At 35.1% G+C, this 72,089-nt stretch overlaps 1 protein-coding gene across 1 annotated transcript; it reads right to left on the reverse strand.

Moving 5' to 3' along the window:
• Positions 1–25,159: 25,159 nt before the first annotated feature.
• On the reverse strand, positions 25,160–56,022 carry DCT (dopachrome tautomerase). Its single transcript, XM_003765795.2, has 8 exons — positions 55,176–56,022; positions 43,292–43,591; positions 40,144–40,244; positions 39,820–39,986; positions 36,888–37,067; positions 35,848–35,983; positions 28,777–28,978; positions 25,160–25,936 (listed from the first exon to the last, which is right to left on the reverse strand). Exons 1-8 carry the CDS (start codon positions 55,483–55,485, stop codon positions 25,755–25,757), a joined length of 1,578 nt encoding a protein of 525 aa, XP_003765843.1. The 5' UTR covers positions 55,486–56,022; the 3' UTR covers positions 25,160–25,754.
• Positions 56,023–72,089: the final 16,067 nt, after the last annotated feature.

Genomic DNA, 72,089 nt, shown 5'->3' on the forward strand with positions numbered 1-72,089 from the left:
AATGGGGTTGTTTTAATCGAGAAATGACTGGATCAACAGGGCTAGAGTATGTTATTAAAAAAAAAAAAAAAAAAAAAAAAAAAAAGCTCGTATTCTGGATGCTCATGAATTCAATTGAATTCAATCTAAAAAGTATTTGGCAGGTACCTACTATATGCACAATGCTGTGCTAGATCTAGACAAAATAATTAGAGATGTTCTTCAGCATGAAATGAGAAGGGGTAAGGTCATTTTTTTTTCTTGGAAATAATAAGAATGTGTGGTATACTGTGAACAAAGTACATAAAACCAGCAAGTAACCATCTGTTTTCATATATGCTATGACTTCATCATGACTTTAAAAAGTGGTATTGCCTGTCCTGTCTCCAGAAAGGAAAAATGTTTATGAAGTTTCCAAAATCTGTGTATAGTCTCTGTGTTCATGGTAGAACATTTGATCAAATGAGGCCCTGTTTTTTCTCAACTCCACATGCTCTGAAAAATCAAACAGGGCAAAATATTGATTACCAGAACTCTCGTTCAATTTTAAAATCTTGATGATATCCAAACATAAACCATAGGAGCTTTCTCTGACTATTTATGGTATTATCTGACCCTTTGACTGCTTTATAATCATACTCCTCCTATCTATTATCCAGTATATAGGCGCCTGAACTCTATTATCTAGATCTCCACCATAAATCTCTCCAACTACTGAGTTTTCTTAATCACAATTCTTTTCTTAGCTAGCACAGCCATCAGAAAGTTTGGATGGAGGAGAAGAACAGGGACAAAGTTAGGGGAGGGGGACAAAGAAGCATTCTAATTTCCTAAGGACAATAGGAAGATGGTGTTTAATATTTCCTAAATGCTCTCCATTGGATCTACTACCCATTTACCTCTTCATTTACTTCTAACTCATTATTAACCTAGATGGAATATGGCAACTCCAGAAGCCATGATCATTATATAAATACCATTTGTTCCTAGAAGACTTGCTTTTGCTGCTGTGTTTTTCATACTTGTTGAACTCATTGATATTTCATGCCAAATACTTTATAGACAGCATTTGGAAATCACAAAGCAGCTAGACCATGAAAGGCTATGCTCCCATCCATCAGGAAATGGAGTCTTACTGCAGGGATGTTTTATATTTGCTTTACATTCATTATGAGTTTCTAGCTGAGCCTGCTTTTCTCCTCAAATATTGAAGACAGAGAGAACTAATGACATTCTGCTAACACAGACTCATGCTGGTAATTCTACATCTTCTGAAAGGATTGCATAGATGCCATTAAAAGAATTGCATTTGACAGCTGGGGCCATCAGGCCAGATGTGCTATCGGGTTATTAGACAAAGGAGGTCCTCAAAGACTTTTTAGGTAAAATTTGAAAAGTCATTACTTTATAAAATTGTCTAACTAGATGTCCCATAAATGCTTAAAACACATAGGAGACGTGCAATCAGATTGAGGAAATGTAAGTAAATGGATAAGACAATAATAAACATGTCCCCAAACCCAAATTATTGTTATTCTGCCTACCTTTTATCAGCAAAGTTGCTGATCCAAATTTACCAGACATTTGATTTTTCTTTTTCCTCCTATGTAATACATATATATTGATGAACATTAGTTCTCCATTAACACTAGTATTAGGCAAAAAAATAAAAAGTTTCAGTTACATCATTACACCTACTTATGACATGGGTCATCAAGGATGAGAAAAATTTTAATTGGTGGTAACTCTTTGGAGCCAAATTAGTAACTACCTGGGGGTTCTTTTTTCAGAGTACTTTGGTTTTATTAAAATACCACATCACTAAATTGTTCTCAACTCTGGGGGAAAAAAGCCTAAAACACTTTGGAGACTCTATTTAAAAAATTCCATTATCAACAAATCTTTGAAAAGCCTCTTTAGCGTCTGTTGAAATATCTCCCCCCCCCCAACATGCCGAAAAGTGGTAAGGAGAAATCCTGGGACTTTTCTTAATTAAGCAATAAGATATGGCGGAGGGGGGTGCAATGCTGAGATATCATACATTTGAAGCATTAAAAAGCTGAATACAGTTAAATACCTCTAAATCCTTAGGTATCTGATTCTCCGCCAAACGTGCCTTATTGCTGTTATAAAAAGTCTTTTCATATTTCTAAGTAGGATGTTCCAAATAGGCAAAGGCCCAGTTGGATGGGGTGTCTTGGTTTGGAAACTAATGTGACAAAAGCTATAATTTTCTCTCTTCCCACACCCTATTATTATCTAGGAATGGTGAGAGGGAAGTGGTGAGCTTATACCACATATTATGTTTTAATTCCTGTGCCAGTAAATAAGACAAAAGTCTGTGTAACCCCCCAAGATCATCCCTACCTACTGTGGATAGCAGAATGAATAACATTTAATCCTGGAAATCTGCTAACAGTGGTCTGGGCAATCTATTCTGGCTATTTAAAAATTTATACATTTTTCTTAAAAAACCTTTCTAGCAAATCATTGCAGCTTACCCGTTGTTGGGACTAATAATGCTTTACAAGTGCTAATGCAGTACCATTTCCCCACTCCCATCCCCAACACCAGATAGCAGTTGATCAGCCAATGAATTATGAAGATGAGTTGATTAAGGGGCATTCCTTGACACTTTTGCTATGTCAAGCAAACTGTTGCTATGATATTCAGTACTGTACGTAGAGACTTGACACCTCAGTGATGAAGACTTTAACATGCCTTATTTGTCCTAGTTACTTTTTTACAGTATGATGACTTAATAATAAGAGTTATTAGTTGCTTCTTCATTATAAATAAACTATATCTGCTCTGCCATGCAAGCTATCCAATTCATTTTTTGAAGAACCATGTTAGTTAGACCATTCTGGTCATGTCACCAACTCACCTAATTTTCATTCTTTCACCTTCGTTTGATTTGTATTCCATGAAGGAAGGTATTCCAGTGGTTTTGGGAAAAAAAGGATTTGGAACCCTCTGATGGACTACAATAAATACTTCAATTAAGTACATGGTTTGTGTCTTTGTAATTTCTCCTCAATATTTTCAAAATGGTCTCTTTTCTAGTATTCCTTCAGCTCTGGAACTGAGGATAGCACCAAAGTAAGTCAAATATACTCATTGGAAGGAAGATTCTTTTAGTTTCTTCTATATATTCACTAAAATTAATTCAATTCAACGATCCTTTCTAGATATTTCAAAAATGTTGATTATAGTAACAGACCTTTACATTGAACTTTACCCACATTATCCCATTTGATCATCACAATAACCAGAGGTAAGTATTATTGCAGATATCATTATCCCCCATTTTATAAGATGAGGAAACTGAAGTTTTAAGAGGTTGAAAGATACAATCATAGTCATACATACAGTCATGTATATGATAGTAAGAGGGAAGTAAACTCAGATTTTCCCAGGTCTAAATTAAGTGCAGTATCCCTACATTTTGCTCATCATTAAAGTTCAGTAGTAAATTGCATTGATTTGGACAAAAACAGATTCCTTTCCTTGAAATAAGCTGATTCTGTGATTCAATCATACATATACACTCACATAATGGCTACAGAATTTATAGGAATTATTGCTCCTATTTCTATGGAATTTTGAGAATTAGAAAATCACTTTCATTACAATGACCTTTTGAGGTAGACAGGGACAACAGTATTATCCCTATGCGATGGCTGAGGCAGTTGAAGTTCAAGTCATATATCAAGTATGACCTTAGTCCTCTGATTCTATATTGTCTAACCCACACTTCTCCTTATGTTGCTTAGTTGAGTCTTCAGTCCTCAGGATCATTGGGCCTAACTGTAGCCTTTCCTGGAATGGCTTCTATTTGGAGATATTAAAGCTGAAGCTAGATAATCACTTGGGTATATTATATCAGAGATTCCTGTCAAGAATGGTTGGATGAAATAGCAGTTGAGATACCTTCTAACTCTCAGATTCAGTATCTCATTAATCACTTTGATTCTTTGTGATCCATCTTCTAGCTTTCTACTGGCCTGAGACTTTCACTGGCTGATTTTAGATTGCTTTCTGAAACAGAAGGAATCATATTCTTATCTTAGTTCTATTTATTTTAACAAGCATTTATTATGTGTATATGTCAAGCTCTGTGCTTGATCATTGTATTAAGGATTGTCTTAATGATCTTCCTAAAAGATTATACTCTTTGAAGTCCATATTCAGCTTCTGCTAATATCCATTAAGTATCCTAATTAATAAGGGATCCTTTTAAAAAATAAAAATTTTGTATCCTATGAAGAATGAGTATTTGGGAAGTTTAGTGTGGCTAAGATTTTGGCTTTATGTAGGCTGCCCAAAAAAAAAGATACAGTTTTTATTCAACAAAATCAGATAACTGGAGGAAGTCGCTTGAAAGACCCTGGAAAATTTTCCTACCAGAAAGGTAGGAAGGGAGAGAGGAAGAAAAGCAGGAGGGAGGGAGGAAGGAATGAAGGAAGAAAAGAAAGAAAAGGAAGGAGGGAGGGAGGAAGAGAGAAAGGGATGAAAGAGAGAAGAAACATTTTCATTTGAATTAAATTTATTATTTCTCAGATCAGGGCTCAAAATTGTTCACAATATCAGTTTAAGTTCTGCACAATAAGTAACTATCTTTAGGGAAGCTTGACATTAGCAGATTTCAGAAAAGAGATGTGATTTAGAAGGGAAAACTAAAAGAAAGAAAATGTACTTTGGCAAATAAAGTAGAAAATGTATCTAAACAAAATTGAAGTAAGGGCAATATTTCTTTAAAGAGTACATATGAGTCAGAGGCAGAAATTTTAGTAGCTTATTGAATGTGGGAGGAGAAAATATTTAAAAGGGAGTATGCTTATTAGTAACCTTAAAGATGAGGAACAGAAAATGAGAGAAAGCAATTGAGCAAATTCAAGGCAATGTGATGAAAGTGTCAGAAAAAGAAAATAAGTTTAGAAGTGTTCAAGGGAGCCAGAAAAGATGAACTGAGATGCAAGGAAGCCAGAAATTATTATTCATTGATTATCTGGCATTGCTAATTTGAGTGTCATTCTAAAATCAATTTTACATTTTTATTTTAAATTGATTGTACCACACAACCCTACAGAGAAGGCCTTATAAGGTTTGGATAGATACAAATAAAAATAAGTCATTTGCAAAGCTTCTGAATTTCACCAACTTTCCCACATAACGTGTTTTCATTACAAAAATATCAGAACAACCATGCATTCATAGATGTATTTGTCTTCTGCACTTTTTCTTAATGTCTTGCCTTCATAATAGTTAGTATTCTTCAGAGTTTGTCATTAGCCTTTACCAACCCTTAGGAAAAAAAATAGAAATTAAGAAATGGTCGATTCTAACCAGTGTTAGACATTAAAAGGAAATCCAATTTAAGGCATAAAACATTCATCTATCACGGTTTCCAGAGTTAATCATTTCTATTTCTATTATCTTATTCAACCTTATTTCATTTATTACTGGAAAGTTAATACCTGATGATTACTGCAACTGATGCAGTGTTTACTGAAGAAAATTAAACTTGTTTGAGAGTTTTAATATGGTAAAGGAAAATAAATGAGATTTGTCTCCTGACCTCATCTAAAACTGCAAATATCTTCTGCCATGTCAGATTAAAAACAAGAATTTATCTATTATCATTATATAACATTATATATATATAATTATATAATATATCTTATGTATAAACATAATACAGTTGATTCTTATGTCCAAAAGAACACACACACACACACACACACACATATATATAGAAAGAGAGAGAGAGAGAGAGAAACAGAGAGATAGAGAGAAAAACAGAAAGAGAAGAGAGAGACAGAGACAGAGAGACGGGGGAGGAAGGGGAAAGGAGAGGAAGAGGAAGGGAGGAAAGAAAAGAAGAAGGGAGGGAGGGAGGGAGAGAGAGAGAGCACACTAACTAGAAACATGTCATTTATAAAAAAAAACAACATAAAGATATAATCCAAAGCTAATCATATCATTTTAACATCTAACATCCCTTTTTTTGGTTGTTGTACCTAAAACTAGTGGCATTTTGTTATTATAATACTTCTAGAATCTTGCTATTTTTCCATTATTCAGATTCCTTCTTCTTGCCATTTAGAATGAGCCAGTCTACAAAATCATGGCTAAGACACTGCCCCTTGCAGTATACAGTGAACTAAATGTCATATACTCTTATCTAAACAGCCACTTAATAAATTCCATCTTGAAGCCAATGTCAAAAGAAACATATGTGCAGATCACCTCACATGTCAACTATTTAGAACTATATAACAAACACTACATAAAAGGGTTGGGATATTTACTTACACTATCCTTTTAACATCCAAGTGAGGGGTCTAGTTTAGATGACCATTGGCATCTCTTTCAAATCTAGATCTCTGACTCCATGATCATCTTTAATTTTTATTTCTAATACCAGGAATTGTACTTCTATTCCAAAACAAACACTTTGGGTTTTTTGAGCATTGTAATTAATTAAGGTACTGGAGGGAGAAAATGAAACAGGAAGAAAGTCTGACTTTCTCAGGGGATGATTTTGCAGATTTGTTGAGCCTGACATATAGAGATAGAGAGTTGGTTTCATGGCCTTCACTAAAATCTATGAAACATTTATCCAAAATTTCCTAGAGTTCATGGCCTTATCCTTTCCCCCAGATAGTCATTTTTGTTATTTTGTTCTTCCTTAGAAAAATAATGAGCTAAATGCAGTATACAATTGTAATATTTAATTCATCTCAATGCCTGCTAAGATCTATCACCCTACTGCTTTTAATTGTTTTTGCTGCTATATCAGACCTTGGTCTCCTAAACTCTAATGAGGATTGGGAGCTCTTATTAACCCAACAGACCACTTTACTTTGAGCTAGATAGGATCATAAAAAAAAAACCATTTAGTTCAATTCTCTCATTTTAGAGGAAAGAATAATGGGAGTCAGAGACATGAGATTACTTGGGCAGATATACAAGTAAATAAGTAGCTGATTTGGAATTCAAAAATGTCGCCCAACTACAATGCCCTTTTCACCACAGTATGCTATAGCTCCTTAACTAATAAAATGTCAATGTCAGGCTATGGGAAAGAGTTGTTTTGGAGTAGAGATCCTTTCCTATAAGCCAGAGTTTCTGAAACATTTTTTCACGAGTGACCTCTTTTTACTCAAGAAATTTTTACATGATATACACATATACTAATCAAATATTTTCTGATAATTAATAATAACTTTGCAACTCCCATATTCAGTTATGAGATACCATATGATTTCAAAGCACACAGTTTAAGAAGCTGGACCTTAAACCATACTGCACAATTTAATCCAACTGACCAAAGAGCAAGAAGATTTTTTAAAGTATACATGAATCTCTGTTCCTTTTATTTTGACAGAAGTCACCACAAGAATATGTCTCTTGACATCCAGAGAGAGGGGCCAAAGTGTCAAGGCTCTTGTCAGAGCTGATTATGGGCAAAATCATGAAAAAAAATTTAATTTAATTAGTTTTTCTCACCTTCCTTACCACTTATGCCTCATTATCATGCAGCAAATAATGGTTATACACATCATTAAATATATTAGATTAACTTTATTGTAGGTATTACTTGATTACAATACTAAACTCTGTGCATTCAAGTTCAATTAAGTGCCAATTATGTAGCACTGACCAAAAATGCCATAGGACTTTATAGACATCAGTGTGGGCTTGTGTATTTAGAGAAGGCTTTTTATGGAGGAGATGACTCTTAAGCTTGATTCTAAGAATGGCTAGGCTTCAGATGGAGTAAGATATGGTATGAAACAAAATTGTAAATGGTTGTAAATATCAGAAGGTTTGAGAGATTTTAACAGACTCTATGAACCCATTTTAGGTACTTGATATTATGAAAATATTTTTTAAAGCTTAGTCCTTTAATGCTGAATTATTTGCCAAAGACTTAGACTTCTAAATTCCAAGTCAAACATTCTATCTACTCTGCCACCAAGCTGTTTAATAAATATTAATATGATTTATTAAAGTATATTCTTTATACTTAACTAAAGACTCAGAGAAACTATCAATGGGTAATGCTACAAATCTTCATATCTGGGTGGTTTCCAAGTCATTACTTTTTAAATAGGAAAGGTAATGTTTCAGTGATATTTTACTAGATTTTTTTTCTCTAAAGGTAGAGAAAGTAACCTGATCTCAGACTGCCTCAAATCAGTCCTCTAGTAGTTTAGATGCTGCAATGAAATGAGTCACTGGTAAGGCCGTTAAAAACTTAACAAAAGGAGATTTACTTAGTCAAAACAGGAGAAAGATATTCAACAAGAATATATACCACAAATTGATTCAACCTTTGAGTTGCCACCATGTCCCTTCAACCAAATATCAGAGTGTTTAGAACTTCTTGTTGCTTTCTTTTTCACTCAGACACTATTGTGTGATATCAATGCCCTGACCCATTAATTCCTTGAGCCAATTAAATCTTAAGGCTATTTTAATACCTTTTTTAAAAGAAAAAAACTACTTTAAGTTGAATGGGAATGGAGTGGTAGGATAATGTTCCCATCACATCAATTGTTATTTCTTACTTTTATGGACAGATATGCACTTTGGGATTTTTGAGCATTTTCTTCCCATGGGTAACAGATTTATTTGGCCTGTACACATAATAGAGAGCAAGAAGCAGACCAAAACAAACATGGCCTTCGCTAAAATTTGTGAAAGATTTCTTTCAAATTTCCCAGAGTCTAGAAACTCATCCTAAAAATGTAAAAAAAAAAAAAAAAAAAAAAAAAAAAAAAAAAGTTCATTCATAGCTAAAATTTCTGACTTCATTTTAATTTTGAATTCTAAGGCAGGAATTCTTAATTTGGGATCCAGTACACATGGGTATACATTATGTACATCTGACATACATCAGAAATCAGTACACAAATATACATATTTACATATTGTGCCTATGTATGTATATGTGCACATTTTATATGTATTTATTCTGATGATTGTGTTTCAACATAATTTAATTTGTAATCCTATCTGTTTTGTTTTATGCTTTTAAAAACACTGAAGTTTCACTAGACTACCAAAGGAGTTCATGATGCAAAATAATCAGGAACTCTTGCTATAAAAAACACTGCAATTACAGCAAACCAGTTAGCCAATCAATAAACATTTATTAAGCATCTACTATGTGCTAGGGATACAGAAAGAGACAAAAGATAATCGTTGACTTCATAATCTAACTCATATGACCTCATAATGTAACAGGAAAGACAACAAGCAAACAAATACAAACAAATAAGCTATAAATAGCATAAATAGGAAAGGATTAAATAGAACTGAGAAAGGTGAAATATTAGAATTAAGAGAGGTTGGAAAAGGCTTCCTGTAAAACATGGATTTTAATTGGAACATCAGGGAAGTCTTCAGGCAGAGAAGAGGAGGGAGAATATCCCAGGCAAAGGACAGCCGAAGAAAATGCCAGCGCTGAGAAATGAAGTGTCTTGTTGCCAGGAAAACAACATCACTAAGCACATGTTGGAGAATAAGATGTAAGAAAACTGAAAAGTAGGAGGGAACATAGCTATGAGGGTCTTGAATGTTGGTATTTTGAATTTATCCATTAGTCCATAGGGAACTACTTCGGTTTTGTGAATAGGAAATGACATGGTTGGAACTGTGCTTTAAGAAAATCAATTTAGTGACTGAAAAGAAGATGGATTGTGGGGTGAAAGAATCAGGGAAGGCTGATGCGCCAGCAGGTTATTTCTATAGTCTGGATGTGAAGTAACCAGGGTTTAAATCTGAGTTTCTTGATCAGTACTTCATATGGGAGGGAAAGAGGCAGTTGTCTTGTATGTATAAGATGGCCTACCAGATAACTATTAAGAACTATCATAGACTGACATAAAGTCCTCAGACACTATGAGGTCACCATAATAGAGAGTAGGAAGCAGACCAAAACAAATCATGGAAAAATTCATTGAGGAGAAAACTATAGTGGGGAAAGAAACATGCCCTCTGATAGCATCTTATTTTAAATAATTATTTTTGAGAAATAGACACACAGTGACTAGAGAGTCAGTTCAAGACCTTCTTCTGATGCATATGACCAAAATCAAATCACTTAACTTCTCTATGTTCCCAGTCAACTTTCTAAGCCTATAAATTACAAATAATTTAAAGCTGTTGTTCTGCACAAATACAAAGATTTCCCACAGTTAAAGTTTCTTACAATAATAAAATCAAGTCATAGGTTGGGACAAAAAAAAAACTAGTTGCTAAGTTCATTCTTTCTATTGCAGAAAGAGAAAAGATGCTGTTAGAATCTTCAAAATTTTAGAGCATTAGGGCAAAAATCTAGTAATTCTGCTATGATGGGACCTATACCAGAGTTCCTCCTCTCCCCTCCCATCAACATGTAAGGCTAGATTTTTCAAAAACATTTTCAGAACTCAAGACATGGCAAGCTAATACTTAATAATTTGGTCACACCAGTCCTTCTGCTGAAGGACATCAAAAATGCTTTGGATAGTTTTGTTTCTAAAGACCTTTTAAGCAGTTTATCGTCCAAGTGATGGGTGGTGATATGAAAGAAGATTTGAGTGCAGAGTGGCACAAGTCATAATAAAGTACAGGGGGAATCTCTGGAGCTGACAATCCTTATCTCCTAGCATCTGAGGAAACAGTATCAACCCTGGTAAAGAATGTTAATACTCAGTCTAGTACTTAATCTGCTACTGGAGAAACTGTAATCATTCCCTGGACACCATTTTCCATAGCAGACATTAAAGAGTGAAATATATCTTTTCATTTTTTAAAGTAACAATTTATTTTCTCTACCTTCTACCATTTTGTCCTCAGTTTAAAAAAAAAAGTAAAGAAAGAAAAATCAGACCAATGTAACAAATAATGATGACCAGAAATAAATTCTTTGGCTGAATGCAGAAAAGTGTGTTGAGATGGCAAGCATATCTCCCCACTCCAACACATCCATGATGGTGGCAGGTAATAGGAGGCACATAGCACAAACAGCTGAACTGCCTGACTTCTCTCTTGCAGCTTGAGAAAGTGTAGAAAGAAGAAACATTCCAATTTGTTTGACTTTGCTTTAGGGTTTAGATTTAGGAAATATTTGAAATGCAGATTATTTATAACATTCTGATGTCTATTTTTCTAGCAAAGGAAAAAAGAGCCAATCCACTATTTCTTATCTGCAAAAATAACCAAATGAGATTTTCTATTGTTATATACTAAATATAATATACAACATATTAATATGATAAACATCATATCTTTGCCCATGAACTGAGGCTTCAGTGAATTTATGGAAGAAATCAAAGATGCCACTAGACTGGTTATAAGCCAAATATGATGTGTTTCTCAGGTTTTCCTAAGCAAAGATCTTTGATAGTAACATGAGGGGCTTGACTTTCAGCAGAACAAATCTGTTACATAGTCAAGTGATTTTAATTCAGTTCTGGACAAGTAAGAATTAGCTAGCAAAGGAGCAGAAATGAAGAAAAGCTATGAAAGAATGAAAATATATTTTCTATGTAGACAATAAAGCAACTGCTCAAGAGGAAAAATCCAAAAATGTTTAGAGCAATGGCAACATCATTAAAATAAATATTGCTTCCCAAGATGATGAGTTTGAAGAAGATAAAATTCAAAAATCACAAAATATTAGAAATTGAGATCTGCCTTAGAGATCTTTTAAGGCAATCCTTCTCAATTCTAAATAGGAGGAAACTTGGTTGCAGTATGAGGAAGCGATTTAGGACACTGGGATCACAGATGTAGAGCTAGAAGGTGACTAAACTCTTAGAAGATAAGAGATCAAACATTTACTAAGCTCGTAACATGTACTAAGCACTTTATAAATATTATCTTATTTCATCTCACTATGAGCTAGGTGCTATTATTATCTCCATGTTATAGTTGAGGGAACTGAGGCAGAGATTAAGTTACTTGCCCTGGGATCACACAAAAGCTAGTTAAGTGGCAGGATCTGAATTAGAATTCCAGTGTAGTGTTTCATCCCCTGCACTGAATTCACCAACAGTAGTCCACATCACAAAAAGAATAATAGGATTATAGGATTTAGAACTGGAAGGAACTTTTGAGGTTGCCTAGTTCAGCTTCCTCATTTTACAAATGGCCTAAAGCAGGTGTGACTAGCTCCTCCACTGTACCAATGCTCTCATTCTTTTAAATAACTAAGTTCTACAGTATTTTAATTACCGCAATAAATGAGGCTGGAGAATGGAACTAGGAGAAATGTACCTCCTTTAAAAAGTCACAATTTAAAAAAATTTACCAAAGAAGGCTCACAAATCAGTTTGTATGTCATTCCCAACATGTGCCAGTGCCTTTGAAAGTAAATCTTAGGACCTATCCTTCACTTCTGAAATTATCCCAGGACTAAGGAGAATAAAAGGGAATCTGACAAGTGTCAAAAGAGAAGTATTCCAAAATTATTATCAAACCCTGACTCATAACTGGATTCACTTCATGTGATGTAGTCCTCATTTCCTTACACAACTAGGCATTTCACAAAAGAGACGGTATAAATCAGCTCCCTTACTGATTCCAGAAAGAGGAAAGAGTGGGGTTTTATCTAGGACTTCCTAGTCCCATTTTTAACCTTCAGAGGAAGGAATTAATTTCCAAGGGGGGAAAAAAAAAACAGACTGAAATGAGATTCAGGGACTGCAAAAATAATAGTTTCCTCTCCCCACCCCCCTAATTTATCTGTGAAACTCCTTTGGAGCTGGCCAGGGTCCTGACTATCTGACAACAACAGCAAAAGCCAGACAGATATGTCAAATGATAAAGACTTCTCTACTGCAGCCTCTTCGCAGATGGGAAAATCCAAGTCTGAGGCAGCCATCTAGCTGCAAGGTGAATTACAGTAATTCAATAAGCGAGATTCTAGAATAGCTATTGTTTAAGAGTAATATATTTGCATCCATTACAGTAAAAGGCACCTTCACAAAGACCTTGTAAAGTGGTAAGCTAGGAAATAGGGGATAGGACAGACTTCAGAAGAAAAAAAAAAAAAAAAAGAACAAATTTGCTTGCTACTGTGTTGCCAGTATGGTCCTTTGATTATCTAAAAGAGCTGATATTGCTGTCAAATGACTGGCAGACAGTACGGCACCAGAGAATCTCCAGACAGTTTGTTTTGTAGAGCTGACAGCAAACAACTCAGCATCAAATGACAGGATCAAACAGTTGGGAATATCCCAAGGAAAAATGTTGAAAACACAGAGATGGATATATCGAGATAAGAGGAAATCAATGAAGTAAAAGAGCATCAGTAAAAGAAAGGGAGCTACACAAAAAGAGGGCTGGGGGAAAGAAAAGGTCTGTGAGTGCTAAAATGTTACAAGCCTCTTAATAATGAAGCTAAAAGCAAATGTAAGCAGGGAGTAAGAACAAAAGTTTAAATCCAAAGAAAGGACAAAAATTATAGGTATGTCATGTCATTAAAGATTAGAGGGTGGCTTATGAAGATAGAAGTAAAGAATAAATAAACTTGTGAATTATGATTATTCATAATTACTTTTTCATGTCAAGGCTGATCATTTGCTAACAGAAGTAGGCCTAAGGCCTTTGAGGTGTCAGTATATTAAAGTGTTGGCAGAACGTGGCTTCTACATATGAATATTAAAGCTTGTGAAATATGAACATTCTTTGGAAATAGAAAAGAAAGATTATTTACTAAAGGTCATAATTAAGAAAGGATTTGCCATTTAAACAAGCAAGCAATTACCTTTGGAAATAGCCATTTAAACAAGAACACAATGAAATCACTAATTGTTCTTTCCTTCTCTTGGCATTAGGTCTTTAACTATGTTGAAATATGTGCTACTCAAAAGTAGACTGCTAATTTCTCTCCCAGAGCAATAGTCCCATTAATTGAGAATGTCTGCTTTCTTATTTCCTTTTCTTTCTTCTAGGTGCTCATTTTCCTCACCAAAAACTAATTACCAGCACACTGGTGGGCACCAATTGTACTTCTGAAAAGACACTAATGAACAAGAATAACCAGTTAGAAAATGTTGGTACAATCTCATTCTTTTTCTTTGCTGAGGCAATTGAGGTTAAATGACTTGCCCAGAGTCACACAGCTAGGAAGTATTGAGTGTCTGAGGCTGAATTTGAACTGAGGTCCTCCTGACTTCATGGCAGGCACTCTATCCACTGCACCATCTAGCTACCCTTACAATCTTATTCTTTTACACATAAATCTAACTGTCAAGGAAATCCTAACACCAGTATCTTGTTAATTCAGATCCCATTTTAAGATGAAATGAAACACTTATGACATTGAACAATTAACAAAATGCATATTACTCTGCTGTAGCATGACAAAGTTACGTAACAAAGGTACAGGGTTATATCCGTTCCAGTTTTACTTGGAAACATTTACATTTATATGTGGTATACCTATAAAAGAACTACTTCATGTATACATGTGTACCTAGTGTACACACCAATAGAGAAAATTCAAACCATTAATTTCCTATATTTCTCTTCTACTTTTTCCTTTGCCTCATCTCTTAAGTTGGCTGGCCCTTCATGTTATGGGAATTCCATAAGAAATTAAGAAAATGATACAGAGGAAAGAGTGATGGCTGAAGTCAGTCAAGCCGGGTTCAAATTCTGGCCCTCCTGTTTATAATCAGTGTGACATTGGACAAGTCATTTAACTCTCTGAGTCTCAGTACCTCATCTGTAAGAAGGATAATTCAAAGTCTTAGGAGTTTTATGGTTGTACACATACATATGAAAAAGGCAGGATGTGGGCCAGATAATGACCTGTCATCTTAGCTATTTCTATGCTTTTCCAGATTCATTTGTAAGGTAAAATCCAAATAAATTGAGACACCTGAAGAAAATAGTGGTGCCTCAAGTGACAGAGGTTTTTGGAAAGCAGATCCTGAAGAGAACCAAGGAGAATGGAGATTGGCAATCAAAAATTGATGGGAGTTTAAAAAGAATCTTATAACCCTAAGAAAGAAGTTTAGGAAAGGGGCATTAATCCTGCTTGCAAGAGAAAATATTCAGATATATTTAATTCTAATAAGCTGGTTGACTAATCTATACCCTAAAAGAACTTGAAGGAAAGAGGAAGAAGACTTTGGGAGCCAATTGACCTCCCTTTACTTATGGAAAGAAAAGGAATCAAAGGTTTTTGATGATTAGACTATTAAAGGTCTGCCTTTTTTATTAAAAGCTCAGAACTTTAGCTTATAGATGCTGAGCAAAAAGAAAGATGGCAGAACCTATTCCACTTAAGGGAAGAGACAATGCCTCAACTGAAGACTCCTGTAATGGCAGCAGCAAAATCATCCCAATAGAGAAAGCCAGAGAGCAAGTCAATTTAAATGAGATAAGACAGCCAGCAAGAAGTAGACTTAATAGAAAGAAATGTCTAATATGGAGCATGTCAAGTAGAAACAGTTCAGGAATATTACCAGAAAATACTGGTGACTCTATAACATCAGAACCATGAGATGTCCTCCCTATATATGGTCTGGCCATATGTATACTCTTTATTTATTCACTTCTATATATGTATATATGTATCTTTCCACATATTTGTCCTGGTCACATATTCCCCCATATATTCCCCTGGTCATGTGTGCTCTTTCCATGTGCATCTTTCCATATATGTTCCCCAGGTGTATACATTCTTTGTGGATGAGTATGCCCAAAGTTTATAGGGGAAATGTTTTTATTGGTACTTTTCCTTCTGTATTATTTAATTAAATGGCTTAGCTTTGAATTGTGTATACCCTGGCAATAACAAAGAAAACATATTTGTGGGGACCTAGTAGTAATAGTTTTTAGTGGATTTATATCAAAAAAGTACCTTGAAGATGAAGTAGATTTTACAGATATATCACATATAAAGTTAGATGCCCCCAAGTAAAACTGGAAAGTTGGCTCAAAGGCCAGTAAGGTCCTTTGCACCTCTAAATCTGTGATCCTCTGTTGATTAATATCTGTTTCTTTCTCTAGTGGGTTCTGGCATTAAGTTTGAAATGAGCATTCAATAAATATTTGCTCATAATAACATAATTCAACTGTCCAATCCTGAAAGTGACTTTTTATGAGACTATTTAGATTCAAATTCAATTCTGCATCTGGGCTGAAGATAGTTGTAGATGCAACTTTTTGACTCAATGATTAATTTTTTTTTCACAAACTTTTCCAAGAACTGCCAATTCCACTATAAAAATTTTATTGAAAGGAAGTTTCACCAATCTCCACCTGCAGTGTAATTATATGCATAATAGTTAACTAAATTATACCCTGTATGCATTTGCCAAGAAAATGTAAAAGATTTTTGCCCTGCAGCTTAAAATGTTCCAAAAGTTTTTATAGTTTTCTGGTGAAATTTTTCAAATACGGTTTTAAATGGAAATTTGGAGATATATTTTGCTATGTGGATATTTTATCTGTACTAATTTCTGAGTTCTACAAAAACATCTCTCTGGAAGTGTTACTTACTTGGTCTCTGACCCAGACAAATTACAGCCACAAAGGCAAACCAGTTTGGTGGACAGTTTCTGAAATTTTTTCACGAGCCACAAGAGGGCAGGTTTTGCCTTAATGTAGAGTAATTTTGCCAGAAGCATTACACTCTGAAGATGAAGTCTACATTGTATTAATAAATAAAAACATGTAAAGGAAGATAGTGTTTCTATTTGGTTCATATTGATATGCAATAAAACACTTAGAAAACTTTGTAGTAGTTCTTATAAGTGTCTGTATGTAGCCAAAGGACTAATTTCATAGTTTGATGAGATTTCAGCAGCCATCTTTTCTAACCTGTATCTGAACAAGAATCCACTCGATAATATCGCCATGGATGGACATCAAGTCTTCTTTAGAAAGAGTGAACCCCTGATTTCTGGAAGCAGTCCATCCCACTTTTAGACAGCACCCACTGTTAGAAAGTTTCTTCTTGCATTGAGCCAAAATCTCCCTCTCTACAACTTCCACCGCATTATCCCTAGTTCTGTCTTCAGGGGCCAAACTGAATAATTTTGGTAACTCTCCTATTCAAAAGTCACTCATATACTTGAAGACAGGTATCATATTCCTTTCCTTAGCCTTTTCTTCTCCAGACCGAATAGCTCCCATTTCCTTTAATTGATTTTCTTCTGGGATTTCCAGGTCCTTTATAATCCTACTCACTCTCAACTGAATGCCCTCCAGCTTCTGTACTAACCAAGCTGTTTCGCAACCCTAATTCCTACTATAATAAATATATCTATCTTTAGGATCTTTTTCAAGAATTTTGCTTTTTGTTGTTACTGATTTCCACATTTATCTACTTTTCACAGAAAAAAATAATCAATTCTATGAATTTCTCTTTTTAAAAGCAGCTGGAATATCTAAGAATAAAGCAAGTAATGAAGGGAATAGAAAGCAGATTGAGAACTCAAGATGATTTGAGTTCAAATACAGTTTCAGGTGTTTACTATCTGTGTACAAGTCATTTAATGTTTACCTCAGTTTCCACAGCTATAAAATTCCTATCTCTGAGTGCAGTTATAAGGATAAAAATGATATAACTGTAAAGTGTTTTGTAAACCTTAAAACACTATGTTAATTCTAGCTATCATTAACTCATTTAGTCCTATCTTTGTTGTTTTGGGGCAAAGGGGGGGCTGGGTTAGGGGTCCAGAATGCACGGACTCTCTTTCTAAGAGAAAGAAAGAGGTCCATAGATGAAAGGATTGTTTTGTACGTAATTTTTCCACACTTTGGACACTAGGGGACACTAGAGATGCATGTGATGATTTGGAGGAATCCAGTGGGACCAAGTCCTTAACTTTATCCTGGTCTCTATAACTGAATTTTCCTATATACACAATATATGTACCTGTGCCTTTATCCACAATATATGTAGAGGTTGGGAAAATTAAGGGACTAGAAAAGAAGAAATATGACTAAAAAGCGTGATCTATAGATAAAATTACTTCCTGACCCATGCACAACCCAGACTTCATAGAGAATGACTACAGTCAATTATTTCACTCATTTGATGCCAGTGCACACTGGAGGTATGCACACAGATGGTTTGTGGGAGTTACTTTGTTGGATGACAGTCTTTAAAACTACTCAATAATAATTTTAAATATGAGTACAAGAAAAGAGAGGCAAATCATATCTTGAACAGATCCCAAATTTAGATCTGAAGATCTGAGACCATCTCATTCAATTGTCTCATTTTACAGATGAAGAAACTGAGATTTTGAGAGATAATGTGAATGAATTCTAACCCTGCCTTTGACGCTTGAAACCTGTGTAATATAAGGGAAGTCATTTTAATTGCCTCCATTTATTCTTTTGTAAAATGGAGAGATATTTCTTGAGGCAGCTAGGATGCAGTAGATAGTGTTAGACTAGTCAGAAAGACCTGAGTTCAAATTCAGTCTCAGATATTTACCATTAGTGCAGTCCTGGACGAGTTACTTAACCCTGTTTGCCTCAATTCCTCATCTGCAAAATGTGCTGGAGTTAAAAATGGAAAACCACTTCAGCCCCTTTGCAAGAAAACCCCAAATGGGATCACAAAAAGTTGGACATGACTGAAATGATGAAACACTTCCCAGAGGATGTTATAAGGATCAAAGGAGGTAACACTTGTATAGATGCTAGCTATTTATACAAGCTATGTCAATTTAATGTAATTTATTCATACCTAACATAAACTTAGTTTACCTACAACTTTAGTTACTCATAGTGCTATTCAAAACCTGAGATAATTATAAACATAATTTTCTAAAAGCAGTACAGCCTTCTCTTTTCTTGTATCCAGTTCTTTATCCATTCACAGATTCTGTTCAAAACTTAAATGCTGATGGATCAGCTTTATCACAAACATCATCTGTAGTATAGTTCTGATGTCTTCAGGGGTTTTTTCTCTGTAGATAGTTTAACTGGACTCTTTTGAAAGATTATAACTCGTACTAAGAAAGCTCTGTGATGTTCTAGAACTTGTTGCACCCAGCACAATGTCAGCTACAAACAGGAACACTTCACTATCTGCAGGGAATCCCATTCTGCAGTGGACATCCTCCATGACAGACAGGGATATCTTTGTATTCCTGTTTTATGGTAAACTTGGTGTGATAAGCAGAGGGTAATCAAATACCGTTATTTCTATTGTTTGATCTTGTAAGAAATACTGTATGAATTTAACAAATGTATGGAAGTTATTTTACTGGATGACAGCCATTAAAATTACCCAAACAAATATTCTTTGAATAGTTAACAATATTGTGATTGTTGTTCAGTCATTTTCAGTTGGGTCCAACTCTTTATGACCCTGTTCAGGGTTTTCTTAGCAAAGATACTGAAGTAGTTTGACATTTTCTTCTTGAGCTCATTTTGAGGAAATTGATGAAAAAAGGGTAAAGTGACTTGACCAGGGTCACCAACTAGTAAGCATCTAAGGCTAGATTTGAATTCAGGAAGATGAATCTTTCTGACTTCAGATCCGGTATTTTATCGACTGTGCCACTGAGTACAGTCAACTTAACATCAACTATTATTTTTTATAAAAAGACATTTGATTTTGAAGTGAGGTGTCGTATTCTCTATATCTTTCGATCAATTATATGACTAAAAATGTGGTTGACTATAACCATAAAAATAGTCAACAATCATATTTTACTTTAAAGTCTACAAAAGTCTTTATATATTACCTACTTTGGTCCTCACAACAGTCTTGCAAAACTATCACTTTTTTTCTTTGTTTTTCTGGTTATACCTGTACATTCATTTTTTAAAAACACATTTCCTTATAAAACATATTGGGAGAGAAAAATCAGGGGGGAAAAAAGGGAAAAGCCATGAGAAGAAAAAAAAAATAGGAGAAAAAGAAAAAAAAGTGATCATGTCATGTGTTGATTTACATTCAGTCTCCATATTTCTCACTCACTGAGTGAGTTTTCCATCTAAAGTTTATTGACATTGCCCTTAGATGAGCTGAACCACTGAGAAGACCCAAGTCTTTCATAGTTAATCAATGCACAATCTTGCTGTGATAGTGTACAATGTATTCCTGATCCTTTTTGCTTCAGTCAGCATCAGTTCATGTAAATCTTTCCAGGCCTTTCTAAAATCAGCTTATCATTTTTTATAGAATAATGATATTCTATTACTTTCCTATACCATAAATTATTCATCCATTCCCCAACTGATGGGCATCTACTGCATTTCCGGTTCCTTGCCATTACAAAAAGAGCTGCTACAAATATTTTTGTACAAATGGGTCTTTTCCCCTCTTTTATGATGTCCTTGGGCTACAGACCAAGTATTACTTGTTTTTTAAACAAGGAAACAGCTGAAAGAAGTTAAGTGATTTCCCAGTGTCACACAACTAGCACTTCTCTGATATGAGGCAGGCTTTAAAGTCAAGCCTTTCTGACTCTAGGTACAACACTAAAACCACCATGGTACATAACAACTTGCTTTCCTATATCTGAATGCATTTGTAGAGGATTTTCACAGATTTTGAAGAAATGGGAAACTAAGCAGATAGATCAATAGTTAATGATATCTTTTTGGGTTCCCTTTTTCAGTCAGATTTAATGAAGTCTATAGTTTTTTCTAAGTATTTGCTATCTTCCCCTCTTCCAAATATCTTTGCAATCAATCTCAACATCTTCAAAATATTGTCACCTCCAGCAACAATTTCTTATGTGTAAACTTGTTGTGAGGCCTTTAGATTTTTGTGCAGCAGACATTTATTCGCTGGTTTTTAAGAAAAAAAAAGATAATTTGTCCCCAAAAGGTTAGTTTTTTACATAGAATAATTTTTACTATGACTTTTCAGTCTATACTTGACAATTTTATTTTCTTTCAAAGTGATGCCCTTTTAGACATCACTTTTTATAATATATAATATATATTCATGAATGACCTATATATGAAAATATGAGGCTTAAACAAAAGATAAATCTGCTTTTCAAAATAACATGCAATGGATTTTTTAAAAGCAAACTCTTCTAATACATTTCAGATGTGACAGTTTAAACACTAATTTTCTTTTTAGAAAACATCTATTATAAACATTCAGTTTAATGTATTTCTCTCATTTTAAAATACTGGAGAGCAATGTATCTGAACCACACTGTAATCAAAGTACAAAACATGTCTAGTATGCAATGCTGGCTTGCATCAAAGATTCCATCACTGAGATTATGAAGTATGTGTGTTGCAGTAAGGCTGAAAAGGCCAATTCAAGGCCTTCCTATTAAACACTGTTCTTTGATTAGTATCTGAAAGAACTGTTGCTATTTTTACTCTTAATTGAGGTTTCAAATTCTTCATTCAAAAAAATTCCATTATTTAGATCTGCATATAAATGGACCTTGCCAACTTTTGGGGCTTCCTTTTAGGCCAGATGAGGTAAAATTTCAGTGCATTGTTAACCAGGGCTCATAATTTTCACTTAGGAGGGAGTTTAGGACATCAGTGAACTTGGATGGGATAAAAAAGTATCATATACTTAAGTTCACTAAACTCTAAAATTTAGCATTTCCTTCAATTATTTTTAATAATTACTCTGAGGAAGTGTCCATAGTCTTTCACCAGTTTGCCAAAGGAGTCCATGATACAATAAAAGTTAAGAACACTTTCTTTAAGGCATTTTTTCCCTTCTCCCCTATATCTAACAATAGCTGCTCAGGTATCATGAGACCAAATATTTTTTACCCTTGTGGAGGGAAGTCATAATAAATACAGAATCGATTCTTATAGACAAGCCTTAGGGTTTTGTCCCTTTCTCTAGCTAGGAGGGTAAAAAGATTTAGTGATTGCATGTTGACACTTTACCCTCAGGGAGCAGATATAGCTCATTGTTCTTAATAGTACACATCTCCTAGCATCAGGTTATCTTTCTCAACCATTGCAACAAATACTAACTAGGGAGTCAAAATACCTATGTTCAATTCTCACTTTTCAGTGACTTCTCTAAGTGACATATAGTTTTCTATATATCACTTACAGAAGTCACTGAGAAGATTGGATGCTTTTTCTTCTTCCTTCTCTTCCTCTTTCTCTTCCTCCTCCTCCTCTTTTCCTCTTTTTCCTCTTTCTCTTGTTCCTTTTATTTTTCTGTCCATTTGGAGAGTCATACACTTATATGTGAGTACTCTGTCCAAAGGAATATAAATTTTGATCATTTATACCTTGAAATTGGGGGGAGGGGAACTAACTTCTTTTCTTCCCTTATAATTTATTTTATTATTTTTTCCCAAAGAAGTGGGACGATTCACTTTTTTCGTCTCATGTAGTTTTTATTTATGATTTCTTGAAATACAGCTCTGAAAAATTAGGCTTTGATAAAGTACACTGTGATTCAAATGGAGATACTTGATTGTTTTTAAACCCAAGTCACTCTGGCTTTTACAGATTGGCCAATAATAGGTTCAAGCCCAAGCTTTGTTTGCTCATTGTTTGGGTTTTGATGATTCAAAATGTAAATAGTAATTATTTCTGTTCTGGCTAGAAACTCTGAGCTCCTCCAAGATTGAATTTTTTTTTTTTTTTTTTATGAAGGCAAACTAGGCCATCTTTTGCCTCAGTTGTTATCTGGTCTTTACTTACTGGATGGGCATTGCCTCAGACAAACAAATCTGGGAAGACCTCAGCTTTAAAAAGTCAAGGTCTCTCATTGTATCTAGGGTCATTGCCAGTCATCTTGGCCTATGTTTTTCCACTGGATTCTAATGACTCAAGAGGAGAAAGTGAGGGTGATGACTGCACAGCTCTGTATCACTGAAATCCAATTCACTTGTAAGTCAAGACATCATCCTCCTGATGTCATTGGTCCTCGTTGAGAATGAAGGATCAACAACAATAGCAACAACAACTGGGCAATGGACTATAACAACTGGGCAATGGACTACATGATCTTTGAAGTTCCTGCTTGATATATGACCATGAACCTGTGACTGACTTTTTCATTAAATAGCATGTGAATGATAAAGACAAATGTGATAAATTTAATAGTCTTTTCCTCCTTTTACCTTTAGTCTTCTTGACATATTAATTTCTAAGTAACCTGACCATGCAAGTTAATTACTTTATGATTGGGATCTCATGCCATATGAAATGATTTAAACTAGATTGACTAAGAATTGTGATTTATTTATTTAGTTTGATTCAACAAAAATTTATTAAATGTCTACTAAATGCAAGGCACTATTCTTGACACTAGGGATAAAGAAACAAAAGGAAAGAAAGAAGAAAGGAGTAAAGGAACAAAGAAAGGGATGAAGAAAAAGAGGAGTTCTATCTTTAAGAAGTTTATATCCACTGAGAGATACTATATGTAAACAGATAAGTAAATATAAAATAATTTGAGAAGGGAGAGACATCTTCCCTTGTTGAGGTTGAAAAAGGGACCCCACACAGACCAGTGTTGTGAGATGTCTCAAAAGAATTTGCAGGCTTGAACCTATTTCCTGATCAAGAAGCAAAGTTTATTGTAATTGTTATGCCAATTGAAGTGGCTAAGTTTCAAAAGAATTTAGCAAAGAAACAGGAGCAAGGAGACCCATTTATCTAGCTTTTCATGTTATAGATATGCTAATTTTATGGACCAGAGTTGGAACCAAAGAGTGGTCTCTACAATTTGATTCTCACTGACCAATAGATTATCACTTGTCTCAGGAGTTTGGTCCATGGGACTGTCCTGAGGCCAGAAGCTATCTGACAGTCGGCAAAGAACTGAGGAGTGGTCTATTCAGAATCTCAGAGATTGTTATTCTTAGATTGGGTGGGGGAATTCCCTGAGGCAGACTCCAAAGTCAGAAGATTTAGAATCACTGACTTATTGTTCGAACAGAAGCCCCCTAAGGTCAGGGGACTTCAAAATCATTGCTGTCTCCCCTAGAAGCTATATTACATCACCCTCATAGGAACTAGCTCTTGAACTAAGTCTTGAAGGAAGCCAAAGATCTATCTCATTATTATCACCTTTCATATTACTTTCCAACTGTAAGAAAATAGCTGTTAACTTGTAAGTTTAAGCAATTATCTTTTTGCATTATCTATGATGATTTTTAAATCCAAGGCCAAAAGAAAAGAGAAATGGTCAGAGTTTTCCCAGTTATCAGAACCTTGGGATTCAAATGGTCTATATTCAAAGCTATTCCCATTGATTGACTGGAAAAACATCAAGATTTTCATTATGTATTTATTTATGCAGCATTTATTACCATAAAATCCAAATATTGAATATTGCTATCTTCTATGAAGTCAAGAAAGTAGACTATTTAATGGAAATATGTTTAAAAGAACAGCACATATTTAACCTATATCAGATTACTTGTTGTCTTAGGGAGGGAAGGAGAAATTGGAAGACAAAGTCTTACCAAAACAAATGTTGAAAATTATCTTTGGAAAATAAAATACTGTTGAATTTTTTAAAAGAATGACCTATTTAGAAATCACATTGTACAAATACATAATGCACACAAGTACATACATGTGTCCTACTCATATGAATTATGTAAAATTTTATTTACAATAAAGCACTGAATTTGTCAGTCATTCAACTATATATCCTATGGGTGAAGGTCATTTAGGAGAGACAGAGAAAAGAGAGGCAGGTAAGAGGAACAGAGAAAGCACATTGGAGAAAAAATGGAATCCTTGTTAAATATATTCCTTTCCCAAACAAAACAAAAAATTATTTTGCAATATGAGAAGCTGTAGAAGATATATGAAATAATACAGAGCAAAGAAAGATAAATTAGGAAAACAAAAACACAATGGCTATGTTAATATAAACCAAAAAATAAAAATTCTGTTGGATTCAGCTTAATTTCAATAACCAATCTTGGTCCCAGTTTTTAAAAAATGGAATTAGAAAGATGGGGGATTATTGTGAGTAGAGTTATATTGTAAATAATTTTGCTTTTGTTGATTACATTTGCTTATATTTTTCTTTCTTACATTGAAGAACTCAAAATTGTAGGAAAGATATCAAGAAATTTTTCTGATATAAATAAATCAAAGATAAAAACATTAATTAATGAAAACCCAGCTGCCAGGTTAAATATGTTTGTGTCTATCTTTGTATGCTTGAGATTATAACTTCTCTTTCTTTTCCTTCTTTATTTGCACACTGAAAAAATAAAATGGGTAATAGCAATTTGAAGATCTGAGTTGAAATTTTATTTTAATTTTCATGTAAAATCAAATGCAAGTCCTCTTGAGAAGAATGAACTTGAAGAAAGGTCTTCCAAATCATTTGTGCTGAACAGAAGTCCATTTATATAAGTGGACACAATATGAGGATTATAGAGGAATTAGATCAAATAAGAATTAATTTATTAATATAACTTCTATCTCTAAAATTCTATGGTTTTCAAATTCTAAATGACTTATTCTTCTTTGGTTGTATCTTACTGCTATCAGGTGATGGTGAAGATTAAGATGTATGGGGAATTATTGTCTTGAGATAAAAATCATGAACTCTATCTTAATTTAGCGACACAAGTATTCTAGCTGAGTTTATTCAAAGAAAAGCTAAGTATCTCCTATGTTTTGGAGCATTGCCACATTAAGAAGACCTATGCCAAGAACATGTTCAGTGATAAAAAGAACAATTCAATTAGCTCCCTGGGAAACAATCTTTTAAATATCAAAGTCAGAACAGAAGCAATAACCAAGCTAATTCCTCACAATTTGACCAGGTTCTTTCTTCTGAGGCTTAGTAGAAAAGCAAGTCTTCTTTAGTGCTAGGCTTCTTCTGTGTATTTCCTGCTGTATCTGGTCTCCATCAGGGGTGAAAAACCTTTCTGCTGTCTTCGATACTGAAAGAGAACTAATAGCACAGAAAAGGCCACTAAAGCCACCAGACCTGTTCCAATAACTAACAGGATTAAAGTCCCGCCTTGGGTGGTTTTTACTGCTGATGAAGCTGAAACAAAGAACAAAGGTCTGGATTAGGTCAAAGACTTGGAGCAGTTAAATATCTCAAGAAAGAAAAGAAATAAGCCACTTTTGATATATATCTTTGGTAACTCTGTGACATGGTAGTACCAAAATATTATATTTCTTTTTTCTTTGTTTTTTTTTTTTTTGGAAGAGCAAAAGTCATCTTTAATGAATTTAATATATTACATAGTAGGTCAGAGATCTACTATGAAGACCTACTAGAAGACCAAAAGTTTTGAACCTGTTTTTTTTTTTTACATTTCATTTCTGCTTTTGTTTTTTTTTTTTAAATTTGTGGAATTTCCATAATATAATTCCAAGCATATCCATAATATAACATTTTTTTAAAAATGATTTCATATGAAAATGCAAACTCTCTGAACCTTAATTTCCTCAAATAAGAGTGTTGAGCTAGATGACCACCAAGATTGGGTAGTTCTTTTTCACTCCCAACAACAACTTAATTCAATATCTTCTTGGATAAGACTACTGCACAATAACCTAGATTTAGAAATGAGAAAGATTTTAGAGACTATATAGTTGAACTCCATCTTATGGAACAGGAAATTGATATCCAAAAAAGTTAAGGTACTTGCTCTAAAGTTACGCAGGTAGTAAGAGGCTGAACTGAGATTTGAATCCAGGTGTTCTAACCCCAGATGAAACCTTTTTCCCACTACCTCAACTTAGCTTTTCAACTCTGAGTTAGTATCTCTCCCTACTATAATACCAATGTTATTATTTCTATAAATATTGACATATATGTACATATCCATATATATGTATAGTGTTTTAAGATTTACAAAGTACTTTTATAGATTATACACACACATCATCATCATCATTTCATTTGATGATTATAGAATCCTCACAACAATTCTATGAGATAGTGTATCATACTCATTTTATGAATAAGAAAACTGAGATTCATGGAGGATCAGTGTTTTGTTCAGAACAGCAAATTTAATGTCAGAACTGAAACTTGAACCCAGTTCTCTGACTCTAAGACCAGTACTCCCTAGAGCAAGCTCCATCCTGCTGATAAATTAATCTTCCCAAAATAGTAGTTTAATCTCATCCTCCTCCTCAAGAACCTACTGTGACTTTCCATTGCCTACCACATAAACCCTAGATTTTTCTCCCTAATTCTTTATGCCCTCAATAATTGAACCCTTATTCATTATCCAACCTTAATTGCCATTAGTCCTCATGATGAATCTTTAAAATTAACCTTTCTTCTATTGATTCTTTTATTTATGTTATTTCTCCAGATTAAAAGGTTCTTTTTCTTCCCTGCTCAACTTTTCTAAATTCTACCTAATCCCCAAGCCCACTTCTTCTGTGAAACTTTCCTAAATTAATTGATGACTCCCTTCTCCGAATTCATGTAGCATTATATTATGTGATACATAATTACATATTACTTAATGCTGTTATTTCATAGTTTATGCATTTAAGTCTTATCTCCTCAGCTCAGACTATAAATTTCTTAAGGGCATATTGGATCCTTCAAAGCTCAATTCTGTGCCTCACTTTAGATAATCAACAGATTGGCTTATATTAGAATGAAGACTAAGGCAGACTGAGAACATCTCCCTGATCATATTGTTGTTCAGTCCTTTCAGGCATATATGAATCTTTATTACCCCCTTTTGATTTTTCTTGGCAAAGATACTGGAGTGGTTTGCCATTACCTTCTCCAGTTCATTTTACAAATGAGGAAACTGAGGCGAATAGGGTTAAGTGACTTGTCTAGGATAACAACTAATAAGTGTCTGAAACATGATTTGAACTTGGATCTTCCTGGCTATAAACTTAGTGCTGTATCCACTGCTTCACCTCACTGCTCAAAAAAGCTCCTCTTAGTTTTAATACAGGAAAGAAGATAGACAAAATAAAATATAAAATAGAGTTCACTTACTATTTCAGGAGATATATACCATGAGAACGTGGTGAGGGTTTAAAATGGAATTTATACCTTGTAGTAAGCTACAGCAAAGGCTAGAGCCAGAAGCAGGGACTGATGACTTGTATTGACACTGAGCCAGAGTAGCAGAAGTAAGAGAAGAAATTGATTCTCTGACTTTATATTAGGTCAAAAATAAAGAAAGAATAAAGGTTAGACCAGGGGTCCTCAAACTTTTTAAAGAGGAGGCCAGTTCACTGTCCCTCATACTGTTGGAGAGCCGGATTATAGTAAAAACAAAAACTTTGTTTTGTGGGCCTTTAAATAAAGAAACTTCATAGCCCTGGGTGAGGGGGGTAATCGTCCTCAGCTGCCGCATCTGGCCTGCGGGCCTAAGTTTGAGGACCCCTGGACTTAGATTTAGGAAAAGTCACCTACAAATAAGTATATTGTCTATAAACATCTACTTTATTATTCTTGACTATTTATAGTGTTTTGCTTTCCCTTTCCTTCAGTAAGTGATAGCTTGGTTAGATGCTCTGTGAATTTTATCTTTAAGACACTCTAGGGCCATGTCTACCTTATGCCAGTCCATTAAGCATTTTCATTTAATTGATTGGTCAATAGAATCAGCCAGTTTGACTTTTTTTCCCCTTTGAAACTGAAAAGCTATATAGTTAATTTAGTCACAAAAGTGAACAGTTGTATAGCTTTACTTAAGCATAGTCATAATGTAAATCACACAGTAAGATCAGTCATTCAACCTACCTCATTCAGGATTTTAAAATTTCATTTCAAAATACTTGAAAATAAAATCAAGAGAATAGCCAAGACTGAATATCTTATTATAATTCTTCATTTATTTGAGAAGAAAGAAAGTAAGTTGCTTCAGACAATGAACCAGTTATAGTGGTTACCTGGCAAGCTAATAGCATAATCATAGCCAAGTTGGTCTGCAGTTAAGAACAACTCCTCATTTGTCACAGGAGGAAAGAAAGGGACCATATTGTACATCCGATTGTGACCAATGGGTGCCAGCTCTGGAGGCCAAGAGTTGATAGTTGGATTGAAGCGTTTCATCCACTCATCAAAAATGGCATCAGTAAAGGAATGAAGAACCTGCAATGAAATTCAACACAAACATTCAGAGATTTTTCCAACCTATTTTAAGCTTTTTAAAATGAAATTAACCAATCAAGCAATCAATAAGCATTTATTAAGTACTTACTACATTCTAGGCATTGTGCTAAGTATTGAGAATGCAAAGAAAATGAAAAAAAAAGTCACTTTCCTCAAAATGTGTGCCTTCTCGTGAGCAAGAAAATATATGTATATACATACATATACACACATAAGAAAAATTCAGAGTAGATGGAAAGTTGGAATGGCATTTTTAAAAATTCTCATAAACTCATAAAAGAGTGCTAACATTTAAGTATATGCAAAATATTTTTCCCATGACTTTTCTATGTTTTCTTACCTGAAACTTGCTTAAACAGTTCATTTTTATGATATAAATATAAAATCTTTTGTAATCTTTGGCCAAGGAAAACCTAAAAAGGTTATACTTTGTTGTCAACACATACAGGGAGGCAGAACTGTTGTTCATAGAATTAAAGATTTAGAGCTATAGGTCCTCTGATCCAATCCCTTAGTTTGCAGATGAGGAGCTGGGAGGATAAAGTAGAGTAAAAAAGTCCAAACCCCATTGATTATGGGGTTCAAATCCAGGCGTTCTGACTTCACTATACTCTTTTCACTTTATCACATGACTTTTCAATCTGTGATAGCAGGAGAGCATTAACTAGCAACTATGGCCAATTACTCTGATGAGGATACCTATTTCTCCCCTGTTCTGAGGCCATCTGTGGGCTAACAAAGATGGTAGAGATGTGCTATTGAAGCTGGTGTCCTGGCTGAACCATTATGCAGAAGCTACAGAATGATCCATTTTGTAATATCAGACAGCTGGATGGCTCAATGGATTTAATATAGGACCTAAAATCTAGGAAACGTGAATTTCAAATCCAATCCCAGACATTTAATAGCTGCGTAACCCTGGGCAAGTCAATTCACCTCTGACTGCTTCAATTTTCTCATATGCAAAATGCAAATAATATAACACCTCTTTCCCAGAATTGTTGTTGGGATAAAATGAGATAATATTTATAAAGAACATTTTTTCAGATTTTTAAAGTGCTATATAAATGCCAGACATTATTATTGGTGTTAGGAGACAGAGTAAGAAAGTTGAGAGACTTCTTAATAATTAGGCATTTATTAGGTTGCTACCATGTTTCAGGTTCTGTGCTAAGCAGTGGAAATATAAAGAAAGGCAAAAATCAGTCCCTGCTCTCAAGGGATACATAATCTAATAAAAAAGATGACATGCAAACAACTATGTATAAACAAGATGTATAAAGGATAAATTGGAAATTATCTCAGAAAGAAGACACTGAGATTAGGGAGGACTGGGATCTTCTTGCAGAAGATGGGATTTTATTTGAGACTTGAAGGAAGTCAGGGAAGCCAAAGGTATTGCTGAGGGGAGACTTTAATCCTAAAATACCCAAAGTTGAGAGATGGAATACATTTGATTCTGGAGGTAATAGGTAACTTCTGGAGTTTATTGAATGAGGAGGAGTCCCTGAGCAGCTCAATTAGAAAGCTGATTAGAGTACATACAGTATGATCTGCTATTTTTCCCTTTGTATTTTTATGTATGCTTCCCCATATTGATTATATCATTCCTGAGGGAGTCTTTTATGCTGAACTGTGCTGCCAAATACTTGAAAACTTAGACCCGAGAACACCCAAAACTCAACAATGATGATTCTGAGACAAAAAGTCAAGGACAGCTACATTTTAATGTCCTTTCTATTTGCTAGTCAGTTTCAGCGTATAAAATTGAACCCAAAACTTCTGTCTTCAAATGTAGCAACTCTGATCATTCCATATTTTAAAATTGTAGAAGTGAATTTTCTACCTAGATAACCCCAACTTCTAGAAGGAACACTGCGTGAGAATTTTTCAATATAATCATTAGGTAAGTTATTTATATTAGGCACATTCATCCTATTACAAATTGATTACCTAATCAACTATTTATTATTCAGATGTCTTTCATATGTCTCCCCTGCAAAATGACACTGTCTCAAACTGGTCTCTAAAATTATCTTATAAGGGAGAGATTTTATGGGTTAAAGCTGTTTATGTAGCCCAACTCTGGTTTTTCTAGTTGATTCTTCCCCAATGCATCATGTTTGGTTGCTAAGCAAATGGCAGAATTTAGGGCAGCCTATAGGGTCTTCCTTAATATTTTCGTTTCTATTTCCCCATATGGTGAGCCCCAATTGTTTTTTTTTAATTGGGGGAATAAGTTTACAAAGAATTATAAATTGACAAGTAGCTACACTGAGGTTAATTGTAATAACTGTTAACTGAGGTAAATATCTGAGTAAACTGTCAGTCCTCTAGTCTACACAATCTCCAGTCCTTTACACAAGCTCACTAATTGCTGAAAAGAAAGCTATAGCTGGGGGCAAACTGAAAGAAATTAAAAGCAAGAGTGTGATTTATATTTGCTAGCAATTGGTTCTTCTAACAAAGCAGATAAATAGGAGATAAATTGTCGCAGCCACTACATATTAAAGTTTAGATAAACATAATGACTTGTAGCTCAATCTCTCTCCTCCAAAAAGGGAGAATTTATAAGTATGGTGAAATTTTCCTTGCATTGTACAGAATCCTCATAGCTTCCACTGAGGAGGACTTTGTTGAGACTTCATAGAGTCTCTTTAAACAATTATTAAAACCCTTTTACAATTTACTTCTCTGATAAGAGTTAAATTGGACTGGTCCTGAATCCTTGCTTGTCTATCAAATAGGATGTTGAGGTTAATTGATTCATGAAATCATAGAATTAGAGCTAAAAGTTAGCTTAGAGATTGCTAAGTCCAGCTCCTTCATTTGACAGATGAGAAAAATGAGACTGAGAGTTGTTAGGGAACTCAAATAGCTAGTAAGTGGATGAGGGGAGTTCTGAAACCCACATCAATCTTTTTTATTATTATTATTAAAGCTTTTTATTTACAAAGCATATTCATGGGTAATTTTTCCAACACCAATCTTGCAAAACCTTTTTGTTCCAAGTTTTCTCCTCCTTCCCCTCACTCCCTCCCCCAGAGGGCAGGTAGTCCAATACATGTTAAATATGCTGAAATATATGTTAAATCCAATATATGTATACATATTTATACAGTTATCTTGCAGCACAAGAAAAATCAGATCAAGAAGGAAGAAAAAGAAAAACTGAGAAAGAAAACAAAATGCAAACAATAACAGAGTGAGAATGCTATGTTGTGTTCCACATTCTGTTCCCATGGTTCTCTCTCTGGGTATAGATGGCTCTTTTCATCACTGAAGAAGTGGAACTGGTTTGAATCATCTCAATGTTGAAGAGAGCCATGTCCATCAGAATTGATCATCATAGAGTCTTGTTGTTGCCATATATAATGATCTCCTGGTTCTGCTCATTTCACTTAGCATCAGTTCATGTAGGTCTCTCCAAGCCTCCCTGAAATCATCCTGCTGGTCGTTTCTTACAGAACAATAGTATTCCATAGCATTCATATACCATAATTTATTCATCCATTCTCCAATTGATGGGTATCCCTTCAATTTCCAGTTTCTTGTCACTAAAAAGAGGGCTATCACAAATATTTTTGCACATACAGGTCCCTTTCCATTCTTTAAGATCTCTTTGAGATATAATCCCAGTAGAAGCACTGCTGGGTCAAAGGGTATGCACAGTTTGATAACTTTTTGAGCATAGTTCCAAACTGCTCTCCAGAATGGTTGGATCCATTCACAGTTCCACCAACAATGTATCAGTGTCCCAGTTTTCTCACATCCCCTCCAACATTCCTCATTATCTTTTCCTGTCATATTAGCCCATCTGAGAGGCGTGTAGTGGTATCTCAGAGTTGTTTGAATTTGTATTTCTCTGGTTAATAGTGATTTGGAGCACTTTTTCATATGACTAGAAAGTTTCAATTTCTTCATCTGAAAATTGTTTATTCATATCCTTTGACCATTTATCAATTGGAGAATGGAATGACTTAATTTCTTATAAATTTAAGTCAATTCTCTATTTATTTGGAAATTAGGCCTTTATCAGAACCTTTGACTGTAAAAATGTTTTCCCATTTTATTGCTTCCCTTCTAATCTTGTCTGCATTAGTTTTGTTTGTACAAAAACTTTTAAACTCAATAGAATCAAAATTATCTATTTTATGATCAATAATGATCTCTAGTTATTCTTTGATCACAAATTCCTTCCTCCTCCACAAATCTGTGAGGTAAATTATCCTATGTTCTTCTAATTTGTTTATAATATTATTCTTTATGTCTAGATCATGAATCCATTTCAACCTTATCTTGGTATATGGTGTTAGGTGTAGATCTATGCCAACTTTCTGCATACTACTTTCCAATTTTCCCGGCAGTTTTTTTTTTTTTCAAATAATGAATTCTTATCCGAAAAGGTGGGGCCTTTAGGTTTGTCAAATACTAGATTGCTATAGTCAATCACTATTTTGTTCTGTGAACCTAATCCATTTCACTGATCAACCTCTCTGTTTCTTAGCCAGTACCAAATGGTTTTGATGATTGCTGCTTTATAATATAGTTTTAGATCTAGCACAGTTAGGCCACCTTCATTTGCTCTTTATTAATTCCTTTTAAATTCTTGACCTTTTGTTCTTCCAGATGAATTTTGTTATTTTTTCTAGGTCAGTAAAATAGTTTCTTGGGAGTTTGATTGGTATAGCACTAAATAAATAGATTAATCTAGGGAGTATTATCATCTTTATATTTGCTATATCTATTCATGAGCACTTGATATTTTTCCAAATGCTTAGATCTGACTATTTGTGGGGGAGATGTTTTGTAGTTTTGCTTACATAGTTCCTGACTTTCCCTTGGCAGATAGATTCCCAAATATTTTATGCTATCTGCAGTTATTTTAAATGGAATTTCTCTTTGTATCTCTTGCCATTGGATTTTGTTAGTTATGTATAAGAATGCTGATGATTTATGTGGATTTATTTTATATCCTGTAACTTTGCTGAAGTTGTGGATTGCTTCTAATAGTTTTTTAGTTGATTCTCTAGGGATCCAGATCTATCTGATATCAACTCCAATATCTAGTTTGCCCTTTTTCATGATCACTTCACTTAACTTTGCATACATTTGGACATTACTTTTTTTAAAATGTCCAGTACAGCTAGATGAGAGAACAAGAGCTGGAAGATCAGACAAAAAGAAATCAATTGGATATACTAGGATTCTGGACTTAGAAGTTAGACTGAGTATACATATAGTCCCTCTAGGGAAACATGTAAAATGCAGAACTAGAAGTTCTACAATCCCTGAGACACCAAGAATTCACAAATGAGGAGGTCACTCTGGAGATGGGAGACCAGAACTGACTTAGAAGAAAACTCTTCTGGGATGTGATTCCCAAGAGGATCATGTAATCTGGTAGCATCCTATTTTAACTAATTATTCTTGTTAACTAGGGGCTAAATGCCATGGAGTATCTAAGTTGTGGGATAGTACTATCAATGCCTTCTATTTTCATTTATCTGGGTCAAAGTCTTTCTAACTCCAGACAACCATATGTTTCAGCAACCATAGAGACTTAAAGATGTCCTTGACCAAGTGGAGGAATTCCTAGATTAACCCAAGTACCTAAACCAAGTAAAAGGAACCATCTGGGAAATGGACTTTGCCCTTCAGTGCTACTGTGAACTACATGAATTGTATATACTGGGGAGAGGAAGTGTTTACTTCCTAGTGTCCCTGGATGTTTTTCCATCATGGTAGTGCTCCCCACCTCCATAGTAGCACTAAAAGTCCTGAAGACAATATAGGTTCCTGAGAGGACATTTCACACACACACACACACACACACACACATATATGCAGTACACACATGTATGCATGCGCACATGTACACACATACACACCCACCTATCCCCCACACAAATCTTTAATTTTAATTTTATCATGAATTCCTCTTACAAAGTTGGTTAGCAATAGTTCTTCCATTATAATCATGGGGAATCTCCTGGGACATTAAGAGATTAATTGATTTGCTAGAGTCACAGAGAGTATAATGTGTCAAAGACTTAAACCTAGAGCTTTTTTGACTTTTGAGTCTGACTCTATTATACCAGTATGCTATTTTTCAATACAAACACTGATTGGTGAAATACTGAAGAGGGAATGGGACAATTGTTGCTAAAATGTAGTCTGGACATATCTAGACAAAAAAATAAATAAATAATCATATAACAATAGCCTAAGAAAAGATCAGAGGTGGATTTCTTTTCTTTATTGGTTTGAAACTATCTACCAAAGATATGTGGCCATGAAGATAGATAGTCTGAAAATAATTTATGGAGAATTAAATAAATATCTACAAGGCAGAGATATAATCAAGACTCACTGTTGAAACTACTAATTTTTACGTCATCTAATGCTTCTCACTGTGCTTTGTATTGATTAGTTGTATTGGACTGAGGATCATTGGAATTACATATTTATGGGACTTTATGTCAACTTATTCCTTTATCTCAGGACATTCTCCTACTGAACACTTTTTCAAAATCAAATAAATCCCAAAATAAGGATAAAATTTTTGTAACCTAAAATTTACAGTATAACTATCAAAATGCTCTCTACTGAGGCAAAGAAACTGAGATGTTTAATTAGAGCAGCCTCTGCTTTGAAACAACACTAATGCTTGTACAGGTTGACATGAACGAAAAAGTAGTTCTTAGATTAAACAGTACTTAGCTGCCAAATTTTGATTTAATTTTTTTTTAATTCTCAAGGAAAAGAAAATTTTACCTTTGCAGAATTTTTATTTCCTGTAAATCTAAAAAACAAAAACAAACAAACAAACAAAAAAAAGGACATACCACAAAAATGGGGTCATTTGCAGCAGAATGGGGCAAAGCACTCGTGCCATTCAGGAAAGCATGAACCAGGTTATGAAAGTTTGTTGCTGTTGAATCAAAAGTTCCATCTGGTTTATCAAATCCTTCCAGGGCATTCCTGCACAAAACAAATATGAAATATGATGTCTATGTTGCTGCTATTCAGTTGTTTCAATTGTGTCCCACTCTTCATGACCTTATTTAAGGTTTTTGTAGCAAAGATATCGTAGTGGTTTGCCATTGCCTTCTTTAGATCATTTTACTTATGAGAAAATTGAGGCAAACAATTAAGTGACTTTTCCCAGGTCACATAGCTAGTGATGCTTAATAAATGTTTACTGGATAAATGAATGTTGAAAATGGATACCCTCAAACCCCATCCACAATCCACATTTCTAGCTATTTTCTTTTTTTGTCTTACTTTTAATATCCACATTCATCATTCTAGTGATTCATCAGCCTTTCTGTCATTGTGGGAAAAAATGAATTCATCTCTGAATATTACATGACTAGGGACAGATATATTGTAGTTTGCATGAAATTTATTCTAAAAGACTCATTTGATTAATCAAATTCCAGCAACATAGACCTAGAACAATTAAAACATTTTGCTCATTTATACTTAAAATAGAATGATCTCTGGACAAATGCCCAAAGTTTATAAATACTTGTCCTAGATGGGGGTACCCTATCCTTAATACCTTACCTATAAATGAGTAGAAGGACATGATAAAATTATTTGAGACAGTCTATCAAGAAAGTAGCTAAAACTCTAATTCCAAAGATAGAAGATCAATGTATTTCTAAATGATGGCTTTCATATCACTGATTAAAGTGCTCTATTATTTCCTCTTCTCAATTAGCCCTGCCACTTACCATTGTAAACACCTTGCAATCCAACATTAATTTTTTTTCTAACCTTTGTTTAGTTTTAATCCCTTAAATGCTATTTCTAACAACCACAGGAATGAAAATATCCAGATAGTATAAAATACCATTTTAGCAAAGGTCAGAGTACAAACCTAAAACTGAAGCTAGAATTCCGGAAAAAAGGAGCATTGTCGAACGTCTCAAGAGAAAGGCAGGCTTGTACATCTTCTATGGTGGGCAACTGCTTCTTAGTTCTTCCTACTTCATTCCTTCTCAGCAGACCTTCATTTGTCCCATTACACAGAGTGACATGGAGATTGTAGTCATCCAAGCTATGATAATTTAAACATAGGTTAGAAGTTATAGAAATGTTAAGTTAGAGGAATGACCTTAAACTGGGGCTGGGCTGGTAGAAAGAAAAATCATTTGTGAGCTTTTCTCACAATAAAAGTTTATTATCTGTGATCTTGATACCTAAAGAGAAAAAAAATCCTCTTCCATGGTAAAATCAGCCCCTTCTCCCCGCAAAAAGCATTTGAGGATCCAGAAATGACCTTTGAGGCAGAGTTACATAATAATTGTTGCTACTGTTGTTGCTCTGGGATCATAAATAATCATTGCATTTATCCATCTGATAGAGATGTTTGGAGAGGTTGTCTTTCATATGTTATATATATTGCTGTCCTTGTTCTACTCATTTTACTTCTGCATTCATACAAATACCAAAAGGTTTCTCTGAAACCATATCTTTTATCATTTCTTACAGTTTAATAATACACCATTATATTCATATAACAATTTGTTCAGCAATTCCCCAATTTGATAGGCATCCCTATCAGTTTTCCACTTTTTTGCCACTTTAATAAAAAAGTGTATAAATGAATTTTTTTTAATATATAGGTCTTTTTTCTCGTTCTTTGATCTCTTTGAGGTATAAGCCTAGTAGTGGTATTACTAGGTCAGGTTGTATATACAGCTTACTTACATAAATATATTTAGAAAGAGTTCTAAATTGCTTTTCAGAATGCTCTACTTATTCACAGTTATTATCAACATTGCATTAATGTGTCCATTCTTCCTCAGTCCCCAACAACATTTGCCATTTTCTTTTTTTGGTCGTCTTTGGCAGAAACTAGGTATAGACCAACATCTCACACTATATACCAGGATAAGGTCAAAACAAGTACATAATTTAGGGTGACATTATAAACAAATTAAGAGAACATGAAATATTTTACCTGTCAGATATATGTATAAGGGAATAATTTATGAACAAGAGATAAAATTATAGAACATAAAATGGGTAGTTTTAACTACTAAAAGGTTTTGCATAAACAAAATCAATGCAGCCAAGATAAAAAGAGAAGCAGGATACTGGGTTTGGAGGGAGTTTCTCAACAATATAATAATTCCAAAAAATCCCTTGCACAGAATTTTTTTGTCCCATTCTTAATGTATTCTAATGTATTATCCTTATCTGTGTATATGTGTCATCCCCTCTCTAAACTATAATACCCCATGGATACAGGGATTATAGCTCATCTCATTTTGCACCTCTTTCAGGGCTCAGAATTTTGCTTTAGACTTTGTAAGTGCTTAATAAATTTGCTGAATTGAACTATCTCATTGAAAAGTTCTCTTCTTGGATCTTATGATATGCGGATGACTCTAGTTTTCTAAGGACTATGATAGTCTTGACAAGTCTATTGATCCAAGCTCAGTGATGGGTTTATATGTCCTTCAAGAACCAGATTTACTAAGATCAAAGAGGTTCATCACCTATTTGGCTGCCAGATAATTAACATTTTTGAACCTCACAAATCACAGAGATGTGACTAAAGCATTCAGGGGTTGCAATCAGAATTGGTGAAGAGAATATCATTCCATGGTGTTATATGATTGCATATTTAAAGCTTAAAGGGCTATCACCAATATTTTGAAGTATTGAAGGTCTCCTAACAACCTAACAAGTTCAATTTATATTTTGTTCAGGTACATCTTTGCTAAAGTTGGTTGTGCTACATAAATTTTAGTCCACACCAGAATGTAATTTTTAAAGATACTTTTGTCAAGGAAGTTGAATTGGCCTATCATGCATCTATCCAAGGTAGACCTCCCCCCAAAAAAACTTCTGGGAACTCCCAGAATAAGTTGATACATTACAGTGTTTTAGAGATGGTAAATTTCCTAGACATGTGATGGTCAAGTTCTGAAAAGACTTGGTCTTTTGGAATTGTACACCTCTTGGTCTTTCCCCCTTCTCCTTGGCAGACTAGGAAGATAGTATATGAGGACTGTATCAATTAAAAAAGGAGAAAGCTTTCAGCTATGTCTCTCTTTAGTTAATTAGTTGGTATCATAAAACACTAAGACTTCCAGTGAGGGATAGGAAAAAGGTGGACTGTCTCAACCATAACATTATATACTAGAACAGGGATTTCCCAGTTATTCCAATGCTTTTGGAGAAGATGGTCACTAACAATAGATTTGGCCCAAGCCTGGCCATTTTACTAAAAAATTATATACCCAAAGTTATTTAGCCAGTAAAGAGGTAAAATGGAAAATGGAAAATACCTTATCATCAAATTGCTTCATGTTTAAATGAATTCAAGATATAACAACAACCAGCACTACTGATTGTTTAGTTTAAGTCTTACAGTCAATGCATAGCTTCTGATAGTCTTTTGCATTTTAGCATTTCTTTTTCTTTTTAGCATAATTTTTTTCCTGCTTAATTTGTATGGTACATGCAAGCCTAATCCTAAGTATAATAAATCATTCTTCATAGTAATAGAGTAGAATTTAAGTAAATAAAGACTGTGAGAAAAGAGAGCCCAGCCCCTCTCATTAGAGAGGCCAGACTCCCCCAGGATTGTACCATGTCAAACCTCTTGCCTATACCTAAAGGGGAAACGGAACTCCAGTACTCTTGTGCCCCACAGTAATTCTTCTATGTTACCCTTTAAATTTACATTAAAAGGCATTAAAAAATAGGCATTGAAAATTACTTTTAACATATGACTCATCAAGGCATATGAGGAGAAAATAACCCTATATTTTCATCCCAACTACATGCTTCATTACCTTCCACACACAGTTTCCCAGCGGGAGAATCTTGAATTTTGACTAATCAAGGTTGAATCTTCCGGTCTTGGTGCACCAAACAATTCATCCGTACATACATCACATTCATTCTTTCCTGTGGCAAAGTCCCAGTAAGGTAATGCAAAGGACTCATTGCCAATGAGTCTCTAAAATCAAGAAGAAAAGTATTTGATTACAATTTCACACTGCCAATTTAGTTGTCCTCAGAAATAAGTTGATACTAATATGTACACAAAGTTCAAAGGACCAGAATTAACAAGCAAGCAACTTTGAAATCAAGGAAGTATAAAAATTTTGACTGACCTGGAGATCTCTTTCCAGTAACAATAAATGATATCTATGCCAGGTAAGGAATGCAGGTCCTTGGTGAGAGAAATCTATGGCTTTAAATGGTCTCCCTGGTCCTGAAACAATTACAAATTCAGTAAGAAAGATATTCATAGATGGAACATGAAGAAGACACTGACTCTCTGACATTGTGGTTTGTATTTATCTGGCATTTCTCTTCGGCAGAGGTTAACAAACAAAGATAATTTATTTAATAATTTTTTTATGAATTTGGTTTGTTTGTTAACCTCTATTAAAATTATTAAATGTTCATGGGCAGTACAAAATGGGCAGAAGACTGGATTTGGTCCATGCAAGATAGTTTGTCATCCCCTAATATAAAGCCATATTAATGAGATCAGATATTATCTAGAGTGCCTATGTGCACAAAAGCACATAATGCAATCCAAATTCAACAAGCATTTAAGAGCACCCCCTATGTATAAGGAGCAAATGAAACAGTCTTTGCCCTCAAGGAGCTTATATCCTACTGGATAAGATACAATATGCAAACAGAAAAATAGATATATGATAATTTGAGGAGAGAAAATACTATTATTTTGGGGATAAGACAAATAGAAGGAAAAATATTCCTCACTTCTAAAAATCATCATCAAATTCTGTTTCATCCTAAATACAGTAGATAGAGCATATGATGTCAAGAATCTGGGTTCAAGTCTTTAGTGATACTTATTGACTGCATGACTTTCTTCAACTATAAAAGGAAGGGCTGAAACTGGTGGCTGAGCTAAATATTTATTGAGACCTGTCATCCAACTCTAGATCTATTGTTCTCGGCTTTTTAAAGGCTTGTAATAATTTAGAGGATCTCACTATCACACATTTAGAGTTAGAAGGGATCTTAGAAGCCTCCCACTATTTAAACTGAATTCAGAAAACTGAATTCTAAAGAATTGGCCAAGATCAAACAAATAGCAGTAGTAGTTGTTCAATCGTTTCAATTGTTTGGTTCTTCATGACTCCAATAGAAGTTTTCTTGGCAAATATGCTGGAATAGTTTGTCATTTCCTTCTCCTGCTCTTTTTACAGATGAGGAAGCTGAGGCAAACAGGGTTAAATGACTTGCCAAAGATGACATAGTTAGTGTCTGTGGCTGGATTTGAATTCAGCTCTTCTTGACTCCAAGTCTGGTTATCTATCTGCTGTGTCACCTACCTGCCATAAGGGAGAAAGTTAATGGCAAAGCTGAAATTTGAATTTAGAACCTCTGAGTTCAGTGCTCTCTCCATTATGTCATTATGTCATCCTAAAAAGGATCATTTCAGAAACAAAGTATTCTATTTACATTGATATAGGTTCAGGAATATATTCAAACCCTATGCAAGCTATGAATAGCCTTTATGACATTCCATAGAGATGAAGTTCAAACAAAACTAACCTGTCTCGATACAATAGAACAAAGAACACATCCTTCCAGCCTTCAAATTCCACTCAGACCCTGACTTCAAGGTTTGGTCTCAGGTGAAGCTAAATAATGAAGCTGGTATCTAAGTTATATTTTAATATATTTAACATCTACTGGTCATCCTGCCATTTAGGGGAGGGGGTGGGGGGGTAAGAGGTTAAAAATTGGAACAAGAGGTTTGGCAATTGTTAATGCTGTAAAGTTACCCATGTATATATCCTGTAAATAAAAGGCTATTAAATTAAAAAAAAAAATAATGAAGCTGGAAGGAAGGCCAGGCATGGCCCAGTTCTTGGGCATTTTTCTCAGAATTCTCCCCTAAAGGAGTTCACAGGGATAGGAAGGACCAAAGTTACTGTGATGCCAACATCCACTATTTTTTTGCCAAAACCATCATCCACGATTTTAGTAATATAAGAAAAATACCCTATGGATATCTGGTGGGCCTGGTGATTATAGGAAAAGTCTTCACAAAGAAGTGAACTCAAACATAGTTTTAAACATGAAAGTCCTAACTTTGCACAAAGGATTTTTACTTGTATAGGCATATTTTTAATTAAGTCCCCTAATTTGAAGAAAAGTTCACAGAGCTTTTCTGTGCACATATTTAAGAATGTGTGTTTTTTTTTTCCTTTTTTCTTTTTCTTGAGCCAAACTAAATTAGTCTCCACTACATTAGTTCTTGGCTTTGAGGATTAATGGCACCATGCTGGAAAGTTGAGAAAATGAACCAATATAACCAAGGAGAAAAGCAAAACTAAATTAAACCAATTGCTAGCACAGTTTTCCAGCCTGATGTACTAACCTAGATTCAGGGTCAGAATGACCTGAGTTCAAAACCCCAAATCATAGAGGCTTTGAGACCATAAGTAGCTCATCCTTTTTGAATCTTAGTTTCCTTACCTGAAAAAAAGAAGTTGCACGGGTAATGGGACTCAGAGTTAGGATTTAAATTCAGGTTCAAATCTCAACTCTGCTACTCTAGAGTCAACTCTTACTGACTTGCTACAAAGCAGGGCTTTATTTATTGTTTTATTGATTCTCTAGACTGCAGGTCAGTAAATCATAGACTTCAGTGGAACTCTCAACTTAGAATGGTTTTTAAAATGTTAAATAAAGTTTTATTACATTTTAAAATATAAAAACCATTTATGGGAGGTGGCAAGCTAGATTTGTTCTCTGGTTCACAGTTGGTTCATTCTACTCTAGGGTTAAGAAAACTATGGAGAAAATGTGAAATGATTTGGATTAAACTTAAAAATATGTTGTGAGAACTCTTTTTTTCCTGAAGAACTATTTGTTAAATATATAACAAAACACTCCTGTGTCAGTGTGACCATAGCCAAATTATATGATCTCTCAGCCTCATTTTTTTTCTTCTGTAAAATAGAGTGAACTATATGATCCCTAAGGTGTCATAAAATCTTTAAATATACTTCTATGACCCTTTAATTCTTTATTTTGATGATTATTGTGAAGCTCAAATGAAATATGTATATAAAGTACTTTGAAAACTTTAAAAGCTAGCTACTATTATTAGTTGTATAATAAGCACAACCTACTATAGACATCATATAGATAGACACATTCATAAACAATTTGCTCTCCTCTTTTATAAACCCACTTACTAAAATAAATCATTCCTTTTTTGCTCTACTCCTAATGATATGCTTTGAACAAAAGGGGGCGAAAACCAACCTAATAGTGTATCTCTGACAGAGTAATAATGTAACCACACAAAGAAGTTATAAATACTACAGTTGGCAATTTGTGGCTGGGTTCTATTAGGCCCCAACAGGCCCAGCCAATGCTGAGTAGTAATGACGTAGTCTGAGTGGAAGGTGTTCTTTGCAAGGTCCAAGGCATCCAAGAATTGCTCTCTCTCTAGAGGAGTCAAAGAATGGATATTCTTCCGAACAACTGGCGGCTTCTTTTGATTGCATTTGGGACCTGTCCAGCCAAATTTGCATTCTCCACAGTTGTAGCCAGAAAAGTTGTCTAGATTTAGAAAAGAAAAAATAATTTAGCCAAAAAAATAGTTAGACTTCCAGATAGTTCCCCTAATCTAGTTATTGACCAATTTTTCAATATAGTCCTAAAATGAAAGAGAAATTATATATAATATATACATATATGTGTATAATATAAATTTGTCATATATTGAAATGTAATGCAAACTATGCTTATATATATTTGTGTTTTATTATAATATAATGCCCAGTATGCTTTATTTATACATTCATCTATACAGATAAATATAGTCATAATTTTAGAAACTAGACCCAGTGAGGTTGTTAAGCAATTTGTCCAAATTATTAGAATTTGAGATCAAATTTTCTATTCTCAGAAGTGGTCCATGTTACTACAGTTTCTCTTCCCTCAAATGGAAAGATATTTGCCACACAGAGAAAAGGAATCTAACCCTCTTTACTTACCCTCCTTTGAGATTTCAACATCTCTATTTCTAGAAGTCAAATGAATTGATGTATAGCTCTTAAAATTATTTTTCAATATTCTGCCTCAGACCAGACCAGCTCTTACTGCTGCTCTGGGATCCTAAATATGTGATTAGTGAGTTTTCCATCCGAAGCGCCAGACCCCAACTCACTCACTGCTCTCTTAACAATCTTCAAGCCACTCCCACTGCACTCTCTTTCTACTAGCAATCAAATCTACACTCATTCCTGCAAAAAACACGTCAGTCAGAGGCCTTATGGCTAGCTACACTTGCTACTCTAGTGATATTCCACACTGGCCTCTTAATGTGTTGTCCAACCCTAGTCAAATATACACTCTTAAAGGGAAGTACAGTTTTTAATCTTTGTATCTCCAACAATAAAGTACTTGTCACTTAATGGCTTCTTTTTCATTCAGTCTTGCAAAAATCATGGATTTGGGGAGGGAGCCATGGTTATTGTGCCCAACAGATTGCAACCTATTTAGGACCTAGAAGAGGTCTTTGCTAGTTGCTATAGCCACAGTATTCATTGTCTTTTGTCTAATGTAGTCAGTCAGTCAGTAGATAAGCATCATAAACCTATTCTGTGCCAGGTACTGTGCTAAGTACTAGAGATGCAAAGAAAAGAAAGGCAAAAGATAGTCCTTACCCTCTGTAATTCTAATAGGTTGCAAATAAGGTATATACAGGATATATAGAAAACAATCAGCAGAGTTAAGACACCAGAATTAAAAAGGGATAGAGAAAGGGAGTGAGAAGTTTTTGAGGATGGGGGCTCCTTAAATGGAGTTTCCTGAAGGAGCTCATCAATCAGAGCTCCAAGTAAAGGAACTACAGGACTAGTATATACTGATGAAATGTGACTGCCAGGGCTGATGATATCTTGTAAAATGAAGAGGTTCCTAGGGCAGAATGAAGAGTCAAAGAGAGTATAACTTAGTAAGAACTTAAACTCCATCATTGAACATCCTTAAAGACTTTCTAGCTTGGAGCCAAATAAAAATTGCATTTAAATGCATAGATTTAGAGAGACATCCAGTCACTCTCCACTATCTAATTACAGAAGAAAACCTTGGAAGAAATCTCAGTCAGCAAACAAGACATGAAATGTCTTTGAATTCTGCCATTGATGATCTCCTTTTTTGTACTTAGTCACATTGATATAACTAGAATCATCAACAAGATTAATCCTCTGGACCAATCAATTCATGGGGTCAAATTTGTTGACTTTTAAGGGGAAAGTTAACCTAAATTGGATTGGAAGATCAGGGGAGGGGAACCTGTTAGATAGTGCGATATATCTACATACATGCATATGCATATATGTATATGTGGCCAATTATCACTTTAAGTAAGTGAACTATTCCACAGACTTCTATGTAGATTTTTATGTAATATATCTTAGCCTTCATACTTGGGGAAGGGGGAAAAAGAAGAGGAAGGAAGGGAACCCAGGGCCAGGACTTGGTTCAGAGATGCTGAGAAGCAAGCGGGTAGAGAGAAGCAAAAGCTGGGGGAGGAACACAAAGTAGCTAGAGACAGACATGCATTATCCCAGCATAGACAGATGAAAGATGAGGGCAAAGGAATCTCTAGACACCTGAAGCTTAAACCAATCCTGAATCCAACAACAGTGGCAGTCAAAGTCTGTTTCCTTTGGAAATTTCTTTAATTGTTTATTTTGGGGGGCTTTTGGAAGGAAAGGATGGGCCCAAATGAAGGACAGGAGTGGAGAGAGAGAGGAGAGAGAAGAGAGGAGAGAGAAGAGAAGAGAGAGGAGAGAGAAGAGAAGAGAGAGAGAGAGAGAGAGAGAGAGAGCAGTACATTATAATACAGGAACATAGGTGGGGTTTTTTAATGTATATTTCTTTCAGAATTCTTTACATAAAGTCTTATTTGTATAATGCAGATTTATGTAAAACAAAAACTGTATGTACATATATGTATCTCTCTGTGTGTGTATGCATGTATATATATATATATATATATATATATATATATATATATATATATATATCCTACTTGGCAACAAAGCAATAACTATCTCTAAGAACCCTGAACTTTTCTGTCAAGTTAGGATGAAACAAACAAAAAGCCTCTTCAGTGAAATTCATCCTTTCTGCTCCTCTCTTGGGAGCAGGACTATATACAGCTACCCAAAGATGAGACAAAAAAGAAAAAAGGAGGGAAAGATGGTTTTCCCTAATTTGAATGAAACACAGGAAGTCAAGAAAGTCCACTTTATTTCACAAAAGACTTAAGATAAAAAATCAATGAAAATTGGCAGGTTGTAAAGGTGAATTAGCTGTTATATTGTCAGGAGGTACAGTTCACCTTAGGTTTTCCTGTTAGCTACTGAAAGATCTCTGCTTATCTGCACTCTGGGCAATGAGGTACTAATAACAATAATGCAAGCAGTAACTAGAAAGGCCAGGGTAGAGGGAAATCAAATGCACACTAATCTAATCTGAAATTAAGGTGGTATCAGGAGGTGTCTTAGAACTCAGTTATTGTCAAGTGAAAATAGAATGATGTTTTACATAATACAGAGCATAAGGGAGCGAAAGATGCAAAACTGCTCTCTGTGTAGCCAAAGAAAGGGGATTATAGCTTCAGAAGGCCAAAAACCATAGGGGGAGGCAGAGAGAGAAGCATAGATTTCACTTGGCATTAACCCTTTATTCTCTGTGCATTCTTTTGTGTTTAAAGTGAAAGAAAGAGGTTCAGGACCAAGGAGCTCAGTGGGGAGACTTGAAAAAAGGACAAGTTGATAAAAAGATCCATGGAGCTAAGCATTTCAGGATCACATTCTTGCCATGTAGTGGGAGCCATCTTTTATGTAGCTCAATAACCTTACTTTGTCATAATCTTTAATATTTCCAGGGCATGATAAATGACTAATAAGAAAAGGAATCATTCTTTAATAAGTTCCAAGACTGACAACCATGTCACTGACTAATCTTGTCCAAATGACCATCACCACCTCCATTATAGGAGCAAAGCTGTTCAAATTCATGTCATCTCTTTTCTTCTGCCAACATAACAACAATAATTAGCATTTCTATAGCTCTTTATACACATTACTAATTTGGTCCTGAAATAAGTCAGTAGAGTATTATTACCCCCTACCAGGGAGTATTACAGTGTCCAAAAAATTTAAACTAGCTATCACCCAGAGAGTAGGGGAAAAGTATATGATGAGTGTGACCTATCCGTATTACAACAAATGAGGAACTACAAAGAAAAACCAAAGTAAAGGCTGTCATCAAAGAAATGCATGATGGAAAAAGATGGACTGGTCTTGTAGATAAAGCAAAAGAGAATTCCTGAACAGCTCACTAGTACAAAAGAAAAGGAGGAAGGCTTTCAGTATGGATACGAACAAAAGTGCCACAAGATGGGAAGGATAGGGTCTTCTCCATCAAAGGGAACATTTACATTAATGAAATCAGAAGTCCATATCAAATGAAATGATATTTGTAAAATGCTTTTCATAATATCTGACACATAGCATAAATGCTCCATTCCTTCAGACCTTCTTTCCTTCCTTCCTTTTTCCCTATTTGAGTATTACAGTTAAGAAAAATGGTGGTTAGAGAATTTTAGCATCATAAAGCTAATAAGTAGTAGAGCAGCAATTCAGACACAGGGTTTTCTGTTTCCAAGGTCAAGGTCTCTCAAGAGTACCAAGTTCCCTCTTATTATATTTCTTCTTTTTTAAATTGTTCTTATTACATTTGTATAATTAGCTACTGAAGTAGTATCTCTCATTAAAACCAATCTGCCTTCATTAAGGCTAACGAAATGATTCTCTCCTCTTTTCTCCTTCTTTCTCTCTCTCTTTCTCTCCCTCTCCCTCTCCTTCCTTCCTTTCTCCCTCCCTGCTTCTCTCTCTACCTCTCTCTCTTTATCTCAGTCTCTCCTCACTCTCTCTCCCCCATTCCCTCTCTTTCCCCTTTCTGTGTGTGTCTGTCTCTCCCCTATCTCTCTCTTCTCCCCCTCCTTCATTGCTTTCTTTCTGTCTCTGTCTTTCTGTCTTCTCTCCTTTGTGTGTCTGTCTCCCATCTCTCTCTTCTCCTCCCTTCACCTCTTTCTCTCTGTCTCTGTCTCTTTTATGCTTTTTGTGTGTGATATGATTAAATTTGTTGTCATTTGGCTAAGTCCACAATGCAATGTTTTTCCTAATGCAGATGTTTACAAATATGTCAATAGAGTCTCTGTGATTGAAGAGAAACTCTTCCTTTTTAAATACACAAAGAAATTTTCCTCTCCAAATATTGCAACAAGAAACTCAGGAAATATCAAGCATTAATATATTAATTTTTTTCTCTGAATACAAAGTTTTTGTTAATCTCTGCCATTTTTTAAGCTATGCCTGGAGTTTAATAATAATGAAATGGTTCCTTAACTAGCATTCCTTGTGATTGACACTAGTGGTAATTGACCCAGATTCTGTCTCAGCCCACTCTTTTGAATACCTCCTTGAAATGGGATTGCCTGTAGATTATAGGATCATAGATAGAGATCTGGAAGAGATCATGGGGCATCATTGTACAATTGAGAAAACTGAGATTCATAGAGATTACGTGATTTTCCTCAAGTCATACATGTCATAGATTAAGTATTAGAGCTCCCATTCATTCCATGGTACCATCAGTACTTAAGTTCCCAGTGAATGAATACCACAATTAGTTGGTGCAGTGGATAGAGCACTTATCTTCTGAGTTCGAATCTAACCTTGGATGCTTACTAGCTATATGAATCTGGTCAGATCACTTAGCTCTGTCTGCCTCAGTTTCCTTATCTGCAAAATGAGCTGAAAAGGAAAAGATAAATCACTTGAGTATCTTTGCCAGGAAAACCCAGGAGTCAAATATGACTGAACAACAATGAAGACCACATAATGGTAATTATTAAAGAGGGCTTGCATTTATCTGCTCTACTCTAGAACTTTTGATATATTTGGGAGCTTTGTAAGTCATGTTCAACACACACACACACACACACACACACACACACACTTTTTCCTTAATACAATGCAAAGAAAATATATTACATGTTGAAATTAGTCCTTTTCATTTTAGATATTGCAAAACTAAACACACAAGAGAACTTATAAAAGAGTGAACCTATCCATGAGACCTACAAAACAAAAGCTTAACAATTGTCATTTCTTTAATTTAGACTTACTCTAACATGAATATTTTATTTCCATTTATGAAGAGATAAATTTTCTACACCTATTAGCATCACAAACTTTTGAAAATGTTTCCAGGAAGAGAAACAGATTTTTTAAAAAAAGGTTTTTGTGGTAGTAGCAGTAAAGGGGCAGGTGAGGGAAGCTGTTAGATCATGGATTTCTCCACCATCTATGATGTTCTTCAACATAGAGGATTTACAATTTGTTACCTTTTGGAGCTGGTTTAAAAATAGAAAGAGAGTGAGAACTACCTAACAGAGCATGTGTTCCTACATGCCAAGTACAGTTCAAACTCAGAAGACTATTAGACTAAGTGGTTTTAAAGACCAGCCGATTAGTGCTTTTACAAGTAGCTCTAAATGGTCTATTCCTTTTAATTAAAGATTCTATTATTATAATAACAATACTTTACACTTATATAGAACCTTTCATCTACATAGCTCAAAAGGATTTTACAAGGACATTTTTCATCATTATCCCCATTTTAGAGATTGGAAAGCTGAGGCACTTAAACACTTGCACAAACAAGAAATTCAACACCAAACATTCAAAATCTCTGTGGCAGCCACCTTTTTTTAAAATCCAAAGATAAAGGTGCAGTTGAAATGTTCCCATGATTTCCAGGCTGCTGGTGAAGTTTTTAAATATGAATGCCTGATTGTCCTAAAATTCAGCCCTGACTGGCAATGAAAGCCATAATATGATAGCATTTCTTAAGTTTATCTCTAAAGAAGCTGGTAAACAAACAGAATCACAAAATCTAGGACTTTAAATTGCTAGTAGTATATTCTACCTATTTCTCTGCCTGAAGCATTAGGTTGTTGAATTTTAGAACTATAATAATAATAATAATAATAATAATAATAATAAGCATTTACATAATACATTACCAGCAAACCATTTTATAAATATTATCTCATTTGATACTTACAATAACTCTGCTACATAAGTGTTATTACCATACCCATTTTCAGGTGAGGAAATTGAAGTAAATAGAGATTAAGTAATTTGCCCATGTCACAAAAACCTTGGGAAATAGGTGTTTTAATTATCTTTATTTACTGTTGAGGAAACTGAAATGAAGAAAGATTAAGTGACTTGCCGAAAATTACACAACCAGGAGATATCTGAAGATTGATCTTTCAGGTTTTCCTGATTTCAGGGCTCAGGATGCCTCCTAGATATATGAAAACCTAGTTTGGAGAGAGGAGTGTGCTAGAAAATGTTTAGCAACCACTTTTTCAGGGAAAATGTACATAAAACACACTTTTAAATTTTATCTGTATTAATAACATTTTCTCCATCATTTTCTCAAGTCTAGACACTCAATAAAACACTAGATTAAATCCTGAATTGGAGGTATAAATTCTCAAACTGAAAAATATAACAATGTACTTGAAAGTTGGTAAGAACTGGCTCTGGCATCTCTTTTATAGACTATCTATCCCAAAGTCCTCATTTTTAAAATGAAGAAAGTAAGTCACATTTGAAGACCATGGGAATTAATTAGGTAACATGAGAGTTCTTGTTCTTCCTAAATAAATTCTTGACTAATAGAGAAAGCCACTGGACACATTATCATGGTTTAACATTCTGCATTCTAACAAACTTTTCTGAAATTAACTAATCCAAGAATTTTTATTTAATTCTCTAGAACATCCATTTACAAAATTGTGAAACATCCATAGCTGAGGCAAGTGTAATGAAGAACTCCTATGATCAGTTTCAAGTCCAGTCTTAGCATCATTTAAGTAATTACTTCTGTTTATTATCTGAGTGATCTACTACTGATGATCTGCACCATCATAGTAATTCGTTTTCCTAAAAGAAAGTTGTCATTACATCTCTAAATAATCATTTCCTCTCTCTATTACTCATCTGTAAAATGAGGGCACTGGACTCTATGTCTAAGATGGCTTCTAGCTCTAAGTCCTACCATCTCTGAAATGGTAAATAGTGAGAAGCATATGTAAAAGAATCAGAAGATATGCTTTTCTATCTTGCTTCTCCTTCTGCCACTGAAACATAAAACTCTTCCAGTTCACTATTTGCCCTAATAAAGCCTGGAATTTTGTTGTTCAGTTATGTCTAACTTTTCATGACCGCATTTGGGTTTTTTTTGGCATTTGGAGTCGTTTTCCACTTCCTTCTCCAGCTCATTTTACAGATAAGGACATTGAGGCAAATAGGTCACACAGGATCACACAACTAGTAAGTTAATGAGGCCAAATTTGAAATCAGATTTTCCTAATTCTTTGCCCCATGGTCTATCCATTGTACTACCTCGCTGCCTGGAATAAGAGTCTTCTATTCTAGTACCAGGTATATCACTAAATATACTGTGATCTTGGGTAAATCATTTAAGTCCCAAATTCCCAGTCTATAAAATAAGGCATTGGACCAATGATCTCTGGTATTCTCTATGTCTTCCAACTTACAGACTTTGTAGTTTTATAGTCCTGGGTCAATTCCCCCTCTTATTTATTCCATCATACATTATCTCTTGGGAAAGTACTTAGATACAATGTAAACTTTCAATAATGCCCTCAGTGCTTCAGATTGGGTGACAACACTTTTGAAAAGTAGCATCTAAACTCCGATCAAGAAAATGATTTAAGATAATTTTAATAGATCCATGATGAAAAATGCTTTTCACCTCTAAAGAAAGAATCAATAAACTCAGTGAGATGGAAGCAGATCTTTTTTCACTTTCTTTGTTTTTCTTGGCTTTTGTATGTGTGCGTTTTTTTGCAACGTGGATAATATGGGAAAATATTTGACATGGCTTCACATGTATAATCTAAATCATAGTGCTTGCCTTCTCAAGAAATGGGAAAGGAGTGAGAGGGAGAAAAATAATTTGTAACTAAAGTTTTTTTAAGTGAATGTTTAAAAGCTTTTAATGTAACTGGAAAATATTTAATAAAATAAATAAAAATATATTTATAAAAAGAAAAGTAGCAGCTAAGAGTACCTCCTCTCTTTTCAATTCCTTTTCTATAGAAAGTAGCCAAGCTCAGAAACTGATTGGAAAAGACTGAGAAAGTGGCAAAACTTTTGACCACTGAAAATTTGAATCAAAGATGAGAATGCAAAGGTGGAGTTTCCAATTGGTGGTACCCCAAGGCTGGTCTGATAAAGTAAAGGAACCATGATGAGAAATACTTTTCACCTCTGACCACACTTCTTTAAACTAACAAGGCAAGTATAGCCACTTGAAAGAGGTGGCTTTGGGTAATAAAAAGTCACCTACTGAGAATCAAACTGAGCTTGGTGCCCCTTCAATGTTTCATCAGGAGTTCACCTGTCAGGATGAGCATGGCACTTCCCAAGATCTTGACTAGTAAATAAGATTAGGCTGGTGGTCAATAGTATCACCTAGAAATTAAAATTATTTGTTCATTCTCCATCTTTCCATCCTACTGAGCCTTGATCATAGGAGAAACATGTTTACTCATTAGCCACAGCAGAAAGATAAGATAATTGCTAATTAGAAATTTCCCTGTCATTGTCTCTTTCTCCCACAGAGATGCTCATGCCTACCTCTCACCTCCAACTTTGGCAAACCTTCACATTGTCATGTTGTTTATTACAAAAATTCTTAGCCTTTGCAATGTTGTTCCTCCCTATCTTTTTGAGAGTTAGAAATCATTATTTTAAAAGTTTATAAGTTGCAAGTACTTAACATTTAGCTAAATAATACCATTATTTGTGTCAGTATGCTTCATCTGTATCATAGGAACTGTAAGTTTTAATTAATTATTAATTAATGTGATGAAATGATGTGAGAAAAGTAAAACCTATGGAAAAATAAAAATAAACATTTAAAATACTTTATTAATGTAAACAATACAGTTGAACATTTAAAAGTATATTAAGGATTGATATTTTTTGTTTTATTAGAAAATCAACAATATGAGATTCAATTCACATAAACAAAAATTTAATAAGCATCTTCCATGTGTAAGACACTATGCTAGGCACTGAGAATAAATACTAAATAGTCCCTGCCCTCAAAGAGCTCACATTCCACTGAGAGTTCCACATACACAGGTAATTGAATAGAAGGTAACTTGAGAATGGGTATCAGCAATTAGAGACATGAGAGAAATGACTATTATATAGACAGATTACAAAGGAAAAAGTAAACATTCACTTGATGAAAACATAAAATTAATCACATTCTTGAGCCAACTGCACAGTACTTATGACAATTTTCCAGTAATTTTTCTATACTCAAAAAAACCAATTGCCCTAATAACACCATCCAAGTGCTTTTCTGAAATTGGCTCTTGTGTTTTATGTATTTCAAACGTTGCTCTGGCTTTTGTGTGTTTATCACTGTTGTACATAGGGGATGAAAACTGGAGGGGAGCTCTATTGAAGAGAACTTGAGAAGACTTGAAAAAGCCATAAGGATTTTTTTAATTCTAGAGCAAAACTGTATGTCATATTGAAGCATAAACTGAAAGATAAGGCAGAGGGAAAGCAAGAACAATGGAAAAAAATGTCAATTTCAAATCTAGAGTTGAAGAACTCATACCTTAAATGGTCCTCTATTCCAAACATCATTAATAATGCTTATGGGACCACTACTCTTCTGGAAAAAATTAACCTTGTAGCCATTAAACAGAGTTCTACTCACAGCCAGGTGCTATTGTGAATAGAGTATGGGACTTGGAGTCAAATAGACATTTTACTAACTGTGTGACTCTGGGTATATCTTTAAATGTCTGTTTCCTCAGTTTCTCAGTTTCCTCTTCTGTTAAATATAGATAATAGCAATGCTTACCTGGAAGTATTATTGTGAGGACACATATGTGAGACAATATATGTAAAGCACCTTAAAAACCATAAAGTACTGTGTTAATTATCTCATCATCATCATCATAGTATCATAATCATCAACATTAATGGGATGAGATCAGTGCCATAACAACTACTACCTTGTTGACCATATTAAGCAGGTATCAAGGGATATTAATAGGGATGCAATTCTATAAGCAAGGAAATCACCTGAAAATAACTTTTGTTAATCAATGGAGAAATGGACATTTTGGTAAGATGTTTCTAAAAATTTTAGGGAAAAGCTCCACAGTCTTCATTACTTAACCCTTTTTTCTATAGAGTACAGGCAACATATAAATTAAATAAAGGTAAACTAAAATCATAGTAAAGCTTTTGCTTAGTATTTTTACATAATTTTAAAATATTTTAGAAGCATATAGAAAAACTGAAGACAGAATTTAGAATATTTAGATTCGTCACTTCTGTTAATAATTAATCTCCACTCCCTCCTCAACAAGTACAAACACATTTCCTAAGAAGAGAACCTTAGAAATCTTGAAGAGACTTGTACCTGACTTGCTAATGCTTTGTTTTTAGCACCTTCTTACAAACAAACCATAATCATTTGGCAAGAGGTCAGAGTGCCCATTTGCCCTATTTGACATTTATTTGGTAATAGCTGAAGTTTACATCTTTTTAAAGTATGCAAAGAGCTTGACATGTATCTCCTTTGAGCTCCACAACAATCCTGTGAGGCATGTCCTATAGTAATTATTATCCCCATTTTGCAGAGGAAGAAACTGAGGATCAGATAATTTAAGTGACTTGCCTAAGGTAAAATCGTTAGCAGTGCTAGCAAGTGACTTTTTGTCCATTGCACTGGGTTGCCTTCCTAAAGTCTATTTGTTATAGATCAGAATCAGCCTGTCCAGTGGTTTCACTACTAAAAATCAAATACGCTTAGTTCTTCAAAACTGAGCCCCATATTCTCTGATAATATCATCTTCTCCCTAATAAATTATTTTTCCTAGATAAAAATTCTCCCCTCCTCCCTGAGTATATCCAATCTGGGGGAAGTGGAGGAGTACAGCGGACAGCGCTGACGATGGAAGATCTGACCCATTTGGGCCTCTCACCTGTACACTTGCATGTCCGGTTGAAGAATTTCCTAGGCCACTGCTCACGATCATCCTGATTCCGCAGCATGTAGGGGCCACTCCAGGGCCTGGCATCTGTCAGCACCTCTGCACATTGTCCTCGGCCCTCTAGTATACCACATGTATTGGCAGGTTCCACACCCAAAGGTGGACAGCACTCTTTGGATACTAGATTTTCCACAGTCATACAGATCCGAGGAAACTGACTCCAGCTCACAGAGAGGAGACAGGATCCCAGACAAATGAGAATAACTGACCGTGGCAAGCCAGCCTGCTGCTGCTTGATCATTGTTCCAAAACGGGAAAATCTCTATTTCTCACAGAATCTGAAAACCTCAATTCCTCTCTTTCCCTTTAGCTTGACCTCCTTCTATCACTTTCTCTCTTCCTAGATTCTTTCCAGTTCTCACACTCCCCTTGTCTTTTTTATTTTTTGCCTCCCTTCCTTTACAAGAGCACATGCAAAACCACAAGACACGCACATGTGCACATGTTCACATGCATATGCACACACACTGTTTTATGTGGCTTTAAGTGTGAAACAACCGAAATAATTTTGACTTAATTAGAAACTCCTCTAGCAGTTCAGTTTAATGAGGTCTACACTTCTTACCATGTTAACCCCGTTAAAAATCAGACTTTGTTTAATTGAGCTAATTTACAAAGCGCTACAGTCATACTACTTATTATACTGGTATTTCTACCATCTGCCCCCCTCCCTTTTTCTACTCCTTGACTTTAATTATCTTGAACTCAGTTCAAAAAGCAAAAAGCGCGGTCTCTTCACTGGGGTGCTTTGCCAAGTCACCAGGACTTGTGGGGATTATGTAGTGGCTGGGAGAAGCCCTCATTAGTGGGATTAACGTTATAGAAATCCTCATAGTGAGCACATGACACGGAGAGCATAGTCAAGTTAGTAAAGTCTCTGGCCCTGGTTCAAGGGGGTAAAAACATCTTCTTTATCTGCAACTCATGTGCCTCAGCCAAGCTATGACCTCCAACTTCCTGGGGAGTCAATAGATGCAGTAAACCCCATGTCAAAGAATGCTTAAGGGCAAGCATGCAAGTTAACTAAAATTTGTCCTTATGACTGCTTACTGACAGGTTCCAAAGACCATTACAGGGGGTCAGGCAGCTTCAGAAATAAAACAACATTTATTTAGGACTGCAGTACAAGGCTCTGCTTTGTTCAATGATTAGGGATACTTTTCCCTGCAGAATAATAGCATACTATTCTCCTGATTGGCACACCTTCTCAGCAAATGATTTTTTTCTTTTATGGAAAATAGAATATCTTAATCTATCACTGGAAACTCGAAATTGTCCTTTTCAAAGTTATAATGAAGTCAGTGAGTGATTGAGAGTGACAGATACTGAAACATATTTTTTGATACTTTCATTTAAATAAGCAATCAAATATTATCAAAGCATCTGTCTAGACTCGTAATGGCCTCTCTCTGCTTCTGGGACATCTTCAGGATATTGAGAGAGCTGATAATCAGCAACTAGAATGTTCCACCTGCCAGAGAATTAGGAACAGTTCATCATAACTCTTCATATATCTCTCTGTAACAGCTGATATGTAGTCTTTTGTATGTGTTCAGAATTTTCTGGAATCAGTGACTTTCCACCCACTTTTCCTCAACCATTCCCTTTGCCAAACATGCTCTCCCTCCATCTTCACCTGACATTTACCCATGCATTAAATAGCAACTCAAAAGTTGTCTTTTATAAAGCTTTCTCTGATTCTTATTCACCTTTCCCCCCTACACACACACACACACACACACACACACACACATACACACATACAAACACACCAAACTAGAAATGACTCTTCCCTGGACTTTGTCTAGTATTGTCTTTTAACTTTTCATGCACATATCATGGTAACATAGCAAGAAAGTAACACAAGTTAGGTAAAAAAGGTGTGCCTGCTATGTAGAAAGGATCTGTTGGCTCAAAAATAGAGGCAATTAAAATCATGAAAGAAAACAGATGTAGACACTTCCTCACAGTTTGATAATGGTGCTGGATAAGGCATGGAAAACTAAATGTATATGTTGAATTGGAGTTCTGATTCTATACTTAACTCCTTTTGCATCTTTAAGCAAAATCACTTCATCTCTCTGAGACTCAGTTTCCTCTTCCATAGGCAACTGAAACACAGAACTCTAATATTTTGACATAGCTTCATCTATTTGGTTTATTTACAGAAATGCACATATAATTCTGTTGGAGTATATGAAGTGGCCACCCTCACTTATAACATTTCACACCTGTTACCTTTAAACAACATCATATTCTCACATTAACCGAACCAATTTCCCAGAAAAGGACTACTATCACATGCTTATAGCTTAAACTTTTTGAGTCTTATGAGTAACCCTGTTGATGGTAATACTGCATACTCTCTACTTATCAGTCTAGCTCCTTAGCCTCTACAGATATGTTTCTATTTATACAAGTAGCCACTCACAATAATGATACTTTTAAATCTTATAAATAACCATTTCCTTAATAAAGCAAAAGAAATCACAAAATCACAAGTACTCATATTAAAGCAAGTATCCACATAAGCTAGGTCGTACTTTCCCACCAATGCACTTAGTATCTTTGGAGAAAGAGTGGGCATACACCTAAAGGAGCCTAGCAGAAAAACATGTAAATGAGGAAAAGCCATAACCCATAACACTGGGCTACTGTAGGCTTTGATTATATTGGTATATTCACAAAAGTACTTCTTTTCTCTTTTGTCATGTGGTCCAGCCCAGTCTCCTTTCCTATCTTTTATATACCTTAAAATCAAAGATTACTCAGTCTCTGTAGCTTGCCTTTTACTCTAAAGGCAACAATTCTCCCTACCCAATCTTCCATACAAAATCAATAGACTTTATTTAATTGCACCTCAGTCTTCAAAAAGTTATATAATTGAACTTTTTTAGTTTTATCATTTTAATAATAAAATATTTATGTGCAACTGAGCTGAAAATATCCTATAGCTCTTAAGTCATCAACATGCCTCTCCATCTCAATTTGTATTCTTGACACTGTTTCTTTGTTATTACTTATTTCTGGGTTTTTATTTTAAAAAAAAACTTCTTTCTCTGTTCTTTTAACACTTCAAACTATTTACATACAACTAAGCATCATGTTACATCATTCATGAGATGATTTAAATCTTTATATTTATTCCATCTGAAACTGATCAAATCTCATCTGAAAGCAATGGCTCTTAATATATGAAATTTATCCATTGTTATTGAACCAAAATTTGGGGTTTTTTCCCCACTTCTTTCAGGTATCAACATGTTTATTTATAGTAGTGTCAAGTGTTTTAACAGTTAGATTAAATATTTTTTTAACACAAGAGTACTTTTCTGCTTCATTTTTCTGATCCTAAAGTGTTCCATATGAAAAGGTCCTTAAAGGAGTAATAATGTACAAAAAGCTCTGAAATGGAGAAATGAATAGGAGCAAAGGAGGAAGGCAAGGCAGAAAAAGAGCAGTCATCAGAAACAGACTTATGGATTTTTCAAAATAAAGAAATAAGGGACATAGCAGATGGGAATGATATAGATGTAATTGGTTTTCCTATTACTTGATTCTAATCTGTACATGCATTAGGTACCTTAAAGCACTGACTTTTCCCAATAAAGATGAGTATTTAAGGACATTAAAGTGCTCCTGACTCAAAGACTAGACCACATGAGACTTCAGTGAGAATGAAGATAACCTTTTTCTTGGACAGGGAAGGAAACAGCAGAGGACCCCAACAAGACCAAAATACTTCACATCTCCATGTAGGTAGAATTACAGTTGCGAGTATGGATCATTTCACCTTGGCTGCAATTGGGCAACAGGACATTTGTGATCACCTTGGCTGCAATTGGGCAACAGGACATTTGTGATCAGATATTGATTTCTCATATTCCTTTGATCAAGAAGAAATTGTGACTTAAGGAGACATGGATGCCAACCCAAACCCTGTTTTCCTGCTTTTGAAGAATTTGAACCAGGGATATGACTAGAATGTTGGTCCCCATTTTTGCTTTGTATTCACTGTGCTTTTATCCAACCTAATTAAACTATTGCTTAACCATAACTATAAACTGTAACTATTAAATATCTGAAAAGCCTGGAAATGGAAGGAGTTTGGCCATCTAACTGTCAAGGAAGGGTAAGTTTGATTGATGGCCATCTCTGTCCATGGTCCTGACCATTGGTAAGACCCATATAAAAATGCTATCATTCATCATTATATTATACATGTTATATGGAAAATGAGAATTGGTTAGATGATCTTTGAGATTCCTTCAAAGCATTAATATTTTGACTCTAATTCTTCTATTCTCCAGAAAGACCACCTTCTGAGTCCTGCCTGTACATTTAAGTCAAAAAGACAATTTGAGGCTTTCCAACAGATACGAAATTAGTGCTTTATGCCATTGAAGATGTAGAGTAAGAGACCAGGAAAGAAAGGGACAGAGCCAGGCAAGTCTCTGCTATGATGCAGAGTGGTGTGTCTGTGAAGGGAGATTTGGGGGGCATTTCTCTTTCCTGGGTCATTGTGATCCACTGATTAGAAGATTACCATGTTGAGGCCTGATGTCAGAAAAATCTTCCTAACAGTTAAAGCTGGCCAAACCTGAAATGGGTTAGCCTAAGATTTGGTGAGATCACCCTCCCCTGAAAGTTTTCAAACAAAGGCTTTAGGACCACTTGTTGGGTATTTTGCCTGGCCTAATCTGAATTTTATGAAAAATATTCTCAGGAGGAAATATAAAATCTTGTTGTTATAGACAAATGGTAGTACTACAATGAATGGACAGGGAAGAATTCCAACTTAGTATAAGAAAAAAAATCCCAACTAAATAGTTTTTTTTTTTTTTTTGCAAAATTTTAATGGCCATTTGTCCATTATAATCTAGGAGAAATTGGTGGTTCAGAAAAAAATTTGGGGATCAATTCAAACAATTCAATTTAACAAACATTGTGGTATGTACTATGTGTTGGACAATGAGTTAGGTACTGGAGCTACAAAAAACCCAAGAAGCTTGTATTCTTCTAGAGGATGATTTTTTAAGTACCTTCCATCTAATGGGATTCTAAAATCCTATGAATCTCTTTCATAAAAGAGAAGATATGAGTGGAAGCTGCAAGTAGGTTGTCAAAATCATTCCAAGGAATCATTTTCAGATAAGTCAAGACTTAAAGGGAAATCACAGAAGAAAAGCAGGAAAATTAGAAGAAATCTGGAATGTTTACATTAAGCCAAAGACATCTAAATCAGAATATATGACTGTAACTATGTGTCAACTTCATTAAAAAGAGAGAAACAATAAGTAGTACTTTATCAAGTGCTGGATGTGTTTGGAGTTAGGAAAATTCAGGTCCCAGTTCTCTCTCTAATACATAATATCCAGGCAATAGCTTTTATCCCCCCCAATCCTCAGGCTACTCCAAGACCATAAAGAAATGAACGAATGAAACTTATTTACTTCTTAAGTGCTTACTAAGCGCTAAGCAGTGAGGAAGCAAATAGAAAAGTTAGTCCTTGCTCCTGTCTTTCCCTGAGATAATGGATGAGCTGCAAGCAGGATGAATGATTTGTTGAGTGCTACCATTCCTGGGGCTTATATGTTGATAGTAACTGGTTAGCAATTGTTACTGGTGGTGATGAGGATAGTGAACCTCTTGTCTACCATGATTCCTCTCTCCTTGATGATGATTGTGGGTCCAGGTTGGATGCATGTGTGGTGATTTGGGGAACAATGCTATTGCCATACTTCTTGGATTTAGGACCCTGAGTTGTCTCCAAGATGTCTGAGGGGATATGATAGTCAGGGTGGTGGTGATGATTTGATTTCCCTTGCACAAGCTGCCTCTTGTCACTCCTTTCAAGTGACTGGATGCCTTGGCTTAGCTACCTTGTTCCTGACTAACACAAATTGCTATAAATCAACTCAAGAAGTGTCTACACACATTAAATTCTGTTCACCAGTGAAATTATAGATTAGGACCAAAATTTTTTTTTAAAATGGAGCATTCACCTTCATCCATCTTTACCTTCTTAGAGAATAGAAATATGGCTAGTATTTAGGAGGAAGAGGAAAACAGGGAACCAGATTAAGTGTTTGAATAATGTGATAAATCACTTAGTGCTATCCCTGATTGTCAATTCAGAGAACATATATATACCTTTATTTTGCTATTCAGCAAGTTACCTTATTCCTTTTTCACCATCTCTTAATATGAAAATCCTCCTCTTTGTTTTGCCCCCTGCTGGACTTCTCTGACTGATGTTCTTTGATCTATTCCCTGCTACCACATCATGGGAAAAGGAGATTATTTTTTTCCACATCCACAAATTGTTTCCCAAATGCTCGGCATCTATCCTGATAAGAATTTTGCTTTCAACATTTAAGAGTATTTATTTCCTTGGTGGTATGAATTGTTCTTCAGAGGAATCTAGTGTTTATAATGTGCTGTGTGGCTTCAATTATTTCAATAGTGTCATTTTTACTTTCCTTTGGCATGAATTTTTGACAGTCCATCCTTAAGCCTTCTTATACAACCAGATAAACATCAAACACATTTTTCAAAATTTCAGATTCATGTCACTTTTATCCTCATTATCTCTGTTTTGTGGGTGAGCATTTTAGGCCAGCTATACTGCTACTATGCCTTCTGGTTCTAATTTTTAATCTCTTGTTTTCTTCATGCTGGCAAATTCAGTTGAGTCTTGTAGACTTTTCAAAAATTTTACAATAATTGAATGACACATGCAGGGTAAATACATTCTCCCCTTCCCCCTTCCCTTGAAAGAAAAAGACATGATCTGAGTAGGATAACTGAATATTAGAGGTAAATGAGACCTTAATGGTCTCTTAATTCACCTACCTTACTTTATAGTTAAGAAAATTAAAATACAATTAGGTCAAATCAGTGGCTGAAGGTCACATAGGTAATAAATCAGAGAGCAGGGATTTGAATCCAGGCCCTCTAAATCTACATGCATTGTTTTTTTCTAATACATTGTATTTCCTCTCCCATACACATAGTAGCAGCATAGCTTTATATGGGAAGAGGGGAATCAATTCTTTTTCTGCTCCTCTCTGAATCAACAAACAAATACAACCTGAACAACTAAAAGAAGCTGCATATTTTGATATTTTCAAGAAAAATATGATAATGTGACAGTGGAAAGACAGTTGGCCTGGGATCTAGGAAGAGGTGGGTTTGAAGTCCTACCCAGTAACACCTTCTGATTGAGTGACAGTAAGGCAAGCTGATATGTTTTATTTAAATTGCAGCAGAGCAATTGCAGGGGAATGGAGTCGTCGAGCAACAAGCATTTATTAAGTACTATATGCAAGAAATACAAATACTGGCATAAAGAAAGATAGTCTCTACTCTTAAGGAGCTTACATTCTAGTGAGGGAGAACAATACATGGAAGTTATCTGAAAGGAATGATACCTGACTAGCTTCTCATCTTTCTTAAGTTCTTGGAGGAGCCATCTAATGAAAGGGAGAGCCTTCTGGTTCTAATTTTCAATCTCTTGTTTTCTTCATGCTGGCAAATTCAGTTGAGTCTTGTAGACTTTTCAAAAATTTTACAATAATTGAATGACACATGCAGGGTAACTACATTCTCCCCTTCCCTCTTCCCTTGAAAGAAAAAGACATGATCTGAGTAGGATAACTGAATATTAGAGGTAAATGATACCTTAATGGTCTCTTAATTTGAGACCAAAGGTTCCAAGTTCAAAATTCTCTATAAAGCAACGATACTCTTTTCATTTAAAACAAACATAACCTTGTTGTCAGTATCAGATTCAGAAAATTATCCTTTCCTGATTAAGCAACTGGTGTTGAATAAGAGGCCCCGAAACTCTAAAAATTCTTGAAGGAGAAAATCTCCTTCAACTCTGCCTCAGCGAGGCTTATATTTTAATGACCCTATTTATTTAACTCTATCATTTTCAGGTTTGCCAAGAAAATCCCATGGACAGAATGGTCCGTATAGATTAGGGAGAGTCAGAGTTTGACTGAACCACAACAGTTATCTTCAGGGGTGTAAACTAAGGATGTTTTTTCAGTTGTGCATATATTTTACTTTTTGTCTGTTATTTTCTGGTTTGCCTTTTAATCCTTTGTTTGTTTTTTAATATATAGAAGTGGAAATTATAATACAATAATCATCAAAAAGCACTTTCTAAGCCCCTATTAAGTTCCAGGCATTGTTGTAGATGGTGGGAATACTTAAACATAGAATGGAACAGTCATTATCCTCCTGGAAAATTATATTCTAGTAAAGTAAAATATATTTTCTAAAAGATATTTATTTATTTTCCCTCCTTATGAATTACTTTAACAATTCTTGCTAAATTATTTTATTTTGTCTTCTTTTTAATGATGTGCTTTATTCCTTTATATGAAAACTACTTCTTTCTAATGACAGTTTTGAATTATCGTCTCAATATCACAACTATGGGTGTTTTTATTTCTTATAGACTTATAAGACTTTTTCTGAGTTTGAATGAAATTTTGAATTTTCAGGCACTAAGCAAAATAACATAACATCATACAACAAATGTTTTAAATAGATTTTTATTGCCATTTAACAGACCTTGTTTTATATATATATATATATATATATATATATATATATATATAGTTTATATTCTAATGGGAGAGACAATGTGTAAATGGATACAAGAAATTACTGAATAAAGGGTAGACACTAACTAGCAGGTAGGGAGACTTGGAAAGATCTCCTGAAGAAGATACGATTTAAGGTGAGTTCTAATAGAAACCAAGTGAGAAGGCACAGCATTATGGATATGGGAAACAGTTAATACAAAGGCCAGACAGAGCTAGGGAAGGAGTGTTCTATTTACATAATTATAAGTAGATCAATCATCAAAGAAAATATATTAATACAAATGCTGTACTCTGTAATTTTTGACTCATCTGCCAGAAATAATTTGATTTAATATAACATTCATCTATATTCAAGTCATTTCTAGCAGATAGGAAAGAAAAAGAATGAGTTTGAGAATTGAGGTGAGATGAGATGAAATGAGATGAAAAGAAGTACTGGTAACTTTTGTAGGAATCTTGAACAAGATGGAGATCACATATCTAAAAGTATAGTTAGTTTACATTCTAATATTGTGGAACAACCTAGTCACCTGGATCTCTCCCTTCACTCCTGGAGTAAACATAAAGACTTCCTCATTTTCATCAATCCTTTCTCAATGGATAAAGGTAGGTCCTAAAATGTAGGAGTTGAGCAAAGAGGAAATGACTCTAAGAGTAAATTAATAATGGAATAAGGAAGGCAACAGTGTAAAATAATAGTTACTCACCTTAAAATATTGGGTACCATTTCCCAAAGAAAAGTCATTTTTCCCCTTTAACTTATCACCCATCTTTCTAAGAGGCTTTATCCTAGAGTCTAGAAATGACTTTAGAAAAAAATATTATTTCTTAATATTTTTAGTTTTACTAAAAAAGAATTTTTAATATATTTCTACACAAGCTGATAGGATAGTACAAGGCATAGAAGGGAATCAAGAATAATAAGAAGATTAAAGAGGCAGAAAGAAACTAGCCTCCAACAGGTTTTAAATGCCAAATAAAGGGTTGTACATTTGCTCCTGAAGGTAATAGGGAATCATGTTCATGCTATTAGTAAAGTTTTGAATTAGGGGACCTATATTCTAATCCTAGTTCCTAATCCAGTTAATATTCCATATGATTTAAGCTTTACCCACATTTCTTCCATTTTTGTCAAGGACATAGGTCTTCTCTCGGTCTCTCAGGTTCCTAACCTGAGTATTATTCTCTGCCTCCCATTCTCCATGCCACATATTCATTTAGATGTCAAACCTTATGCCTTCTACTACCATATCTTCCACATGTTCTCTTCTTATAAGGTCATGTTTGTGCACTAATTACCAGTTTCTGGACTATTTTTAATTGTTCTCCCTTCCTTAATCCTCTCTGCACTTCATTCTCTCCACAATTTCCAAAATTATTTTCATCAGGTATAGATCTGATAATAACACTTCCCTATTCTGTAAACTCATATGGTTTTCTATTGCCTCTAGATTCAAAGGTAAACTTCTCTGTGAAGCTTATAAATAAATCCCTTTAGAACTTGGCCTCAACCTATCTTTCTCAGGCTCATTGTAGATAATTCTTCCTTCTGTATTCTGCTTTTTCATATTTTAAGAGTAAGTCCATTTGTGCTCACTCATGTGGATCATTATATGGATCATTATTCTTTTCTATGCCCTATAACCATCAGTACAGATGTATAGCATTCCAATAGTCACAGATGGGTAGGAAGAGTACTGATGCATAAGAACAGCCTGTGGGCCTTAAAACCTTGATCATGCAAATTAAACTGATTCCTCATGGCAGCTTCATGCACAGTTTTTGCAAGGTTGATCTCTGTGTCTGACCATAACTTCAATTTCCTAGTCATACTTGCTATAAACTAGATCTTTACTTTCTTCAAGATGGAGCTTAGTAAAATTTCGCTTCCTATTTCCTATTCCTTAGGCCCATCTTTTCAACAGGATGAGAGGTCATGTTTTTTTTAGATTTGAAATTCTCACAGTGATTAGTAAGGGCTTCACCTGGCCCATTATTTCAGTTGGGTTCCATCAGCCTTACCAAATGCATACTTCCCCCCCCCCTTTTTTTTTCAATATTGAAACCATAATCAAATCAATTCTGCCATTGCTCCTAGACAGAATATGTCAAGTTACACCTCTGTGGTTCTACTCACTATCTCTATAACTTTCCAAATGAATGTAACTCCTATCCCAAAAGCCTGTTGGTATGGGATTCTCTCCTTATTAGTTAAGAGTGTCTTTAGTGAAGGGATAGAACTGGTGAGAGGTAAGAGAGCTCCAGTTGTCAACCAATGCACTTTGGGCATCTTTAAAAGCCAATCCTTTGGGGAATTATCCTCATAAACACCAGTCCCCTTTGTGATTTATCAGGCTTCAAGTGGAGTATCTTTGGATGCTTCTGGATTCCAGCTTTAAGAAAGAAAGTAGAAGAGACTAATCTTCACTTTAACTTGCTTAAAGAGAAATCTCTGGGAAGACATAAGTGGGCTGGCAGCCCCTATCATGTCCCTATTCCTAATTTGCTTACACAAAAAATTGTAGGGAGTTTCTCTTTGGATGTGATCCAGGACTTTCTTTCTGTCTCTGTCTTTATCTCTATCTGTCTCTCTCTCTGTATCTGTCTTTGTCTCTATCTGTCTCTCTCTGTGTCTGTCTTTGTCTCTGTCTCTCTCTGTGTGTCTCTCTCTATGACTCTCTCTCTCTCTCTCTCTCTCTCTCTCTGACACTGTTTTTTCTGTCTGTCCTTGTCCCTGTCTTTGTTTCTATCTCTCTCTGTCTCTCTGTGTTTCTGTTTCTGTCTCTATCTCTCTCACTGTTTCTGTCTGTCTCTCTGTGTCTCTTTCTCTTTCTGTTTCTATCTCTCTTACTCCGTCTCTATCTCTATTTTTGTCTCTATCTCTCTATATGCCTGTCTGTCTATCTGTCTCTCTCTGTTTCTGTCTCTGTTTGTCTGTCTCTATCTGTCTCTGCCTTTGTCTCTATCTATCTATCTGTCTTTTTCTCTCTGTCTTGGTCTCTGTCTCTCTCACTGTTTCTTTCTCTCTGTCCTTGTCTCTGTCTTTGACTCTCTCTCTCACTCTCTGTCTCTCTGTTTCTGTCTCTGTCTCTGCCTCTCTCTCTCTGTCTGTCTCTCTCTCTCTCTCTACCTATCTATCTATCTCTGTCTTTGTCTATTTTTGTTTCTATCTGTCTCTTTATCTGCCTGTCTGTCTTTGTCTCTGTCTCTCTGTATCTTTGTTTCTGTCTATCTGTGTGCCACCCTGTGTGTATTTCTGTCTTTCTCTTTATCTCTCTCTGTCTTTTTATAGCTCTTTCTCTCTCTTCCTCCCCTTCTCTCTTTCTTGGTTGAACTGAGTCACGTCACTCTCAGACCTTCATTTTACATTGTCCAGTACATATTCTTCGATGTGTACACGTACTCTTATTTTTATTTTGCTATGATTTGAATAAGTGGGTTTCTTTACTATTTACACCTGGCCAATACTTGCTTACATGTGAGTCTCCCCTTATTAGAAAGTAAGGTCCTTGAAAACAGGAACTGTTTTCACTTTTCTAGTTTTACTCCTATAACAAGATTCTTGGCATGCAGTAAGCACTTAGTAAAAGCACTTAGTAAATGCTTTTCAATTATTATTTATTTATTTATTCTTATGAAACCCAGGTTTGGTGTGAAATGTTGACACTCTCTGAGTTCTCATGATATATCATGACATATAGGAGATTTCTTAGCTTTATGATTAATTGATAATTGGCCTCAAATATGCTATGGCTTCTTTTCCAATCTTCATTCCTCCTGGAAATTTGTTGGTCCTTTAAAATATTTAAATTATTGAAAGATCTTTTATTTCTTTAATAGAATTATTCCCACCTATTAGTAATTGGCTGTTTAATAAATTGCTGTGGCTAACTTTCTGATGTGTGGCTTCTCTGTATTTAGCCAGGTAAATTCCCATGTGACAGACACAGAAACAATCCTGGACAATGCTCAGGAGAAAAGGGGGAGAGAAGGAGAGGAGAAGGAAGGTAAGGAAAGAAGAAAAAAGAAGAAAGAAAAGAAGGAAGGAAGGAAGGAAGGAAGGAAGGAAGGAAGGAAGGAAGGAAGGAAGGAAGGAAGGAAGGAAGGACAAGGTTGCAAAAATTTTTCTACTTCCATCAGAAGCTTTTGACACAAAGTTAATTTTTTCATATTTACTGTCAAAAAGAATCTCATATGGTATGACACATACTTTGTAAATTGCTCCTCTTCATTTAGTCCCATCCACTGTAATTCAGTGACTGTTAATGGACCAAATGCACAAACAAAAGCTTTAAGTGACACACTAAACTTCCAATTCATTTTATAAGCTGTAGAAAAGAAGTATGATCTTACAAATTGTAGCAGACAGCTGTCTGGCAAATGTAAATTTTACTGTTATGAATTGTTCTTTGCACAAAAGTGCTTGGGTAAAATAGAAAAGGAAAATAGATTTGAAAGCATATACTAAAAGTACAATGCTAGATTGCTTCTCTGAGATGCTTTGCTTATTCTTTAAGGGTTATTTCTTAGAGAAAGGTGATCACTAAAGTTTCTGGACATGTCAAACCAAAACAGTCTGGCTGTGTAAGGGCTAAGCTTGAAAGGCATCCTGATTAAACAATGTAGGTCCTCATTAGATCTCCCATTGGTAAGTAATGAACTTCCTATCCCAGAGTAATATGGTGAATTTAGGGCTAAACCAGAGCAAGGGGGAATGAATAATCAAATACTATCAATGACGTTTTGATCTCATGGTAATAAGAGGAGATAGCATTTATGTAACATTTGAAAGCATGCAATAAGCTTTATGCTGTCTCATTTGATCCTCATTTATCCCAATTTTACAGAAGAGGAAACTAAGGCTGAGAGAGATTAAGAGACTTGTCTAGTTAGGAAGAGAGTGCAAGGGAAAGAATTGGAAGTACTGAATATAAATGGTCTTATGGAATTTAGTAACAAAAAGGAAGAAAGAAAAAAATGAATAAAGTTAGTTGTAGAGTTTATAATATTCATTTGAATGGACACCCCACAGAGTTGGTCAATTGTATAACTATCTTGAAAATGGATGAAGAATTGAGCCCAGAATCACATATGAGGAAGAGAATAGTGGCTGGATCTCCTTTTTTAAAAAATTAATAACAAGCATGTAGTAAAACTTCCTTCCAGCCTTCCTTTTATTATTTAAGGGAGCTCCTCTGAAATCAAGCTTTCAAACAATTATTCAATTGAAATTACTCTCTGCAAAGTTATCAATAGTTTTTTAAATGCCAAATCTGAAACACTTTTCTTAATTCTCATACTTCTTGATTTTTCTCTCTAGATTTTCATGATGTTACACTCTTCTGTTTCTCCTCACTCTGATCATTCCTTCTCAATCTCCCTTGCTGAATTTTCATCAAGGTAATCCTTTCTAACCCTAAGTGTCCCCCAAGGCTTTGTCCTAAGCCCTCTTCTCTCATATACTATTTTACTTGGTGATCTCATAAACTCTTATTGGTTCAATTAACATTTGTATATTGATGATTCTTATATCTACTTATCCAGCTCTTACCTTGGTCTAGGTCTCCAGGCTCATATTTCCAACTACTTGTTGATCATCTAGAAATGGATATTGCATAGATATTTTAAACTCAACTTATGCAAAAGTAAACTCATTATCAATTCTCCAAAACGTTCCCTTTTTCTAATTTCCCAATTATTGTCAAGAATATCACCATTCTTCTAGTCATCCAAGCATATACCCAAGCTGTCATGCTCAGCTCCTCACTCTCCCTCATACTTTATAGACAATCTGTTACCAAGTTCTGTCTATGCTACCTTTTATAACATCTTTCTTCTATGTTCACTGTTCTCCTATAATACTGCCACATTCTGGTGTGGGTTTTCATCATCTCATGCCTAGGCTATTGCAACAGCCTTCTGACTGGTCTCCCTGTCTCAAGTTTTCCCCCTTCAAATCCATCCTCCACTCAGCTATCAAATGATCTTAACAAAGCATAGGTCTGACCTCTGTCATTTCTTTATTCAATAAAGGTCGATGTCTCCCTATTGCCTCCAAAATAAAATAAAAAGTTCTCTGGTTTGGCTTTTAAAGTTCTTCATAACCCAGAACTCTCCTATGTTTCCAGTCTTCTTATTCTTACTTCTCTCCACATATTCTAAAACTCTGTGACACTGACCTCCTTACTGATCCTTGAACAAGACACTCCATCTCCCAACTCTGTATTATCACTGATTATTCCCCGAAGCCTGGATGTCTCTCCTTCATCTCTTGCCTAACTTCCAAGATTTCTTCAGATCTCAACAAAGATTTTACTTTCTTCAAGAAGCTTTTCCTGATTCCCCATAGTGTGAACTGTAATTCCCTTAATATTTCCCTTTAAGGTTTTCTTCAATTTATCCTGCATATGTCTTGTTTGTACATAGTTGTTTGCCTGTTTTCTTTTTGCCATTAGATCACAAGCTCCTTGAGGGCAGGGACTATTTCCTACCTCTTTTCTTTGTATTCCCAGTATTTTTCACAGCACCAAGCATATAGTATTGTATATGTCACATAGAAGTGACAAGGGGAACCCCAAAACTCTCTCATTCTCTCTCTCAGACTTTGGGGGGAAAGCGTGGGAAGCTCCCTCAAAGAAGCTCTCCCCTGAGAGACCCGCCCCAGGAATCAAGATAAAGTGGTTTCATTCTGTTATCTGGGTGGGATTAGTTGAGTCCAGGACCACTTCTACTTAGCCGGAACTGGAGATTAAGATTTCTATCCAACTCTATTGAGTTGGAGATTAGTCCAGGGACACTCATTCAATTCCAAGACTCTCTATTCTGATTCCAGCCCAAATTGCTCCCAGCTCCTACCCCATAAAACAAGCTTCTTTGAGCTCAATCCCATGCAGAGGACCTAACATGCCATGCCAAGGAACCTCTCTCTCACCTTGGCATAACTGCAACCCTCTGCCCGCTGAAAAGACATTCTCTTTTCCGTGTTACTCCCTCTTTATCTCTCTCACCTATTTCCCTAACAGGACCCTATTTACCTCTCTGTCGAGATTTCTCTGCTAGATCTTTACTTCTCTGTCAGGACCTACCACTAAGAAAGTCAGCCTGCAAAAGCTGACTTCTTAGTTCTAATAATAAGCTTCTTTTGCCAGTTTAATTTTTAGGGTTCATGAATTCATTTACAAAGGACCTGCGCTGACCAGAAGGGGGTTCTCAGAACTCCCTGCCTTGTCCCGAACCTCGTCAGAAGGATTTGCATTTTTCTGAGACTTCATGCAATTGATATAAAGACATCTGCAAGCAGGATCCACCATCCATAGGGAATCTCTCAAGTAGACTTCATGCTGGCCATTCTCCACATGGTTATAAATACTTTTGGCAAATATACATATCCCTGTTTATAATTTTATATACCTCCCTTGATATCAATAATCACAAGGTTTTCTCTGTTGAACTGTAATTAAATACAGATGTGCTATTGTTCTATTAGAATGGTGTAAGGGAAAACACTATGCTAAGATAGCCCAGGGCAAGATTAATGGTTTACATAAAGATTTTTTAAAGATGTTAATTAAGTACCTGGATGACAGGATGCTAAGTTCCTTTCAAGACTATAAGGTTTCTTGATGATCACCAATTAGGAAAAAGATACTGCAGGCCACAGAATGGGATAGAGTAATAAAGGAACCTGGTGGGTGGGTTGGTGAGATTGCTTTTAAATATTCTGTGAAAGGAGAAATTTGGACAACTGGCCAAACCCAGGAAGAAGTAGATTGCAAGTGGAGGAGTTAGGGATAATTCATCCACTAGAGGAGCATTGACTATAAGGACTAGAGAAAGTTGAGGAAAAGAGAAAAATGGTTGGGGATGGTGGAAGGAAGGCACTGGGCTGTGCAAATGAAGATTGGGGGCTCAACTCACTGAAGCAGAAAAGAAAGCAGATGTCTCAGAACTAAAGAAATACATAATCAGATATTTGTGAGCAAAGCCCAGGGAATATTAGCCAAGTTAATAGTTAAGGTGAAGATCCCAGTTTGGGCTAGAAGCCAAAGAGGTGGGTTTGAGACAGAGACAGAAAAGGAGCCAACCTTACAAGGGACCTGGGAGTTTAGCCTGAGCCTGAAGATGCTGCAGGGTGAATTAACAAGAAAGGATAGTGAAAACAAGAAGTACCTGGAGAGATTTTTAGAGACTTTAAACCTATGCCAAACTGGTTGAGTAACAAATG

Source organism: Sarcophilus harrisii, chromosome 3, assembly GCF_902635505.1.
Source record: "Sarcophilus harrisii chromosome 3, mSarHar1.11, whole genome shotgun sequence".
Classification (NCBI taxonomy): Eukaryota; Metazoa; Chordata; class Mammalia; order Dasyuromorphia; family Dasyuridae; genus Sarcophilus; species Sarcophilus harrisii.

Bases quoted from the DNA above. Each gene is read 5' to 3' on its own strand.
- DCT (XM_003765795.2), bottom strand. From the start codon at position 55,485: ATGATCAAGCAGCAGCAGGCTGGCTTGCCACGGTCAGTTATTCTCATT. The intron at 43,592-55,175 runs GTGAGAGGCCCA...TTCTAAATCTAG, and splicing joins CCGGACATGCAAGTGTACAG to ACAACTTTTCTGGCTACAAC. The intron at 28,979-35,847 runs GTATGTCCTTTT...ATTTCATTGCAG, and splicing joins CAAATGACCCCATTTTTGTG to GTTCTTCATTCCTTTACTGA.